The sequence below is a fragment of the Bos javanicus genome, chromosome 1 (assembly GCF_032452875.1).
Source record: "Bos javanicus breed banteng chromosome 1, ARS-OSU_banteng_1.0, whole genome shotgun sequence".
In the NCBI taxonomy this organism is placed as follows: Eukaryota; Metazoa; Chordata; class Mammalia; order Artiodactyla; family Bovidae; genus Bos; species Bos javanicus.
In genome coordinates, this window is record NC_083868.1 from 140,982,835 (window position 1) to 141,054,923 (window position 72,089).

Genomic DNA, 72,089 nt, shown 5'->3' on the forward strand with positions numbered 1-72,089 from the left:
ATGGATACTGAAATTTGAATTTCATCTAATTTTCATGTCTCTCAACAGTATTCCTTTGATGAGTTTTTTGTAACCAATTGAAGATGTAAGAAAAACATTCTTAGCTCCCAAGTTATACAAGAACGACACTAGAGAAGATTGGACTCTCGGTTTGTAGAGCCTAGACCCTGGAGTAAACCAAGAAGGAGTTCGTGGTTGGCAGTGGGCAGCCTGGTTGAAAGACACTGGTTGTTGTTGAGTCGCTAAGTTGTCTGACTCTTTTGTGACTCCATAGACAGTAGCCTGCCAGTGTCCTCTGTCCATGGTATTTCCCAAGCAAGAGTCCTGGAGTGGGTTGCCATTCCTGCTCTGGGGGATCTTCCCAACCCAAAGATTGAACACGAGTCTCCTACATTGGCAGGTAGATTTTTTTTAACACTGAGCCACCTGGGAAGCCCTGAAAGCTAAGATGAGGATTAATTATAATGAGGTATGCAGGAGAACACTTTCCTTCCTGGAATGTATGCCAAATCAAAACTGCCACTTTGTAAACCATTTAATGCTCACAAACATAGTGCATTCTGCATCCTATTACAGTTGTTTATGGTCTCATCAAATGTCAAGGTCAGGGCCAGGAAAGGGTATCTAAGCTAGCTCATTTGCATGTAAGGAAAATTCACAATTGCCCAAGGTCAAAGCAACTGCCTAAGACCCAATTAGTAGCAGATCTCCTTTACGACCACTAAGGAGTAATTTCCTCTACTCTGGTGGTGAGCATGTCCTCAAGTTCAAACTGTTTAAAAATTCATTTCCAGCTGCTAATGAATGTCAATTAGCAAAATATGGAATATCCCAAGATAGCATTCTTTTCCTGAAGAAGAAAAGCTCAGGAAATCTGTATACACTTTCATGAAAATAATAATAGGTGTTGGGCAATAGCTCTGTGCTTCATTAATTCACTTTTTTCAAAAACTAGTGAGTCTGTAAGGAAGGATATTAGTTCGTAGGAAAACAATGAACAAACTATATAAGACGGCTTTCTTGTGGAACTTACAGTTTTAAAGGGTAAGATAGATGCTGCCTGACCATATAAAAAAATGCATTTTCATAACAAGACAGGAGCCTTAAGGGAAAAGAGTGGACACCAAGACACAGTTGAACAGGACTCATGATTCACATTGGAAGTTGGAGCTGCCTCTCCATTCTATTGATGGGACAAGTCTGAAGCTGGAAAGGGCTTGGAATCTTTTGAAAACCCTCAGTGGTCTTTGGAACCTCATGCATTGAGGATAAATAGGGGTGCGTCAAGATCTGTTCGCAGAGCAGCAATGGAGATGCAGATATAGAGAACAGACTTATGGACAAGGGTCGGGGAGAAGAGGGAGAGGGTGAGATTAGTTGAGAGAGTAGCATGGATTCATATATACTAACATATGTAAATAGCCAATGGGGATTTGCTGTATGACTCAAGGAAATCAAATGGGGGCTCTGTAATAACCTAGAGAGGTGGGAATGGGTGGAAGGTGGGAGGGAGATTCAAGAGGGAAAGGACCTATGTACAATTATGGTTAATTCATATTGCTATAAGGCAGAAATCAAACTAATATTGTAAACCAATTATCAATCAATTAAAAATAAATAAACATTTTTTTAAAAAAAGATCAATGGTGTAAATCTTGCAAGACCTTCTTGGCTCTAGCAAGGACTTTGGATTTCATTCTTTGTGCAAGAGAGGGTCTCTGAGGGGTTTAAATCTGGGGACCACCACTCTGTGGTGTATATATTTTATGAGTTTTTTATTACTCTTTCATTGAAGTGTATTTGATTTACAGTGTGGTATTAACTTCAGGTGTACAACACAGTGATTCAGTTACACACACACACACACATATATATATTCTTTTTCTTACATTCTCATCCCTATAGGTCATTATAAGATATTGAATATAGTTCCCTGTGCTATACAGTAGGTCTTGGTTGGTTATTTATTTTATATATAACACTGTGTATATTTTAACCCCAAATTCCTAGTTTATACCTTCCACTTTCCCTTTAGTAACCATAAGCTTGTTTTCTGCGTCTGTGAGTCTATTTCTGTTTTGTAAATTAGTTCATGTGTATCATTTTTTTTAGGTTTGACATATAAGTGATACCATACAGTGCTCATCTTTCTCTTACTTCACCTAGTATGATCCTCTCTAGGTCCATCCATGCTCATGCTCATGCCCAGTTTCTCAATCATGTCCAACTGTTTTGCAACCTCAGGGACTGTAACCAGCCAGACTCTTCTGTCCGTGAGATTTCCCTGGCAAGAATACTAGAGTGGGTTGCCATTTCCTCTTCCAAGGGATCTTCCAGACCCAGGGATCAAACCTACATCTCCTGCATTGGCAGGTGGATTTTTTACCACTGAGCCACCTGGGAAGCCCTTGCTGCAAATGACACTATTTCATTCTTTTTTATGGATGAGCAATGTTCCATTGTATATTTATGCATATTCTTTACCCATTCCTCTGTCAATGGGCAATTAGATTGTTTCCATGTCTTGGCTATTGAAAATAGTGTGTGGTGTATATTTTAATGGAGGACTAAAGGAGGGCTGGGCTAGGAGGCTGGGCTTCTAAGGGCAACTAGATTTAATGATGTTTCATCATATGTATAACAAGGCTTACAGCAGTATGTTATTTGTGCTGCAGTTTCACTGTTCGGCATATTCAGGGAAGTAAGCAAGTGAACTTTGCCCTAAACTTGTTTGTGTACCAACCAGAGGTGAGCACATGTGTTAAAGACCTGTACTGTGTGTGCGGGCCTGTGGCTGTCACTACGAGAGCTTTGAGAGCTGGATGTCATCTGCTTTCCATCCTTGTTCAAAGCCATGGAAGGTGTGGGAAGCAATGCTATGGAAAGATGTTTGAACATACACGCAGCATGAAAATACAGTAAGGTTTCAAGAGAAACCAGTGAGATATTTTATCGAAGAGTATTTTGTTCCTCAGATAAAATAGATTAGCATGATACTGCATGTGGTTTCTTTAAAAAGCTGTGAGTGTTAAAACAAACTTTTCTTCTTACCTCACGTACTTTTTTGTACACATATTTCCTCTGCTTAATTCATTCTCATAAGACAGGACATAAGGCAAAAAGATGCCGACTAAAGAACTGTTTCTTTTGAATTCAATGAGGAGTCTTATAATTTATTGCCAGAACTCTGATTACCAACCACCCTCAGTTTTCTCAAAATACAACAGTAAAAATGCTTAATTATGAACAAAATACTATTTTTCTTATTAAAATGTATATGCCATCCATTTAAATAGGATTGTAGTTATTCAATTTGGAATGGAGGAAGCACTCAGTGTAAAAATAATATGAGGCTGTCCTGTATGCATCCTCTGTCTTTCCCAAGCTCACCCTAAAAATACATTATTCAAGACAAAGCCAGAGAAAAGGTTTGCTAACTGCTCCATCTGCTCACCCAGGATGAGGGAGAATCAAAACTGACTGGGTACCTTGCTCTTAATGCTGCCTTATGGCTGCCATAACAAAGCTCTACCGACAGGGCAGCTTAAACAACAGAGATGTATGGTCTCACATTCCTGGTGGCCAGAAGTCTGAGCTCCAAATGTCTGTAAGGTTGATTTCTTCTGAGGTCCACTGCTGGGCTTGCAGGTGGCTGTCTTTTCCCTGTGTCTTCACAGGGTCTTCTTTCTGTGTGTGTCTGTGTCCTCATCTCTTCTTATAAAGATATTTAGATCATATTGGATTAGGGCCCACCCTAAATGCCATCATTTATGTTAACCACATTTCAGATAGGTCTCGATGTATGAATTTTGTAGGGGACACAGTTCATTCCATAACAACACCCAGTACAAGTGGAGGCATGTTGACATGGCCCCCAGAGGTGGCCTGGAGAGTCCAGCGTCCCTGTGAAATGGAGTACTTTCTGCCATATCAGTACACAAGGATGTCACAGCCATCAGTGATCTTGGTCCTCCAAATGTGAATTTCTGAGCTCCAAGGGCTTCCAAAAAGGATGAACAGTGCCAGTTATCAGGCAATCATCTGCCACTCCCTACAGTGGGCAAGGAAATGAGGAAGTTGAATAAAACCAAGAAACAGGATGCTGGTCCCAGGTAGCTGAGATGCATATAAAAGAGAGCATATGAGTGAGCCCAGAGGTTTGCACCTTCTCATACATAGAAGAGCACTAAATTTCTCAATTTAAGATGTCTGGTTTTCCTTAATCTTTGATGTTCAGACTACCTGCTCCCTTTGTTGCAGTCTTCTATATAACCTCACTCCTTTTCCCACCTCTTCAGAACCGTTCTCTCAGGGTTACTTGAGATGCTGTCTCCCAGGTTTGAAGTCCTAAAAAATTCCCACCAGATAAAATATAACTCTCAACTTCTAAGTTGTGACTATTTTCTTAAGTCAACATCCCAGAGAGCCTGTGCAAACAAAAGGCAGAAGAGATACAGTGAAAACTTCTCATTATCTGCCTATGCTCCTGGGTCCACCCCAGGAGTGGATGCCCAGCATAGATTTGAGGGTGGGGAGGGGGTGAGGAACACAAGAGCCATGGTCCTTGGAAGTGGTCTCACAGACTCTAAGAGGCCCCTGCAGGGTCTTAAGCACAAGGTGAGCATTAAGGTCCACATTGGAGACGATGAGCACACAGCTGCCTGGTCCTGACATCCCTTGTCACTGGGATTTGTGTGCTCCCTGTAAAAACAAGGGTTGCTTCTCTAAAGAGCCATCTTGCCAAAGTGCAGTGTAACTACCATGAGGAGATGGTCTCCATTCATAGGGATGTGAGACACAGAACTCACAAAAATGTATGATGCACGTGCTTATAATCTGGACATGGGGGTGTGAAAAATAGGAACTGTGAACAATTAAAATCTAGATCACAGTTCTTAAAAAGAACAAAAAAGGAAAAACATAGAATAGAAAAAAATGAACACTTATTTAACAAACCCTTAAAAAGTTATCAGCTTGGTTTCTCCCTAAGAAACGTTCTCTTCCTGTTTGAGACAGGAAGACATCTATCTTGACATGGCACTGACATGTTGGATGCCCTTCCAAGAGCCGAGATGTATAAATTCATTACTGCTTCCACCAATCCTATGAAGAGGTACTTTATTATTATGTTCTATAGAAAAGAAATGTACAGATGCTGAGAGGGAAGCACCCAGCCATAGGGGAAAGACCAGTGTTGCCCCAGGCCATAGGGGATGCTCTCTGCTCCAGGGATCACCCTGTGACTGGGAAGTAGGCAGCCCTGGGAACAAGCTTCACCCTGCGATGGCCAGGTACTGAGATTTTCAGGGACTCGATGTGCTCAATTGTCATGTGTGTGAACAAACACATCTCTACCAGAGTTGAAAGCAGTAGCGATGCTACCAAAATCTTGGCTTTCTCCGCCTGCCAAAGCTGAATAAAAAAATACAGAGACAGAATTTAGAGGAAATAGAAACTGACGTTAATCCTTATGAAAGGAGAGATTCAGTAGGCTCGTGCCTCAAGAACTGTGCCCTCCCTTCCATGAGGAATCTAGGGGATTATATAAGATAAGGGCTTACAGTCAGGGGTTGGTGATGAGGAACAAAGGTCTAAGTATCTTGTATCCTTCTTCCTCTTGCATTGTTTCAAAAACAGTCATAGGCTGGTGTCAGGTGGCCCATTGGTTGGGGCCACTGTCTTTTGTGTATCGCACTGTGGTCTTCTTTCTATAATGCAAAAAGAGAGGAACTGCAAGGGGTGGTCTACAAACAGAGTGCTGTAAAGGTGAGCACCAGATATAGGAGGTGATTAGCATAAAGGATATTAAGTGAAGAATGTAGCTCATGCAGAGCTAGGGGGCAGAAAAGCAAGCTTAGTTATAGATAACAGATTGTTGTTGTTGTCTAGTCGCTAAGTCATGTCCAACTCTTTGAAACGCCATGGACTGCAGCACGCCAGGCCTCCATGTTGCTCACCATCTCTCGGAGTTCCCCCAAGTTCATGTCCATTGAATTGGTGATGCCATCCAACTATCTCATCCTCTGCCACCCCCTTCTCCTTTTGCTTTCAATCTTTCCCAGCATCAGGTTCTTTTCCAGTGAGTCAGCTGTTTGCATCAGGTGACCAAAGCATTGGAGTTTCAGCTTCAGCATCAGTCCTTCCAATGAGTATACAGGGTTGATTTCCCTCAGTATTGACTGGTTTGATCTCTTTGTTGTCCAAGGGACTCTTATGAGGCTTTTCCAACACCACAATTAGAAAGAATTAATTCTTTGGCATTTGGCCTTCTTTATGGTCCAACTCACATCCATACGTGACTACTGAAAAAACCATAGCTTTGATTATACAGACCTTTGTCAGAAAAGTGATGTCTTTGCTTTTTAATATGCTGTCCAGATTTACCATAGCTTTTCTTCCAAGGAACAAGTGTCTTCTAATTTTGATGGTTGCAGTCACCAATGGTGATTCACAGTGATTTTGGAGTCCAAGAAGAGAAAATCTGTCCTGGTCCTAATCAGCAACAGTTAAAGTGAAAACTAGCAGTGAGGTCTGCTCACTATTCTCTCCGTCTTCTTTGTTCTCAGGGAGAAAAAGAAAAACTCATTCCTCTTTTCTTCTTTTTCACTGCAACAGTAGCTCTTCGAGCTCAAGATGAGACCTGAGCTGTACCTGTACATCACCATCATGGCCACTCTCTGGGATAGCAGCAGGAGCAAACACAGGCAGGATTCAGATTGCACACGTGCAGCAGAAAAGAGCAACTAGAGAAACAGAGAAAGTGTTAGAAGGGCCATCTCTGCTTCAGCAGGGCAAACCTGCAGGATTCCCAGCAGGAAGGCTCCACACCTACAGATGCTGTTGGGATTTCATGAAGTCCTTTCTCTTCACCTGCAGCAGTGGATCAGCCAGCTCAGCTTCTCTCCAGAAACCTGCCATTTGGTGCAACACAGCTATGAGACTCTTAGTGAGAGAGGCAAATGGGGCCGCCAGGCTGGGTAGCTGGTTTTGAGATGATGAAAACCACTGTCTCTGGGAGGGTTTCAAAAAGAGCAGATTGGGGAAAATAGCCACTTTCTTGAGTCAAGCCTGGAAATTATATCAAGAGTTGACTGGATGACGGTCCAATCAGCTGACAGGAGGATCTAGAAAAACTGAATGAGGCAGTTCATCAGGTGGCTACAAATACCAAAAAAATGGCCCCATTGAAACATCTTTTGAGAGAGAAGAATTAGGAACAAGTGAGTCAGGCCAGGGTATCTTGCAGATGTGGCCAAAATACCAGCCAGAACCCAGAGACAATGGAGTCTGAGATGCAAGCCTAGGAGTCCTGTCTTGTTGCCAGTTTATTTCTGATGAAATCTAAGCCCAATGTGAGAAGTCTTCTGCATCTCAACTACAGACTTGAAAGCTTGATTAAAATCTTATAATTAAAAAATAAATACATATGTTTTAAGTGGTTTACCTCAAAAGTGTTTCTAATTTGTTTTGCAGATAAGGAATATTAAGATCGACAGGTCATATATCATAAGGAAAAGAAGCTTTTTTAAAAATATGAGCCAAGTTTGCTTGTTTGTTTGTTTTTTCCCTAAGAGCCAATGAGACTGGAGCCCCTCTGAAGAACTAGCAGGTATGGAGGCCCACTGAGGCCCACTGGGAATTCACAGTGAGGCTCTGGAGGGCCAGCCCCAAATCAGAGAAAGTGGAGGAGGGATGAATGCATCCCATAAATAAACTACAGGAGAGTCTGCGGCTTAGGAGAATCAGATCCTAGTTCCTGAGAAGAAAACAGCATACAAGCTATTGTTGGTTTTTATTGTTCGGTTGCTAAATCGCGTCCAGCTCTTTGCAACCCCCATGGACTGCAGCACACTATAGATAGAGATGGAGATCCATAGATATACATTTGAGAAAGAATATGTTTGTACACATGTGTTAAATGTAAAAATACATGTATGGGCCCACATATGTGCATGTGTATGCACATACATACATATATTCATATGCAGGATACACAAATGTTGTTCTGTACATGTAAATATATGTGTATACAAATAGATAGACTGATGATACATAGATAGATAGATAGAGGATCAGTTCAGTTCAGTTCAGTCACTCAGTCGTGTCCGACTCTTTGCAACCCCATGAGTTGCAGCACCCCAGGCCTCCCTGTCCATCACCAACTCCCGGAGTTCACTCAAACTCATGTCCATAGAGTCGGTAATGCCATCCAGCCATCTCATCCTCTGTCGTCCCCTTCTCCTCCTGCCCTCAATCCCTCCCAGCATCAGAGTCTTTTCCAATGAGTCAACTCTTCGCATCAGGTGGCCAAAGTATTGGAGTTTCAGCTTTAGCATCAGTCCTTCCAATGAACATCCAGGACTAATCTCCTTTAGAATGAACTGGTTGGATCTCCTTTCAGTCCAAGGGACTCTCAAGAGTCTTCTCCAACACCACTGTTCAAAAGCATCAGTTCTTCAGCGCTCAGCTTTCTTCACGGTCCAACTCTCACATCCATACATGACCACTGGAAAAACCATAGACTTGACTAGACAGACCTTTGTTGGCAAAGTAATGTCTCTGCTTTTTAATATGCTATCTAGGTTGGTCATAACTTTCCTTCCAAGGAGCAAGCATCTTTTTAGAACTAACACCCAAAAAAGATGTCCTTTTCATTATAGGGGACTGGAATGCAAAAGTAGGAAGTCAAGAAACACCTGAAGTAACAGGCAAATTTGGCCTTGGAATATGGAATGAAGCAGGGCAAAGACTAATAGAGTTTTTCCAAGAGAACACACTGGTCATAGCAAACACCCTCTTCCAACAACACAAGAGAAGACTCTACACATGGACATCACCAGATGGTCAACACTGAAATCAGGTTGATTATATTCTTTGCAGCCAAAGATGGAGAAGCTCTATATAGTCAGCAAAAACAAGACTGGGAGCTGACTGTGGCTCAGATTATGAACTCCTTATTGCCAAATTCAGACTTAAATTGAAGAAAGTAGGGAAAACCACTAGACCATTCAGGTATGACCTAAATCAAATCCCTTATGATTATACAGTGAAAGTCAAAAATAGATTTAAGGGACTAGATCTGATAGATAGAGATAGAAGATAGATAATAAATAGATCCTGACACCAATTCCAGTGTAAGAAGCAAGGCTCCCCACACTCACAAGAAGCAATTGTATGACACCAGTGAAGTGTCCTACAATTTAATTCAATTCAACTCAGTTCTGACACCATCTACTCAGAGATTCCACCGGATCCCATGGGTTAAGGGCTCTGTCCCAGGAAATGGCCCCACCCCTTCAGATGAAAATCACAGGTCCACCTTGTCACCTGTGCTTCTGAGGGACAGACAGAAAAGAGGTTTCCACAGACCCTTTCTTGCTGTTGTTCAGTCGCTCAGTCACGTCTGACTCTTTGTGACCCCATGAACTGCAGCACACCAGGCTTCCCTGTCCTTCACCATCTCCAGGAGCTTGCTCAAACTCTTGTCCATTGAGTCAGTGATGGCATCCAACCATCTCATCCTCTGTTGTCCCCTTCTTCTCCTGCCTTCAATCTTTCCCAGCATCTTTCTTGGGTTCCATTAATTTTCTGGAGCAGAACTCAGAGAAACATTTTACTTACTAGATTACTGGTTTATTATAAAAGGATGCAACTTAGGAACAGTCAGATGGAAGAGATGCAGAAAGCAGGCATGGGAAGATGTCTCTTGTTATGTTAATGAAGAGTCCAAGAGTCACCTCATTAACATAAGAGGAGAAAACTTTGTTATTTTCAACACTGGAAATTCCAAAGGCTTGTGGGTCTTGAATGGTCAAACATATATATATATATATTTATAAATCATAATGTTGTAATTAGATAACTGATAGATATGGATGGATGATAGAGACAGACACATGATAGACAGGTAGATAGATAGAAATAGATAGGCAGATAGATAAATAGATAGATAGATAGAGATGATATGTAGGTATAGACCATAGAACTCGCATTTTCAGGACCTGGGAATCCAGGAACCAGATCTACTGAGTCTAAAGGTAGAAACCGTAAAAACCATCAAAGCAAACTTAGCTTTAAGCACAGTCAATGCCCACAGTAGGGTCATTCCAAAAACCTCAGGGTCACTCTAATAGAGCAGACTCTAAACCAAGACAAACTCCAGAGGGCCCAGAGCATGTGAGAGGCCAGATTCTATGGTTTCAAGCTCAAATGCCCACAGGCCAGACAGGGATCTGGGGTATGGGCAGGGAGGGAGCACTCAGAAGCTTCAGGAAGGCAAGTGCAGCAATTCAGGTGTAGGCACATGGCTGCCAGTTCTTCCTGTTTTTAAAGCAGCTTTGTTTCTTAGTTGGAGGATAATTGCTTTTGTGTTGGCTTCTGCCAGACAACAACACAAATCACCTATAATTTTATATATATATAAATTTTATATATATATCCCTTTCTTCTTGAACCTCCTTCCCCCTCCCATCCCACCCCTCTAGGCCATCACAGAGCACCAAGCTAAGCTCCCTGTGTTATACAGCAGTTTCACACTAGCTGTCTAAATTACACATGATGGTGTATATGTATATATATATATGTCAGTCAATACTTTACATATGGAATCTGAAGCAGATTTTTAATCCACCAGTTTTGCAGGAAAATGCAACAGCTGTGAGGTGAAGGTGGGGACACTTGGCTGGGATGCAGGGCAGACTCTGAGAGGGGACTCTGAGGACATGTAGGAGCTTCTAGGTGGGGCAGGGTGTGGAGGGGGAACCCAGCACCCACATGAGGAGGGTAAAGAGGAGCATGGGTTGGAGGCACAGGAGTCCCTGAGGTGGGAAGTGACATTTCCCCCCACAGTCTGCGCCACCCATGCCTCCTGGGGCTGAGTCTCCAGTCTGCCTGTTCACCTTTAGTCCATTTTTCTGTTGTGCTGCTCCCTTTCTTCTTGTTATTTTTGACATTAAAGCTTTTATTTATCATCCCTACCACAAATACATTTTCCAAAACTATGAATCTATCTTTTTGTTTTGTCTATGGCACCTTCCTGGTTGGCTCAATGGTAAAGAATCTGCCTGTAATGCAGTAGACACAAGGGACTTGGGTTCAATCCCTGGGTCAGGAAGATGCCCCTGGAGAAGGAAAGGGCAGCCTACTCCAATATTCTTGCCTGAGAAATCCCATGGACAGATGAGACTGGTGGACTACAGTCTATGGGGTTGCAGAGAGTCAGGCACAACCTAGCAGCTGAACAACCACAGCATGACATCTTCCTACCATATGAGTGTTTATATAGATGTATATGTGTTATGTATTACTTTGTGACTTTTCCATTTTGTTAACAAAATCACCTTACCCTTAGAACCACTTTTACTACTTTGAGTTTTCAAAAACATAATTCCTTAATCTATCTGCAATTTATTTAGGGATATGGCCTGACATAGGAGTTATTTTTTTCCAGACAGACAACCAGTACATTTGTGCCAGCATCACTTTTCAAGTAAGTTGACTTTTTCAAATAAATGTCAACCTTTACCATAAATTAAATTTCCCTATATAGTATTAGAATTGACTTTCAGATTCTCTATTCTATTACATTAATTCATCCATTGGTATGTTAAAACAATATTGATTTGATGACTCTAAAATGTAAATTTCTCTCATTAGTGTTCTAATTGTTTTCAGGCTTCCCCCCCCCATATGATTATTTAATTCTATTCCCCCCAAATCCTCTTGAGATTCTCATTTGAAATAATCAGTATTTTTATAAGATTATGTCTTTCTATCCAATAACACGATCTAACTTTCCATTTACTAAGGGCTTACTCAAAAAAATCATGGCAGACCCTGAGGTCTGTATCCTGGTGCCCTGAGGGCCCTTGGTTGAGTCTGGGAGATGGAGGTGAGTTACAGGTGGGGGTGAGAAAGAGCCTTTGCCCCTACCTTCTTCCAGAACACCTGCCACCCAGGCTTGCTCTTCCAGGGGGATATTGGGCACGTTTTGGAACCACCCACGAGGTCCATAGACCAATTCCCATGGTGAATCCAGGGAAAAGCCACCATGCACATCAGAGGCTAAGGAAAGGCCTGGTCTGCCACACCATTACCACCAAACACACACACACACACACACGCATACCACACACACATACGCAGAAGCTCCCAGATACCAAGCACACAGAAACATATACATACACACACACCACATACCCATACACATACTATTTGCACACACACAGAAACACATCACACATATACCCGCATACCACACACACACCACACACTCCAAACACACATACACCACATATCACATACACCACACACTCCAAACACACATACACCACACACACATACACCACATACCACATACACCACAAAGAAATACACATACACACACCACACACACAGAAACAGACATACACACACACCATGCACATACTACACACACACACTCAGAAACCACACACACCCTACATACATACCACATCAGATCAGATCAGATCAGATCAGTCGCTCAGTCGTGTCCGACTCTTTGCGACCCCATGAATCACAGCACGCCAGGCCTCCCTGTCCATCACCAACTCCCAGAGCTCACCCAGACTCATCCATCAAATCAGCGATGCCATCCAGCCATCTCATCCTCTGGCATCCCCTTCTCCTCCTGCCCCCAATCCCTCCCAGCATCAGAGTCTTTTCCAATGAGTCAACTCTTCGCATCAGGTGGCCAAAGTACTGGAGTTTCAGCTTTAGCATCACTCCTTCCAAAGAAATCCCAGGGCTGATCTCCTTCAGAATGGACTGGTTGGATCTCCTTGCAGTCCAAGGGACTCTCAAGAGTCTTCTCCAACACCACAGTTCAAAAGCATCAATTCTTCGGTGCTCAGCCTTCTTCACAGTCCAACTCTCACATCCATACGTGACCAAAGGAAAAACCATAGCCTTGACTAGATGAAGCTTTGTTGGCAAAGTAATGTCTCTGCTTTTGAATATGCTGTCTAGGTTGGTCATGACTTTCCTTCCAAGGAGTAAGCGTCTTTTAATTTCATGGCTGCAGTCACCATCTACACACACACAAAGAGACCACACACAACCACACCACAGATTTATACACACACACACACACACACACACACAGAGGCTGAATCTAGGTATTAAAAATCAAATACCATTCCCTTTGTCTTAAAGTCATTATTCCCTCTAAAGATGAAAAATTATCTGAATGAGTAACATTTCCCAGGGAGCTTTTAAATGTGAACTAACTCATGGGCCCCCTCAGGGAGAGGAGCATCCAGAGAGGTAGAGAGAGAGACAGGATTACGGGTTCTACAGGAAGTTCTAGCAGAGTTTGTCTAAGGCACAAGGAGCCAGGACACGCAGGCCTACAGTGTCTGGGACAGGTCACGGTTGGATGGGCCTCATCTTATCTGCTGGGTACTTCCGCTCATTTATTGCAATGGTCCTTTTAGAAAAAGGGGTCTACGAACTTTTTCTTAAAAGTTGGAGAGTAAATATTTTAGGCTTTGAGCATCGTGAGGCAAAATGGAGGATATTATGTAGGAACTTAGGCAACGATTTCAAATTTAATTATTTAAAACATAAAAACTGCTCTTAGATTGTGGGCCACGAGGAAACAGGAAGTTGTATGCATTCAGTCCACAGGCTGTGGTTTGATGAGCCTTGTTCTACAGTCTTCCCCAAACTTGGTTGCAGAATTCCAGAATCCATTCTACTGTACAATAAAATGCTGAGAGTTAATTTTGCACATAAAAATATGTCTGCAAAACAATTACATTCACACACTACACATGGAAGCTACAGATTGAAAAAGACGCCATGTATTTGACAATACTGACCCAGAATGACCAAGATACACCCTAGTAAGACTACTGAACTTAAAGGAAATGAACAGGTATCTAGGCAAAAGAGCAAGATCACTGTAAGGGGGGAAGTAGAATCGATAACAGGAGATTTGGCAGGAATGGTTTACACCAAAAGAAATAGACTAACATTTAAAATATGAAAGAAGTAAGCCAGACAAAGATAAGTGTGTTATGATACGTCTTGTATGTGGAATCTAAAAAAAAAAAGAAAAAATAGGAACATATTTACAAAACAGAAATAGACTCACAGACATAGAAAAATCTATAGTTACCAAGGGGGAAGAGGCGGGTATATTAAGAGGTTGGAATTAACATATAGGCACAACTACATATAAAATGAGCTTTGCTGGTGGCTCAGAAGGTAAAGAGTCCACCTGCACCCCAAGAGAGCCTAGATAACCAACAAGAATCTATTGTATAGCACAGGGAACTATATTCAATATCTTATAGTAATCTATAAGAGAAAATAACTCAAAAATAACTACAGTACAAAAATATGAAAGAAAATGTGAATCAAAGTTTAATAGTCAAACAAACTGACTTTCAAATATAAAAAAGCACAGAGAAACTGGTATCATCACTCATGAGCCCTCTTTTGGTACTTTCTAAGGAAATGACTTCAAAAAACCAAAATGACTCTAAGATGCTGATATAAGCACTGTGGTGATCATATAGTTACTTCTATGATTAAGTCTCAATGTGAATGAAAAGCAAGAAGGTGGTATGACTAGGCTGCATGTTCTGACAATGGAGATCTAGTATCATAGAAAAATGGGGGCAGCCATGAAAACAAGATGTTTACAACATCCAGTAATCATATTGGTGATGATAGTATTAGTATTGCTATTCTGAGAACTCTGTGTGAAAAGTGGGATGAATAAACATGCAATTATGGGCATTCTATGTCTGTCATTCTCTTTGTCATTGAGAGCCAGGATTCTTAGTTTGGGAGAAAGGAGAAACAGATGTAGTATAGGAGAAGTTAGGGCCTCTCCCTGTAGTTTGCTTATAATTTGTTGTTTAGTCAGTAAGTCATGTCCAACTGTTTGTGACATGGACTGCAGCACACCAAGCTTCCCTGTCCTTCACTATCTCCCAGAGTTTGCTCAAACTCATGACCACTGAGTTGGTGATGCCATCCAACCATTTCATTCTGTCATCCCCTTCTCCTCCTGCTCTCAATCTTTCCCAGCATCAGAGTCTTTTCCAATGAGTTGACTCTTCACATCAAATGGCCAAAGTATTGGAGCTTCAGCTTCATCATCAGTCCTTCCAATGAATATTCAGGGTTGACTTCCTTTAGGATTGACTTGTTTGATATCCTTGTAGACTCTCAAGAGTCTTCTCCAGCGCCACAGCTTGAAAGCATTAATTCTTTGGTGCTCAACCTTCTTTCTGGTCCAACTCTCGCATCCATACATGACTACTGGAGAAACCATGCTGCTGCTGCTGCTAAGTTGCTTCAGTCATGTCTGACTCTGTGCGACCCCATAGACTGCAGCCTACCAGGCTCTGCTGTCCCTGGGATTCTCCAGGCAAGAATGCTGGAGTGGGCTGCCATTTCCTTCTCCAATGCATGAAAGTAAAAAGTGAAAGTGAAGTTGCTCAGTCGTGTCTGACTCTTAGCGACCCCACGGACTATAGCCTACCAGGCTCCTCCATCCATGGGAGTTTCTAGGCAAGAGTACCGGAATGGGTTGCCATTGCCTTCTCTGGGAGAAACCAAAGCTTTGACTATTTGGACCTTTGCGGACAAAGTGATGTTTCTGCTTTTTAATACGCTGTCTAGGTTTGTCATAGCTAGCCTTTCAAGGAGCAAGCATCTTTATGATTTGTTCATATTTTTATTAAGGTTTTGTTTTTAGAGCAGTTTTAGGTTCACAGAAAAAATGAGCGGAAAGTACAGAGATGCCCCCCCCAACATGCCCAGCCTCTCCCATCATCAGCATCCCCCACTATCAAGGTATGTTTTTTACAATTGATAGATCCACACTGACACATCATTATCTCCCAGAGTCCATAGTTTATAGTACGGCTCACTCTTGGTGTATGTTCTATAGATTTTGACAAATATATAATGACATGCATATATCACTATAGTATCATACAGAGTATTTCCCTGCCCTAAAAGTCCTCTGTGCTCTAGCTTTTCATCCCTCTTACTTCAGCCCCTAGCAACTATTAATCTTTTTACTGTCTCCATAGTTTTCCTTTTCTAGAGTGTCTCATTTAATTGTAATCACACAGGATGTAGCCTTTTCAGATTGGCTTGGTTACTTAGTAATATATGTTTAAGTTTTCTCCATGTCTTTTCATGACTTGATAGCACATTTCTTTTTAGTGCATCTCTTAGTCCATGTCATAGTCTTATGTACTATTCACTGGTTGAAGGACATCTTGATTGATTCCAGGTTTTGGCAATTATGAACTGCTGCCACTGCTGCTAAGTCACTTTAGTCGTGTCTGACTCTGTGCGACTCCATAGATGGCAGCCCACCAGGCTCCACCATCCCTGGGATTCTCCAGGCAAGAACACTGGAGTGGGTTGCCATTTCCTTCTCCAATGCATGAAAGTGAAAAGTGAAAGTGAAGTCGCTCAGTCGTGTCCGACTCTAGCGACCCCATGGACTGTAGCCTACCAGGCTCCTCTGTCCATGGGATTTTCCAGGCAAGAGTACTGGAGTGGGGTGCCATTGGCTTCTCTGAATTAAGAACTAAGTTGCAATAAATACCCAGTTGCAGGTTTTTGTGTGGATATAAGTTCTCAACATCTTTGGGTAAATACCAAAGAGGGAATTGCCAGATCATATGGTAAGAAAATAAGCTTGCCAGTTAGTACCAGTGGCAAAGAACTCGCCTGCCAATGAAGGAGACGAATGAGACCTGGGTTTGATTCCTGGGTCAGGAAGATCCCCTGGAGAAGGAAATGGCAACCCTTTTCTGTATTCTTGCCTGAAGAATCCCAGGGACAGAGGAGCCTGGTGGGCTATAGTAAACAGGGTCTTAAAGAGTCAGATGACTGAAACAACTTAGCAGGCAGAAGGCATGGGAAGAATGTGTGGTAGTTTTATTTTCAATTGGAAGTATCAGTATGCACTCATAAAGACTGGACTTCTCTGGTGGTGCAGTGGATAACAATCTGCCTGCCAATGCAGGGGACACGGGTTGGATCCCTGTCCTGGGAAGATTCCACGTACTTCGGAGCAACTAAGACTGTGCACCACAACTACTGAGCCTATGTGCTACAACTCCTGAAACCCACATGCTCTAGAGCCAAACACTGCAACTACTGAGCCCGAGTGCTGCAACCCGCCCGTCTAGAGCCTGTGCTCTGCAACAAGAGAAGCCACCATGCCGGGGTCCAGCCCCGGCTGATCCAGGGTATTCGAAGGAGAGATGGCATAGGCGACCTATTTATTTAAATATTTATCAAAGATATAAAGAGTAATAGGATGAGGATAGCTCAGTAGGAAAATTCAGTGGAGAAAAGAGGCTGAGTAGCTTGGTTTACGCGGGAGACCAATAAAACTTCAAGACAAGAAGTTTGCACCACTTACGTAGGCTGCAGGCGTCCTTCCATTCTCCCGAAGGAGAGGAGACACTGAGGCCTCCCCAGTCGGATCTTAGAAGCCCAGGCATAATTAGCAAGCTTGGCGGGTTCCACGCTCCAGATGGAGACTCAGCCAGAATTTGGGAGAGAGAGCGACATGGGGAGACCAAGTTTCAGTGAACAAGGCCCGCACTTTATTTTTCAAAGTAGTTTTTATACCTTAAGTTGTGCATAGAGGGTAATGGGGGAAGGGGTGGAGTCATGCAAGGACAGCAGTTCCTGGTCCTAATCAAAGCCAGGCTTTCAAACTTACCATATGCAAAAGTTCAGGTGAATTACATCATCTTCTGGCCAGGAGGCCTGTTAACATTTTAAGAAAGTTATCTTTCTCTAAAGGTGATTATTCCAAAGTCAGGCACCAGCCTCCAAAAAAGCATTGGACAAAGCTGCATTCCTATAGTGCAAAGGTGAGGTGGGCTCAATCAAGAAAAGAATTAACTCAAGGGTCCAAGGTTACAAACATTGAGGCTACTACTTACATTTCTATACACCCATTATATCAATCAATACACTGCCAAGGACACAGTAGGTAAGGAGTATGGAGACTTAGCAGCAAACATTGGCCCAATAAGTGAAAAACCCTTCACCAATACAATTTCTAATCAATCTTTTAACTGCTCAAAGGAATCTGTATTTAGACAGTTTAGAACATCTCATGCCTCTCACAGTTGGGAGGCTCTGAACAATCACATGTGGCCGGAAAAACCTATTTAGGCAGGCTAGAGGACTTCCAAAGGAGTTTGTAGGTTGAAACACTGTCACACCCAGGAATTATTAACTGGAGCTGTAAGCTAACTCTTTTTCAGAGAGAGGTAGTGGGGGACAGCCCCCCATAAAGTCAGAGGTGTAGGTGAAAGCACAAAGCAGAAAGTAGGCAGACTCTGGTTTTGGGAGTAGATGCTCGAGAATTTCCAGGGGGACTCCTGAGGCTCGATCCCGCCTTTGCGTATGCCGTGCCTCCTTCCTCATGACCTTTGTCTTGGGCGGAGTTCCTCATGCTGGCTCCTGGCAGTGATAGAATTCCAGTTGAGCTATTCCAGATCCTGAAAGATGATGCTGTGGAAAGTGCTGCACTCAATATGCAATATGCACTCAATATGCAATATGCCGGCTCCCGGCACCACCACAGTGAGAAGCCTGTGTACCAGAGCAAATATTAGCCCCTACTTCCCACAACTAGATAAAGCTCACACATAGCAATGAAGACCCAGTGAAAAAAACCATATGTAAATAAATTTTAAAAAAGAATGTATGTGTGTGTGTCTACATGCACATATTACATATGCTTTTATTAAAAACACTGGGAGTCTTTGAAAGAATGGCTGACTCCAATAGCATCAGCATCCCTCAAACCAGATTATTGCTTTGTTATTGGAAATAACATTATCCATTAAAATAAAATATTTCTTATAGAAATGGATGATTTCAAGTTTGGGACAAGGAAATGCACTAGAAAAAGCTTAAAATACTTCTCACATCGTAAAGTATGGGGGCTACAAAAATTACTAGAATGATGTCAAATGAAGGACAAGTTGCAGAAGCTCCCATTAGCCAACAACATGAAGCAATTTGAGCTTCAATAGCAGTACCGTGGATTAAAACCTATCAAATATATTTATATCCCTTCTTTCATATAATTACATATTATTTTAAAAACTACTGATCACCTTTGGAAAATGATAGAAAATCAATTAATTATTTTAAAAACTGGAAAAGAATGAGGAAAGGTAAAGCAAATATTGAAAGCTGTTTAAAAAGAACACACAATATTTACTGCTGTTTCTATATGAACAAAGCTACTGAGCATCCAGATAGTAGACATGAAGTCTTCCTTATAAAGATATTCTTTTTAACAAATATAAAGGAAATCATCAAACAGAATGTCAAATAGTTAGCTTAGATACCCCATTAGGGAATTGTAGATAGAGAGGGAACTTTAGGGGGATTTGGGAGACCACAGTAAGACTAATGATCACTCAAGAAAGTAATGGGAAAATTCTGCAACAATGTGGGCCTGCTTGACTCATAAAGCAATATAAGTCACTTAGCATCAAAGTCAGATTGGTTGCTTAACAATAAAATTAAGCTAACTTGCTTAGCAACAAAACCATGTAACAGAAGCGGGAGACATGGCCCCAAACAATAAAACAATGGTGGCAATGAGACCTATGCCCTGCCCAGTGAGTTCAGTGAGTTAATAACCCCCCAAATATGTTATTTGGCCTTTGAGACATGTTGTTTGCACCATGCCCCAAGACAATAAAACAATAGTAGAAAATAAGGCCTACAACCTGCCCAGTGCTATCTTCAAGTTAATAACCCTCAAAACAGACTCTGTACACACAAAATCTTCCTCCAGTGCTCAAATCCAAGGATGCTCAAGTCCCCTGCAGTTGGGCCTCAGGTTGGTTCCACATCCTCAGAGGCAGCGGGCTGGCTATATTTCCATCAGGTGTGTGCTCAGTTGTTTAGTTGTATCCTACTCTTTTGCAACCCCATTGACTATAGCCCAACAGTCAAAATTCTTCTGTCCAATGAATTTTCCAAGAAAATTGGAGTGGGTTGCCATTTTATCCTCCAAGAGATCTTCCCAACACAAGGGTCAAACCCATGTCTCTTGTGTCTTCTGTATTGGCAGACAGATTCATTAGGAAGGTTGTAAATTAAAAGATATTTAAGGAACTGTCAAATTAGGAAAAAAAATAGATGAGACTAAGCAATTCTATTTAGGGAGCCAAAGTTGGACATTAAACTTTAAAAAATTGGAAGGAAGTTGTCATAAAAGTCAGAATAGTGGACTACTTTTGGGGGGTTTGCTGCAATGGAAAAAATACACATGGAGAAGAGTCTGTGTGGATGAATGATGCTACTTTTGATCTGGATAAAAGCTACAAGTGTGTCCCCATTGTTGAAAAATCTTTGGATAACATGAGAATTGGGAGTTAAGTTTTGCTTAGGGCAAAATGAGGACAGCAGCCCAGGAAGGAGTGTTTCAGATAGCTCTGAGGAAGTACTCCAAGGAAGTGAGGGAAAGATTCAGATTATATAGAAGTTTTGCAACAAAGGGTAGGTACTCAAAACATCAAAAATTAGTTTTAATGAAAGAAAACCAGATAACTCAAGTTAAGGAAGTGAACCCTTTTCTATGTTTGGGAAGATGCAAGAGTGTGGGCCCACTGAAATCCTTCCTTTGACATGCACCTCAGCTATCTGGGGCCAGAATTCTGTGTTTTCATATCCTGAGTTCCTCGGGGCTCACTGCAGGGATTGGCTGCTGTCTGATGGCTACCAGATGGCAGGTACTCTTCTTCCTGATTGTCTTCAGGCTCACCAGCTCACCAACCGTGGTAGCTGCATTTGCTGATGGCTGTGACATCTTTGTTTACTGAAATTGTTACTGAGTCCATGCTTGCCCAGCTTGCCACATGACAGGCCAATGAATTTGAGAGACAGACGAGATGTTGAGGCAAGGGATGTGAAAGTGGGATGACCATCCAGAAAGTGGGATGACCTAGAAGACAGCAGACTATTGTCTCAAAATAACCATCTTGTCGGGGTCTGAATGCCAGGTTCTTTCATGGATCAGAGATGGAGGGGAATGAGGAAACAAAGTAAAAAGGCCATTTAATCTTACAAATATCTCCTGGAATGGCAAGCTTAGGGCAGGGGGATGTGTTAACTTCCTTGCTGCCATCTGCAGGTGAACAGAGTTCTGAACAAAGCTACTTTAGTTTAATAGACAGAGAGGCAGGATTCTCAGCCATCATGTGTGATTATAATAACAAAATCAGCCAAAGAACCATATCTAACAAGGAAGAGTCAAAATTGACTCTTCTCTGTTATTCCCTGTTACAGTATGGCAGGAAATATTCCATTTCTCATTATTATGGTGACTAACTAAGCAATGTATGTGTTTTGTGTGGCTTTCTGGATTTCCTTTAAAGAAAGCTGAGTGCCAAAGAACTGATGCTTTTGAACTGTGCTATTGGAGAAAACTCTTGAGAGTCCCTTGGACTGCAAGATCAAACCAGTCAATCCTAAAGGAAATCAGTCCTGAATATTCATTGGAAGGACTGATGCTGAAGCTGAAACTCTAATACTTTGGCCACCTGACAGTTTTTTGCCAAGAACTGACTCATTGGAAAAGACCTTGATGCTGAGAAAGATTGAAGGCAGGAGGAGAAGGGGATGACAGAGGATGAAATGGCTGGAAGGCATCACCGACTCAATAGACATGAGTGTGAGCAAGCTCTGGGAGTTGGTGATGGACAGGGAATCCTGGTGTGCTGCAGTCCATGGGGTTGCAAAGAGTTGGACACGACTGAGCAAAGGATTTTAAAGTGAAAAAAAAAATTTAAAAACAATCATCTGGACGATCTTCTAAGTTGTTTTTCCCCTCAAAAAGCCAATCTGTTTTCTTGTACAGGGCTAAGTCTCTAGAGAAAGAAAGAAAAGATAGGAGGTCAGAATGTGGCTTGAGGTGAAGAATGTAAAGCAAAAATAATTAGTACTGTTCATGCAAGACCATGTTAAGAGAATTTCTTACAGAATCAATTACTTGATTTTGAGGACCACAATGTATGTATGGCTAATGAGAGGTGCAAACAGCCAAAGTAGTTAAATTAAGCAGAAAAAATAATAATGGGGAGACTAACTTTCTAACTATACAAAGGTCATGCACTCCAAGTATCAGAACACAGTACCACATTTTTTATCATACCAAGTAATTTTATTGTGCATTAATTAGATGAATGTTAAGAATGTGTATTGACCAAAACATTTGAGTAACAAGACCATAGAGGGTAACTTAGTCTTCTTTAATATAATTGCTGCATAACACCTTTTAAAGGTCACAATTCTGGACTTTCTACCAGGATTGCTGATAGATTTGAAAATCCTTCACTGGAGACTTGCAAATTGGGCCTAGTGACTAGTCCAGCTAGACAACTGAATTAAGTTTGACCATTAGGTGTGGCAGAGACACAACTGTGTTTCAGTCTTAGCAATCAATATTTTTGTCTCCTACATTTCATTTTAAATATTTGCATGAAAAGTAATCTATAATAGTATTTTATTCTGAAGGCTCATACCCACAAACCTTTAAAATATATTTTTCTGTTAGCTGAGTAGGTGGTCTATTTGTGGTTAAAGCCAAGGGTCTTGCATCATCTGCTGTGCTCTGAGGGAGGAGGCCAGCACAGCAGGAAGTGAGTTTAGCTCCTGGCAATCCAATTTACCCCATTGTCTCCTTGGATTAGGCGTCAGCTCAGCTGGCCCAGGCACATTGCTGAATTGAATTAACAAGGTTATTCAAAGCCTGAAATCTCTGTGATAAAGGAATGTTATTCACACGGTAATTTTATTCCTGATTTTCAATTAGATTTTTTTTGTTATTTTCTCCAAAGTAAATTAAAATGCTTTATTAAAATTAATGCAACTTTCATAAGAAACTTCTCAGGTAGCAAACACAGCACCTATACAGTAGACCCGTATTTCCTGACTACGTGTCCAAGGCCCAAATAGAAATATTCACGCATCCATGCAAAGTCCCTTCAGTTGTCTGACTCTTTGTGACACTATGGACCACTGCCCCCCAGGCTCCTCTGTCCATGGGACTCTCCAGGCAAGAATACTGGAGTGGGTTGCCATGCCCTCCTGTAGGGAATCTTACTGACCCAGGAATGGAATCACATCTCTTAAATCTTCTGTATTGGCAGGCAGGTTCTTTACCACTAGCGATGCCTGAGAAAAATGGAAGCATGAAGGCATGGATTTCTAGGGACTTCGCTGCTGAGAACAGTCTTGTTGCTCTGAGATTCCAGATCAACTGCATACAGTAGAATTTAAGAGTGGAAGCAAAGATTCAGAAATCTGAGAAGAAAAATGTAGAATCAGGCCAGATGCAATTGAATCATACATTGCAAAGACGCTTCATAAATAAACCTTTCATAAATTCTAGCAAGAAAACAAAAAACAAAATGTGTTGGATGGTGTAGTTTCAGGGATTAGCCTTTTATACTTGTTTGGATCTGGCTGTAACAAAGCTTCTGAAGAGAAGTGGAAAGAGAAAACTCCAGCTGAAGTAACCCAGAAGTCAGAAGAATCTCAGAGGTGACCCTGCCAGGCACCAGCTCACTACTCACTCAGCATACGTGAATTCTTTGCACAGCTTCTCTGACAAGCTGTCATCTAGCTGCTTAGCAAGGACACAGAGAGAGGGACTCAGAAGACTTGAGGATAAAGAACCCTTGAGCCCTGGGAAAAATGATAAATGAAGTCTATCTTTGTGGCTTCCAAGATCCCTATGCCCTTTCTACTCTGCAGAAAAATCTCTATACTTTTTCATCCACCTAGTACCCATTTAATTTCCTGGCTGGGGACTTTGCAGTTAACTAGAGTCCAAAATGGGATGTAAAAATGCTTTCTGTGATAACAAGGTCCCTGTCATGGGAAGTAACCAAGTCAAAGACACACAACCATGAGCCAGGAACCCTCTAGAAGTACACAGAACAGGGAAGGAGGCTGATGGCCCCCATCAACACATAAACAATGACCTTTATGACATCAATTGCATATAGATATCAATTAAACAAATCTTTGACAATATACCAAACAGTCTATTGCATATTACCATTGAGAGGGTAACAGGCAGGAAGGCCAGGGGTCTCCAAATGGAGGAAATAGCCTGCAAGTGTCAGACATTTTTATCTGTCTTAAGTGGCAGGAGGAAACAAACTAGCAATATTTTTTCCTTCTCTATACAAATTTAAAGGGAGGTTTCTCTTAAAATACTGTGCTGCCATAATGACACTTGGTTTAGCCTGAAGTTAGCTATTCTTGAGCCTAGAGATAACCAATGCCTTTTTCTTATGGGAATGTTTGTCTTAAGCTATGCTAATGTACTATGCCTTTACCCCAAACTCTGTCTCCAAGTCGGTTCCGTCTCTTGGCCCAGAACCTATTTGACAAACCAGTATGTTATACTCAGATATTGTTCCCCTAATCTATGTAAATGAAACCATTTGTATGGTGGTCTGCCCTTCTTCAAGATTCAAGTTAATCATTTTATGGCCCAGGATAAACCATTTGGTGCCAAGATTATCCCAAAATGCATCTTATGGGTGAGGGGCCTGGTGCCATTCTGAATTTTAAGACATTCCTTTCTTTCATTAACAGACTGCTAGTGACTATATAACATCCAGCTGAAGACTAGCAGGGGGGTACTCTTTCTGCCCCCTTCTGATGCCTATGTCAGAAGCTTTCTCTATCTCCTTTATACTTTAATAAAACTTTATTACACAAAAGTTCTGAGCGATCAAGCCTCGTCTCTGGCCCCGGATTGAATTCTTCTCCTCCGGCGGCCAAGAATCCCGGTGTATTCGCATGATTCAACAACAACCTTTCACCATGAAATTGCACATTGAATAGTAAGTACAGGGACTCCACGTTAACTTCAATGGTTAAGACTCTGCTTACAGTGCAAGTGGTACAGAGTCCATCCCTGGTTAGAGGAGTAAGATCCCACGTGCTGGATGACACATCCATAATTTTTTTTATAAAAATAAAGGGAATAAAACACACTCACACAAAGAATAAGCACAAGGACCATGTGTGCTTTCTTGCTTGGAGCAAAGTGATCAGTGTTTGCTAAATGAATGAATGAATCACTTACAAAGCTAAGTGATGGTTAGCTAAGTGATATCATCCATCAGGTCCATACAGACAAAGCTATGGTTTGGTATGCCCATCTCTTGAAGAATTTTCCACAGTTTGCTGTGGTCCACAGTCAAAGGCTTTAACATACTGAATGAAGCAGAAGTAGATGTTTTTTCTGGAATTCTTTTGCTGTTTCTATGATCCAATGGAAGTTGGCCATCTGATCTCTGGTTCCTCTGCCCAAGTTCATGTCCATTGCATCAGTGATGCCTTCTAGCCTGCTCATCCTATGACTCCCTCTTTGCCTTCTGCCCTCAATCTTTTCCAGCATCAGGGACTTTTCCAATGAATTGGCTGTTCACATCAGATGACCAAAATACTGGAGCTTCAGCTTCAGCATCAGTCTTTCCAACAAATATTCAGGGTGGATTTCCCTTAAGATTGGCTGGTTTGATCTCCTTGTTGTCCAAAGGACTTTCAGGAGTCTTCTCCAGCATCACAGTTCAAAGGTGTCAATTCTTTGGTGCTCTGCCTTCTTTAGAGTCCAGCTCTCACAACCATATATGACCACTGGGAAGACCATAGCCTTGACTGTATGGACCTTTGTTGGCAAAATAACGTCTCTGCTTTTCAACACACTGTCTAGATTTGTTGTAGCTTTCCTGTCAAGAAGCAATTGCCTTCTGATTTCATGGCTGCAGTCACCATCCAGTGATTTTAGAGCCCAAGAAGAGGAAATATGTCACTACTTCTACATTTTCCCTTCCTATTTGTTGTGAAGTAATAGGGCCAGATGGCATGATCTTAGTTTTTTTAATATTTACTTTTAAGTTGCCTCTTTCACTCTCCTCCTTCACCCTCATCAATAGCCTCTTTATTTCCTCTTTGCTTTCTGCCATTAGAGTGATATCATCCTCATATTTGAGGTTGTTGATGTTTCTCTCGCCTGTCTTGATTCCAGCTTGTAACTCACTCAGCCCAGCATTTCTCATGATGTTCTCAGCATATGGGTTAAACAAAAAGGGTGACAACAGATAGCCCTGTGGTACTCCTTCCTCAGTCTTGAACCAATCAGTTTTCAGGGTTCCTACCATTGCTTCTTGACCTGCATACAGGTTTCTCAGGAGACAGGTAAGATGGTCTGATATTCCCATCTCTTTAAGAGCTTTCTACAGTTTGTTATGATCTACACAGTCAAAGCCTTTAGCTAAGTCGATGAAACAGTTCAGCTCAGTTCAGTCACTCAGTCGTGTCCGACTCTTTGCGACCCCATGAATCGCAGCATGCCAGCCTCCCTGTCCATCACTAACTCCCGGAGTCCACCCAAACTCATGTCCATCGAGTCAGTGATGCCATCCAGCCATCACATCCTCTGTCGTCCCCTTCTCCTCCTGCCCCCAATCCCTCCTAGCATCAGGGTCTTTTCCAATGAGTCAACTCCTTGCACGAGGTGGCCAAAGTATTGGAGTTTCAGCTTCAGCATCAGTCCTTCCAATGAACACCCAGGACTGATCTCCTTTAGGATGGACTGGTTGGATCTTCTTGCAGCCCAACGGACTCTCAAGAGTCTTCTCTAACACCACAGTTCAAAAGCATCAATTCTTTACTGCTCAGGTTTCTTTATAGTCTAACTCTCATATCCATACATGACCACTGGAAAAACCATAGCCTTGACTAGATGAACCTTTGTTGGCAAAGTAATGTCTCTTCTTTTTAATATACTGTCTTGGTTGGTCTAACTTTCCTTCCAAGGAATAAGCATCTTTTAATTTCATGGCTGTAGTCACCATCTGCAGTGATTTTGGAGCCCCCAAAAATAAAGTCTGACACTGTTTCCACTGTTTCCCCATCTATTTCCCATGAAGTGATGTTTCATGAAACACAGGTAGATGTTTTTCTGGAATTCCTTTCCTTTCTTAATGGTGCAGTTTGATCTCTGGTTCTGCTGCCTTTTCTAAATCCAGCTTGGACATCTGTAAGTTCTTGGTTTGTGTAATACTGAAACCAGCACACAAGATTTTAAGCATGAACTTACTAGCATGGGAAATGAGTGCAATTGTCCCGATGGTTTGAAACATTCTTTAGTGCTACCCTTCTTTGGAATTGGGATGTGGATTTTTGGTAACCATAGGCTCAAAGATTTCCAGAGCTCACTCATGACTGGGAATTATTCAGGTATCCACCAGGCAATAGCTGCTCACTACATACATAGGGCATTCCTTACAGACATCAGAAGGGCTTCATCTTAGTAGGGGGAATAAACCAGCTCTAAAAATGGGCTACTTTAACCCATGACATAATCTTTTTTAAAAGCACTTGAAAAGACCAAGCAGGTTTACATGTAACTTAGCTGTTTACTAGAATAAATTTCAATATTCTCTTTTAAAAAGCAACAAAACTCAGTGCTCAATAGCATAAAACACAACAATTAAAAGATTACTAACACATAGAAGAGCTGAAAAATGCAATCAAGAACCAAAATAAAGAATCTATCAATAGAAACAGATCAAGAAATAACAACATGAGCAGAAAATTCATTAAAAAGTTACTATAAATAATATAAATATGTTCAAGGATTTAAAGTAAAACATGAATATTGTGAGTAAAATAAAAATATAAATAAAAGACCAAGTAGAACTTTTAGAGATTTAAAAAATACAGTATCTGAAATTAAAATTTCACTAAATAAATAAAATAGTAAGTTAGATACTTCAGAACACAAGAAGCAAGGTCAATAAGCTTGAAGACAGCAATACAATCTACTCAAACTCTAGAGGGAAAAAAATCAGAAAAAAAGCTTCAGTAGAGTGTGATATTATATCAAGATATCATCAATAATCATATCATTCTAACATAAAGACCATTGGAGTTCTAGGAAAAATAAGAGAGGCCAGAAATATAATGAGGAAAAAATATTTTTGAAAATAATGGCTATATTTTTTTCAATATTTGAAGAAAATAAGAAAGTTATATATACACTTATCATGCAACCCACACTTTCAGTCCTAAGTGTTTATCACAATGAAAATAGACATCCACATAAAAACTTGTACATGGATGTTCATACCAGCTTTATTATAGATAAAGCAGCCCAAGACAGGAAACAGCCCAACTGTTGGAAACAGGTGAACAGGTAAATCAACTATAACATATCCACAAAATAGATACAGCTCAGTAAAAAAAAAAAAAAGAAGAAGAAGAAGAGAGGGAAGGAATGAATTATTGACACATGCAACTGCATGGATGACTCTCAAAAATATGCTAAGGAAAAGAATCAAACCCCAAAGAATGCATAATGATGATTCCAGACCCATGATGTTCTAGAAAAGCAAAACTAACTTACGGTAACAGAAAGCAGATCATTGGCTGCCTGTATTGCAAATAGATAAAAGAGGAATTTTTAGAGTGATGAAAATGTTCTATGACATGATTGTGGTTGTTATATGACTATAAATTCATAAAAACTCTTGAAACATGTATTTCAAGAGGTTTTACTTTTATTGCATGTAAATTATACCTCAACAAAGTTAAATTTTTTTTTTTCTATGTCATAGGGCATGTGGGATCTTACCTCCCAGATCAGGGGTTGAACTTACACCCCCTTCAATGGAAGCTCAGCATCTTAAGCACCAGAGCACCGGGGAAATTCCTTAACTTTTAAAATACATAAAGCACTAAGCCCTGCACCTGCCATGTAGCTAATGCTTAAGAAATGTTAGGAATGAGGAGGAGGGTCAGGTGAGAAAGGAGGAAGGCTGAGGAGGAAAATAGGGGGAAAAGAAAGGGAAGCTATTATTATTCCTAACTTCATTTAATAAAAGTATTTAAGAAACACTTATTCAATAGCAACTTGTTTGCTCTCAAAGAGTTCATGAACAACCAAGGGAAGGACATGTCTGATATTATGATACGGATAACAGTGCTACAAACCAGGGATTCTTTCCTGGGCTTTCTACGGAAATTTAAGTTTCCATAGATCTTCAAGTGTGAGAAATGAATAGTCAGGTGGGAAGAGAGAGAACACTGCCAGAATTCTCCTTTGAAAATAGCTTAGCCATTAGCAGAAAGATGTGACTGTTTTGAGGAATCCTTTGACCTCACGTTGAAGGTGGGAATGGGAAGCCCTGCCACTGGAATGAGAGGCTGAGGTGGACATTTCCTGTTACTGGGGCAGGAGAATTTAGGAAATAAATGGTCAAGTCCTGATCAATCCCTCTGGCCTGCACCTCTCACCATGTTTATAGCAGTGTGTTGTTCTGGTGGATAACAGCAAGGCATTCTTGAAAATAAAATCATTATGAATAAGTCAATCACATATTTACTTTACATAAATCTTATGAGTGATGTTTCAAAAATAATAAATTCTGAAAGCAAAGTAAAACCTTGCATGTGTGCTAAATCTCTTCAGTCGTGTCCAACACTGTGCAACCCTATGGACTGCAGGTGCCAGGCATCTCTGTCCACAGGATTCTAGGCAAGAATACTGGAGTGGGTTGCCCTTCTCTTCTCCATGGGATCTTCCCAATCCAGAGATCGAACTTGCATCTCATGTCTCCTGCACCGGCTGGCAGGTTCTTTACCACTAGAGACACCTGCGAAGCCCAAAAGACACCCTTAAGCTGGCAATTTTGCATAGTGCTATCAACCCAGAGAGGAGATCCAAATTTTAATTTTCTCCAATCTTCACCAGCATTTCCCAGTGTTTGAATATCTACTATGGGTCAGACTCAGGGCTTCCTAGGTAATGTAGAGGTAAAGAATTCACCTGCTAATGGAGGGAATACAGGAGATGCAAGTTCAATCCCTGGGCCAGGAAGATTCCCTGGAGTAGGAAATGACAACCCACTCCAGTATTCTTGCCCAGGAAATCCCATGGACAGAGGAGCCTGGTGTGCTACAGTCCACAGGGTTGCAAAAGAGTTGGACATGACTGAGCCTGCCCACACTAGCCTGGGTCAAACTCAGGCTTTAGCCTTTCCTTCCAGTGAAACACTGATTACATACCCGAGCCCTCTGTTTCCAGAGGTAATCAAACCTCTCTCACTGTTTGTTGAAAGCGACTTAAGCTCTGAGAAAGGAAAAAGCATACCAGAGCACAAAATCAATAGCCTTGCCCTCTGCTGGGACCAGTTCACGGAACTTTCAGATTCGATTCAGTTCAGTTCAGCCGCTCAGTCATGTCTGACTCTTTGCAACCTCTCCATATCAGAAGTGGAATTCTGAAAAAAATAAAAAAGGCTGGGGAAGCACCATCAGCTCCTTTTGAAGCAGGACAGCTAGCAGGTCATGCAAATATTTCCAAGAGCTGTAATTGGAAAAAACACACCTGTGAGAATCAGAAGTCTTGAGAGTGCTGGTTTTGTTCATAAAGGTCTAGTTGCCTTTTCCCATGAAAAGCCAGTGAAACAGAGCAGAACTCTCTGGTCCTTCCCCAACATGGCCTCCACTTGCCTTTCGTCTGTAGAAAAATTTTTGCCAATAAGTTTAATCAGAGAAATACGAAGATACAGAGTAAAAGGAAAGCAGTCAAACCAGACAAAATAATAATAATAATAGTTTCATCAGTAAGCTTAGTCAATATGCCAGCAAATTTGGAAAACAGGACTGGAAAAGGTCAGTTTTCATTCCAATCCCAAAGAAAGGCAATACCAAAGAATGCTCAAACTACTGCACAATTGCACTCATCTCACACGCTAGTAAAGTAATGCTCAAAATTCTCCAAGCCAGGCTCCAGCATTATGTGAACCGTGAACTTCCATATATTCAAGCTGGTTTTAGAAAAGGCAGAGGACCCAGAGACCAAATTGCCAACATCCCCTGGATCATTGAAAAAGCAAGAGAGTTCCAGAAAAACATCTACTTCTGCTTTATTGACTATGCCAAAGCCTTTGACTGTGTGGATCACAATAAACTGTGGAAAACGCTCAAAGAGATGGGAATACCAGACCACCTGATCTGCCTCTTGAGAAACCTGTATGCAGGTCAGGAAGCAACAGTTAGAACTGGACATGGAACAACAGACTGGTTCCAAATAGGGAAAGGAGTACATCAAGGCTGTATATTGTCACCCTGCTTATTTAACTTATATGCAGAGTACATCATGAGAAACGCTGGGCTAGAGGAAGCACAAGCTGGAATCAAGATTGCCGGGAGAAATATCAATAACCTCAGATATGCAGATGACACCACCCTTATGGCAGAAAGTGAAGAGGAACTCAAAAGCCTCTTGATGAAAGTGAAAGAGGAGAGTGAAAAAGTTGGCTTAAAGCTCAACATTCAGAAAATGAAGATCATGGCATCTGATCTCATCACTTCATGGGAAATAGATGGGGAAACAGTGGAAACAGTGTCAGACTTTATATTTGGGGCCTCCAAAATCACTGCAGATGGTGACTGCAGCCATGAAATTAAAAGATCCTTGGAAGGAAAGTTATGACCAACCTAGATAGCATATTGAAAAGCAGAGACATTACTTTGCCAACAAAGCTTCATCTAGTCAAGGCTATGGTTTTTCCTGTGGTCATGTATGGATGTGAGAGTTGGACTGTGAAGAGAGCTGAGCGCCAAAGAATTGATGCTTTTGAACTGTGGTGTTGGAAAAGACTCGTGAGAGTCCGTTGGACTGCAAGGAAATCCAACCGGTCCATTCTGAAGGAGATCAGCCCTGGGATTACTTTGGAAGGAATGATGCTAAAGCTGAAACTCCAGTACTTTGGCCACTTCATGTGAAGAGTTGACTCATTGGAAAAGACTCTGATTCTGGGAGGGACTGGGGGCAGGAGGAGAAGGGGACGACAGAGAATGAGATGGGTGGATGGCATCACTTACTCGATGGACGTGAGTCTGAGTGAACTCCGGGAGTTAGTGATGGACAAGGAGGCCTGGCATGCTGCAATTCATGGGGTCGCAAAGAGTCGGACATGAATGAGCGACTGAACTGAACCGAACCGAAGCATAGTCAAGGACCTTTAGTTCCTCCTCAAGAGCTATAGATAATATTCAGAGCCATCTGTGTGAGCTGTCTTAGAGATGCTGAAACCCCCACCAGGTACAAACAGTTAACTACATGATGACCAGACTGTAGCCATGATATAAGCTGCCACAGTTCTGAGATTTGGCCTCAAAGAAATGGGAATAAACCGACCCTGGAACTGAAGACTACCTGTACTTAAAACAATCAAGATATTCTGCTCACACCACCGATGACCAATTTCCAGATGACGGTCAGAGCTGACTGTGAAGTTTCTGCATGGAGCCCCTCCCTCTGCCTGTACACCCTGAAACACCCTCTTAAAAGCACCTGCCCACTGATTGACAGAGATGAGTCAACTTACCGACACGAGTCTGCCCTCCTCTTGGGTTGCTGCCCTCTGTAATAATGCAAACATTCCTTTCCACCAATTGCCTCTCAAATACTGGCTTTTGAGCAGCAAACAGCTGGATCCCACCTTCTGTAACATTAGCACTTAGGATAGAGATTATTTACATTTTAATTGCAGAATTGATGCTCTTTACTCTCTTTGAAATATTGAAGGGTTTTACTACTGTTATCTTTAAGGTGAAAATAGGTAAGCAGGGCAGGATTCAGACAGTAGCTCAATCCTAATGACAGAGGACAAATCATCTCAGCCAGGTTCCCCAACCCTGTGGAGAGTCGGCTGCAGGGGCAGCTCCTGGCCCTCCATGTGGTACAGGGTAATGGCCCCTAAAGATGCTCATGTCCTACTTCATGTGACTTGTTAATATGTTATCTCTCAGTTAAAAAAAGAGTTTGCAGATGTGTTAAGGTTCCTGAGATGGGGACTCTTTCCTGGGTTATCTGTGTGCCACGCTAAGTCACTTCAGTTGTGTGACTGGAGTTTGGGACCCCATGTACTGTAGTCCCCAGGCTCCTCTGTCCATGGGATTCTCCAGGCAAGAATCCTAGAGTGGGTTGCCATGCCCTCCTCCAGGGGATCTTCATGACCCAGGAATTGAACCCAAGTATCTTACATCTCCTGCATTGGCAAGTGGATTCTTTACTGCTAGTGCCACCTGGGAAGCCAGGTTATCTGAGTTGGGCTCAATATAATCACGATGATACTTATAAGAAGGAGGCAGGAGGATCAGAGATCCAGAGAGATGTGCTGGTGGAAGCAGAGGTCTACATCAGAGATGGGAGAGAGCTTGGATGATGCTCTGCTGTTGTCCTTAAGGATGGAGGAAAGGCCCATGAGGTAAGAAATGCAGGAGACTTCTAGAAGCTGGCAAAGGCAAAGTCTGCCTTTGAGACTTTGGAAGGAATCAGACCTAGATTTTAACCATATTTACAGGGTTCCTAAGTCAGAGTTGCTTGTTTGATTGTTTGCTTCAGCTGTCTGCTTCTCATCTCTGCTCCTAGAGAAGACGGGGACTTGTATGGAGGCAAAACACTCACCATTTTGCACCCTGGTGTCTATTCTCTGAGTGTGAAATATTCCCTTCCTTTGTCAACATCCCTGAGGAGTTAGTTTTCTTTTAGAATAAAAACAAACCCTACCTTTGTCCCTAAAAATACCACTTAATTTCAGGACTTCTGACCTCCAAAACTGTAAATATTGGGTGTTATTTCAAGCAACTAGGATTGTAGTTGTCATAACAGCAATAAGGAACTAACATCCCAGGTAATCCAGGGGAAAAGTGTACAAAGGACCCTCCTTTGCTCTCTGCATTGGAGCCTCATTCATGGGGGCTCACTGTCACCCCATTTAGACACACAAGAAATGTCCTTTCCTCCATCCATCTTCAGGGTTGATTATACCTCTCTACACTCTCAGTTTTTCATCCCAAACCAGATACTTTTGAATTGCAGTTAGTATTCATCAGGGCCATGCCCCATTTTTGGCAGAAGTATAACTAAATAGAAATGAAATTTGAGGATGGTTTTAAGCTTCTAATAGACTGTATCCTAGAAGTCACATGTAAGTCTGGGTAGGTGTCTGGCCCTGTCTTCCAGGCCCTGTCTTTCCCTGACTGTGAAAATGGGAAACAGACCTTTAAAAAATATTTATGTATTTATTTGGCTATGCTGGGTCTTAGTTGTGGCACACAGAATTTTGTTGAGTCATGGGGGATCTTTTGCTCTGGTGCTGAGGTTCAGTAGGTGAGGCATGTGGCATCTTAGTTCCCTCACCAGGGATTGAACCCATGTTCCCTGCACTGGCAGGTGGATTCTTAACTGTTGGAAGTCCCGAGTAGTAAACTTTGAAGAGGACAGAGGCCATTATCATGAAGCCATTCATTCCTCCAAAGCAAGAGGACACTACTTTTCAAGTTGTAGAAGGTGCTTTCTTGAGACTTCAGGGGATAATCGAGATGATCAGAAATAAGAAAAAGCCATCTTTTTCAGACCCACATATCCATGTAGATGTGAGTCATGGAGACAACTGCGACTTGGAGAGTCATAGAGTCGTGGAGACAACTACGAACAAAAAAGGGTGTTCTTTTTTCTTCCCCGTCTGATTCGTCAACTTTCCCCAGGGTGAGCTTCTCTGCTGACTCAACCGTAAGACTCCAACTGCAATGCAGGAAACGCAGCATGTGCAGGTTAGATCCCTGGGTCAGGAAGATCCCCTGGAGGAGGGCATGGTAACCCACTCCAGTATTCTTACTTAGGAAATTCCGGGACAGAGGCGCCTAGTAGACTACAGTCCATGAGGTCACCAAGAGTCGAACACGACTAAGGGACTGAGCACTCATGCAAGAGAAGAGTTTTTAAACTGGTGTGCAAACGAGGATGCTTACGTGCAGAGAGCTCACAGAGCCCCTCAACTGTTGTTGATTTCTGTTTGTGTGTTGTTGCTACTCCACAGCCTCCCTACTATCTGATATTTGCAGCTGGATGAAAGGCAGGTCAGCAAGTGCTGGGCTTGCCCATGACCAGCTCCCTTCCCACCCACCGGGCAGGCACCACTGGCTGGTCACAGTGCCATCCGTCTCAGCTCATCATTCTCAACCTAGTCTCTAACCATCAAGGCTAGATGGGAACTCCCAAGGAATTACAGTTATTGGCCAATTCTGGATAACATAGCCTGTCTATGGAAATCACCTAGTTATGCAAAATATTGTCAAGAATATCTCATCAGTGGATAATTGCCCTCCACCGCCCTCAGTGTAGTAGTACTTCCAGGTCAGCCTCAATCCTTACTGGAGGAGTAGAGAAATAACCTGCAGCAGGGAAAGTGGAATGGATGGGGTTTGTCCATGGGATGCTTCCTAGCTGAGGACACCAGGTGGAATTCATGAGAAGCCCCAACAGCGTGGGGGTGAGAAATAAAGTGAGGAGACAGGGAGTCAGGAAGGTGCTAATGCTAGCCCACCTCTAGTATGGGGAAAGGCAGGAAAAGTGCTCTCCTGGGGGGTCTCCCACCCATTTTCCCGATCACATCCATTATTCTCTCCGGTTCATGGGTCTGTGTGTGACACTTCGTTCTGAGGGACTGCTTATCACTTCAGTTGCCTTGGAAACCTCTGGCTTCATCTAGAGATATCGTTAGGGTTTTAGTGAGCTCCACCATACAACTGCGGTCCATCGGTTGTGAAGGTTAGGGGACCAGTGCTGAGAGTCTCTACTGAGGTCGTGGTTTTTCATGAAGGCATGCCTGCTTCATTCTAGGTTGGAAAGCACTGGGATTTCGGCTGAAGGGCAAAGAGTGTATTCACCTGCATCTCATGTAGAGAAAAACCTGACCATAGGTTTCTAGAATGTGAACATCACAATACAGTCTGAAAGGCACCTCCCTGTGGCACCCCCTCCAACTCCCAGAGAACACAAGGCTGCCAGGTAACTGGTAATTAGACCTGGTGAAAGTGGAAAGTAAATAAGGATGCAGACTTCCCCCCCGGGCACATGCATGCATGCTGCACCAACTATCTTATTTTTCTATCACTCATTATTTTGATATTTAAAGTCAAAGCAGAATTTACAGCTGGATGATTCATAGTTTTACTGCAGTGTACAGTAATACTTATTAATTCATTTCTCACATTGACAAACTAAATATCAAACTAGAGACCTTCGATTCTGCTATCAAAAGAAATTTACAGAATACTCCTAAAATGAGTGCAGATACCAACAATTCAGGGACATCAGTGTTCCAAATTTAAGTGAAAAAGCAGTTGAAAAAGTTCTACAATATGATGCAATTCTTAGTGATTTCTGTGTATGTAAAAGGACTTCCCCGAAGGCTCAGCGGTAAAGAATCTGCCTGCAATTCACGGGCTGCAGGAGCCTCGGGTTTTATCCCTGGGTTGGGAAGGTTCACTGGAGGAGGGCATGGCAACCCACTCCAGCATACTTGCCTTGAGAATTTCATGGCCAGAGGAGCCTGGTTGGGCTACAGTTCTAAGAGGTCACAAAGAGTCGGACACAACTGAAGTGACTAAGCATGCACACACGTGTGTGCATAAAAGCTGAAAATTACATAAACTAGAGGAGCTGAGAACGGGGGAGGTAATGAGTGTTGTTTTACTTTGTCTTCACTTTTCTGATTTTTTTCACTTAAAAAGCATTGCTTTTATAAAAAGGAAAAATTTAAACTCTTTAATGTTCAAAAAAATTAGTGGCTCTAATGAGCCTTTTTACAATAACAAGCCTTTAAACTATAATAATAGGTAAGAGAAAAGAGACATGTTTTTGGCTTCCCTTTATTACACTGATGGGCACTGCCAGAAGCAGGAGAGAAACATGTTCCTAACAAACTCAGAAAGGCTGCGTCCTTAACTCCATTCTTAGACACCAGCTGGGTCACCATTATCATCACCATCATCACCATCTGACCTCCAGCCACCATGATTACTTCTCTTAATAACAGGACTCACCAAGCATCAGCCTTCCAACTAAAATCTCATGTAGTCAATCTCATCAGTTGGAGAAAGCAATTTTTTTCTTCCTTCTTTACCAAAAGCTGGTGAAGATCCTATTGTTTGGCCCAGACCTGCCGTACCCCCAAGTAGATGAGAAACAGTTCTATAGTCTCCCTATTTCTCCCGCCATGTACTGTTGGTACAAAGAGGAGACGATAGAAAAATAAGAACTGCGGCTCCACGTAAATGATCATGCTCTGACAGTGAGGTAGAGACAGCCTCAGCCCTGTGACTAGAAAAGAGACTCAGACACTGTAGGGAAGAGAAATAACATGTAGGGATTCTAGAAAGGATCAGTGTATTTTGGAAATCAGCTGAGCATTTTGCTTGAGTGTAATGTACACTATTTGCACCCTGCCTTGTCTGAGATCTGGGCATTTAGGGAGCTGAAGTCTTTTCTGGGGAGCTTGTGTGATGCTTGTTTGTGTGTGTGTGAGAGAGAGAGATTCTATTTTAAATGGTTCCAAACTCAGTATAAGCACATACTTGCAGTCACATACCCACAGGTGGCTTCCATTAAGAAAGCTGAGTCAAGGAATGACTCAGTGTGGTTTAGCTCCTGGGCAGCGGGACAGTGAGGCACCCACAGAGAGGTAAGCAAATGTCCTATCTGGGCATAGCCCTGCATGCTGCTGACCTTGGAGAATGGTCAGGATCCCAGCCAGAGCCCCCAGAGCTTCAGAAATGAGAGCTGAGATGCCAAGCAGGTTGCTGGCAGAGGTGGCTGAGAAGCGAGAAGAAGTTTTATAGGCAAGCATGGGGGAGAATGCGGGGAGCAGCCCCCCTTAGAGTCAGATGTGCTGCCATGGCAGAAATGTTTCTGAAGGTGGGGGTAGGAAGTTTCAGAACAAGAGGAGCAAAACGCCCAGGGGATACACACCCAACACAGAGGACAGCTGCTTTTCCTTCAGGGCAACTGGCTGTACTTCTGAAGTGTTTTTCTTTCTGCAATGAACATGCATATTTTGCAAATTAAATGTAAAAAAACAAAAGCAAAACCATGCAGTAGAATTGTGTGCACCCATCTTCATTTTTTTTCTCAAACCTGCTCTGTTGCTCTTTCCATTTATGTCAGGGCCCCTGCTACATGACTTAAGTCACCTGCTTCCCTTTCCCTCACTCCCAATGTCCAGACCCCATCCAAGTCCCCTGGGTGCCGCCTCAACAGCCCCTCACACCTCTTCCTTCCTCCCCTGCCTGATGTCAATGGCCACTTGGCTTCCTCCATCTCTTCCTAAGTCCAGCCGACTTCATCGACCATGTTTGACTCATCTTAGGGAAACCCAGCTCTGACCATGTACTCCCTGCATGTACCGTATCTCCTCTGCTAGACTGTCACCTCCTCTGGGGCAAGACCTGTGTCCGAGTTGTCTTTGTACCTCTCATAGCACTGATCGATAAATATATCTTAAAAGAATGTCAACAATGACAACAGTGTAATGCATACCTCTCAGGGGGCACAGGCCACACCCTGCCCACCCTCCCCACCTCCAGTCTTTACCTCCTCTTCTCAACATCCTCATCCCTTGCTCACTCCATGCTGGTGCCTGTGCCCAGATGCCAGGGAGACACAGGGGAGTGCTACTCCAGGTTCTGAGCCCTCCCAGCTTTGTGGAGAACTAACCAGGCTGACCCAGCCTTTCCTGTTGGAGGAAGGGGAGATACCTGCATCACTGAGAGGAGATAGCCCTTTCTCCCCAGGTCAAAGTGTCCCTTGGTTCTCATCAGGTTTTTGACCCCACATCTTCCCCCACACTCTTAGCATCATCATGTCCTGTTGCAGGAGGTTGAACAAGCCGAGACAGGTCCCCTCTAGGGGATCTGCGTGGAGGAATTTAGAGAGGCCCGTTTTCACTCCCTTTAAAAAATAGACACTACGGGATTTGTGCTATAGGGATTTATAGCAGTTTAATCGAAGCAAAAACTAGTCTCAGATATCAAGAAAGGGCACTTAATAAGGCAGACAAATAAAATATGGAGGCAGGCAAATTCAGGGACCTCTACCCACTTCCAATACCCAACTGCAGGAGTACAACCGTTCAATTCAGTTCAGTTCAGTTCAGTTCAGTCGCTCAGTCGTGTCTGACTCTTTGCGACCCTATGAATCTCAGCATGCCAGTCCTCCCTGTCCATCACCAACTCCCGGAGTTCAACCAGACTCACATCCATCGAGTCAGTGATGCCATCCAGCCATCTCATCCTCTGTTGTCCCCTTCTTCTCCTGCCCCCAATCCCTCCCAGCATCAGAGTCTTTTCCAATGAGTCAACTCTTCGCATGAGGTGGCCAAAGTACTGGAGTTTCACCTTTAGCATCATTCCTTCCAAAGAAATCCCAGGGCTGATCTCCTTCACAATGGACTGGTTGGATCTCCTTGCAGTCCAAGGGACTCTCAAGAGTCTTCTCCAACACCACAGTTCAAAAGCATCGATTCTTCGGCACTCAGCCTTCTTCACAGTCCAACTCTCACATCCATACATGACCACTGGAAAAACCATAGCCTTAACTAGACGAACCTTTGTTAGCAAAGTAATGTCTCTGCTTTTGAATATGCTATTGTATCCATCAGCAAAGACACCTGGATTATCATCTCCATTGGTTTCCATTCTGAATGTAACAGTCTCCCAAAAGAAAGCCAGGCCAGCATGAATAAATACAGCACAGCATCAGTGACACTCTAAGGCTAAAGCCACATGTAGGGGCTGAGTGCTTCCTAGGGCCCGTGTCTCTCCACTAAGTTTGGGGCCAGTTCTGTACCGTGGATATGAAGCCATCACCACACAGGTGCCCCGGGAATGCAGCACTCAGCAGAAGTACAGCCACAGGCAAGAAAGGCTGCATGGGTAGAAAAAGTTAAAATGAAAAGGAAACAGACAAGCCAGACTGATCCCTGAAGATAGTCACCTTGGATATAATCTGAGGGTGGCAGGGCAGGACATGTGCCAAACGGAAGCCTGTTCATTATTTCCCAACTAGAACTGAAGCTCTTAGGAAGTGGGAAAGTTCTGGACATGTGTCCTTGTTACTGGTATGCCGTGCAAACATCCAAGAAAATGCACTGGTCAGAATACACTGAGCTCCTTACTCGAGAATATTAAGGAGGAAAGCCAAGCAATAGGAGATTAATTTTAAATCCAGGTTTAAACCCTTTCCAGACTGCTAAAAACTTTTGTTTTTTCAATGTTGGGATTAATAATACGTGCATTTTGTTCTGTAACCACTATTGTGATTAGTCTCCAGTTCTAAAAGGTAACAATCAATAATCTCTAGTTTTGTTGCAGAGCTGCCATCTTGGTAAAAATCTATTCTTCCTGGACCCTAAATCTTCCTTTTCTGGTTTACTTCCTTCTTTTGCTGCAACATATCCTTGAGTAGCCTTGTCACAAAGGTTGTCTTGGAAATAAAATTTCTAGATTCTTTCATAATCTGCCTTCATACTTAGTTGGTAATTTTATTGCACATAGAATTCTAGGCTGTATATCACTTATCTCTGAACTTAGAAGACATTCCTCCTTGTCTTGTGACATTAAGCTTGTAGGAATTCCACAGGCAGACTGACTTGAACCTTTGTAAGTGAACAGTTCCTACTCTCTGGAGGATTTCAGAATCTTCTATTAATTGGCATATTTTGATCCTTCATAAAAATGCTTTTCAATGTCATTTTTCTCCAGATCATTTCAGTCCAAGGACCTACCTTCTTCAGCTCTAGGAAATTATCTTCTAATATTCCTTCAAAACCTGATTCCCTTGTCTGTCTTTAGTTTCTCTCATCTGTTGGCCTTTTGTCTTTGTTTGTCTCTTGTCACTTAGGTGCTTGTAAATATTTCTTTGTTTTTAATTTTAATTTTTTAACACCTAAAACATGTTGTATTGGGGTATGGCCAATTAACAAGATTGTGATATTTTCAAGTGAACAGCGAAGGGACTCAGTCATACATATACATGTATCCATTCTCCCCCAAACCCCCTTCCCATCCAGGCTACCCCATAACATTGAGCAGAGTTCCCTGTGCTATACATTAGGTCCTTGTTGGTTATCCATTTTAAAATAGCGGTGTGTACATGTCCATCCCACAGTCCCTAAGTATCCCTTCTCCTTGGCAACCATAAGTTCATTTTCTCCCGTCACTTAGGTGCTTGCACACATTTCTGTATCTGTTTCATTCTGTTTTTGCTCCACTTTATAAACTTTATAACCTCTCTTGTAAGAGAGTTGCTTGATTTCATTGTTAAACCTTCTGTTGAATGTTGCAGTTTGAAGACTTTTTTTTTTTTTTTTGCTCAACGAGGGACCATTCTTGTTCTCTAGACATCTTTTTAAAATCCTGTTTATGTATTATGGATTTCATACCGTCTCAAATCTCTCTGAGGACACCCATTAGGATTTTTCAAAGTACACTTTTATTTCTTGAATTATTTGCTTTCTTTTGGGTCATTTTCTTTTGCTTGCTTCTCTTTGCCTTTCTTAGTTAATCTTCTCAAGTGCCCTTGAGCCCCTGTTGTCCACTCATATTTTAAAACACTGCAATGGCAGTTATCTCTGGGTCTGTAAATGAGGCCCCTCCTCTGGAAGGTTCCGCTCCAGCTAGAGTAGGATGGAAACAAGCCAGACCGGGATGCATTGCTTTGGGGCAGCAGCCCTCACTGGCGGCTCTGCTTTTTCACAGACAATTTGTTCAACTGCTTTAGGGAAGAATTCTTTACTTTTTTGCCTGAGGGGTAAACATCCACCTATTGGCTGTTCTGTCCTCAAAGTCTAGGAAGGGGCTTGCCTGGGCGCAAGTCCTGATTGATCCTCCCAGGTCTCACTCCCACCCTCAAAAGCATCTGGGAGTTCAAAAGCTCCATGGATGCCACTAGGCATGTGAACAGATGGGCCTTTGGGGTCTCTCCCAGTTACAGTCCCCTCTGGACCTTCCTCCCCTGACTTCTCCATCACTATTACTTCACCTGCCTTTGTCTTCGGAAAACTTATGGAAATAAGTTTTCCATATGAATAAAACTGTCCTTCAATGACGGTTTCCATCCCATCTTCTTTATGGTTATAAGCTAAATCATTTATCATTCCCCAATTCTCATTTAAATAGGATTTTGAGAAGAGAAAAGAAACACAGGTGCTCAGCCTCTCATTCTGGAGTGGAAGCCACTTTTTGAAGTCACTGCTGCTGCTGCTGCTGCTAAGTCGCTTCAGTTGTGTCCAAGTCTGTGCGACCCCAGAGACGGCAGCCCACCAGGCTCCCCGTCCCTGGGATTCTCCAGGCAAGAACACTGGAGTGGGTTGCCATTTCCTTCTCCAATGCATGAAAGTAAAAAGTGAAAGTGAAGTCGCTCAGTCGTATCCGACTCTTGGCGACCCCATGGACTGCAGCCTACCAGGCTCCTCTGTCCATGGGATGTTCTAGGCAAGAGTATTGGAGTGGGGTGCCATTGCCTTCTCCTTTGAAGTCACTAACTCCCCCAAAATGAATGTGATTTATGTAATTATTCAAAAACTCAAATACAATCAGAAGATTCCACTTAACAACACTTTCTTGGGTTACCACTTGGGTCAAGCATGGTGTTGGACTACGGGGTGGGGGTGATGGGGTGGCAGGTAGCTTACAAAATAGTAAGACTGGGGATTTGGTCCTTGTTCAAGGGAATTCACCTTCTGCTGCTAGTGAGAGAGAGTCATCAACATACTCTAACCATATATTTGACTGTATGCTGCTTTTAGGAAATGACTAAACATACCTGAATGCATCTAGGTATGATTTCTAATGTAATATTCTAAATTGGCTACACATGTGAGTTGCTGGGGGTAGAAAAAGAACAGAAAAGGGCAGAGAAGAAAGAGAAGGTGGGATTCCAGAGGTAGAGACCTTGAATCACACTCTGGGTAAACATGGCTTTTACATTAGTCAAAGGAAATCTGATGGAGGTGGTGTGTCTACCATTAGCTGTGATTTCGGCAGCCATGTGGTACTGAGACTTCCCTGGTGGTCCAGTGGTTAAGGCTTCACCTTCCAGTGAAGGAGGTGTGGGTTCAATCCCTGGTCAGGGAGCTAAGATTCCACACAACTTGCAGCCAAAAAAACAAAACATAAAATAGAAGTTACATTGTAACAAATTCAATAAAGACTTTAAAAAATTAAAAATATATATACTTTTAAAAAACTATTTTTTGATAAATAATATATCTAAAACCATACCTAGGTGCATCAGGATCTATGTAGTCATTTAAAAAAAATCAATATACAGTCAAATGTACTTTGTAATCCTCTTTTGTGAATAGTATAATTGTATTTATAAAGGTCAAAATCCAAAAAAAAAAAAAATAAGAACCATCATCTACAGTATTATTTAGGGACAGTAATGATTCAGTTCAGTTCAGTCACTCAGTCATGTCCTACTCTTTGCAACCCCACGAACCCCTGCACGCCAGGCCTCCCTGTCTATCACCAACTCCCAGAGTTTACCCAAACTCATGTCCATTGAGTCAGTGATGCCATCCAACCATCTCATCCTCTGTCGTCCCCATCTCCTCCCACCCTCAATCTTTCCCAGCATCAGGGTCTTTTCAAATGAGTCAGATCTTTGCATCAGGTGGCCAAAGTAATGTTTGGGAGTAATTATTGGGGTGGGGGACAAAAATAAGGGCTTTGGGGTGGATGACATGCTTCACTTCTTGATCTGGGTGTTGTTTTCAGGACTGGGTTCAGTTCAGGAAATTTCCTCCAGCCATATTCACAGGGTTTCTAATATGCATTTCAATATGCGTTTCTTTTAAAAAGAAGAAATAAAAATTAAGGTGGGGCCAAATAGTTCAGGTAACCCTCTATTTAGAATTTATTCCAAGGGAAAAGTCTAGAGCACAGGCCATGAGTTACTAAGAAGCGGGCTGTTAACATTGTGTTGCTGGCACCTAGCAGGATGTCTGCCCTATGGTGAGTGCTTCATATGTGTTTGTACGAAAAGAAAAAAGAGAGAAAGAGAGAGTGAGGGAAGAAAGAGTGAGGGAGAGAAGGGAGAGGGAGGGAGGGAGGAGAGAAACCCTGATGTGTCAGCTGCTGAGATGCAGATGTTTTTTGTTGTGGTTTTTTTTTTGTTGTTGTTGTTAGTCTTTCCTGGTGGTTCAGATGGTAAAGAGTCCACCTGCAATGTGGGATAACCGGGTTCAATCCCTGGGTCGGGAATATCCCCCGGAGAAGGGAATGGCTATCCACTCCAGTATTCTTGCCTAAAGAATTCCATAATCATTTGTGGGGCCATGTGCCCACATCCACTGATAGAATACATCCCTCCTTCCCCCAGAATATTCACTTCCTGAGGTTGGGGCTGTTTCTTTACACTTTGAACAGTTCTTGACCTATGATGGTGGTTTAGTCACCAAGTCGTGTCCGACTCTTGGCAACCCCATGGACTGTAAGCCACCAGGCTCCTCTGTCCATGGGATTTCCCATCAAGAATACTGGAGTGGGTTGTCGTTTCCTTCTCCAGGGGATCTTTCCGACCGAGGGTCTGAACCCAGGTCTCCTGCACTGCAGGCAGTCTCCTGCATTACAGGTGAATTCTTTAGTGACTGAGCCACCACAGAAGCCCTGCTTGGCCCGGGTGTGTGCATGCTATGTCGCTTCAGTCGTGTCCAACTCTTTGCAGCCCTATAGACTGTAGCCTGCCAGTCTCCTCTGTCCATGGGATTCTTCAGGCAAGAATACTGGAGTGGGTTACCATGCCCTCCTCTAGGGGATCTTCCTGATGCAGGGATCGAATCCGTGTCTCTTATGTCTCCTGCATTGGCAGGTGGGGTCTTTACCACTAGTGCCACCGTGACAGGTGTTTTATGAGAAGTTTGTTGAATGAAATCATCATTCACCCTCAAGAGCCAGTCACAGTGGTTTGTGTGTGACTGGCCCCAAACCAACATAATGATTGACTGGAGGCTACATGAAGTGATTTCCAAGAGATTGTAAACAGGGAAGACAAATATCAGTGGATGTTCTTAGAAATTAGCTGAAATCTCACTAAAAACATCAGCTCATCTGCTGCCCTTGCCCTCTGAATCTGGGTGAATGCTCCCAGAATCCGCTTTAATATTTGGTCTGCTTTTTCCTCTTCCAGCCCTCCCTGTAGTACAGGTTACCCTGCAGAAATGCAGTCTGAGGTGGGGACAATGTGCTGGGAATGACTTATCATTTCAGTATAATGATGACTTCCCTCAAGGCTTCCTGAAAGGAATACAAATTCCATTCCTCCTGGGCTGGCCAAACCATAGTGACCTCTCCAGCCTGCCACAGCCTCTGCTCCAAAGAGCTGACCAGCCAGGAGCCCGCCCTCCTGCCCGTTCACAGGGAAACCGTGAAGGTTACTCAGAGAATGAGCAGCTGTAATGGTCTCCCTGAGGGGGTAGCATTCTTGGGCCTGTGGAGAATTTTGCAGCTTTTCTTTATGCATTTTTAATCAATTCTAAGCTACTAACAAATATGTGCAATTACTTTCGGCACTTGGCTTTGTAATAAGATTTAATGACTCTGCTTCAATCCTCTGGGTGAACATTGATAATCTGATTCTGATTTAAAATTTAACTTTGTGGGTGTAAACTGAGATGAAGGCTTTTTAAGTTTTAGTTTTGCTTTTTTTTTTTTTAAGGAAATAAGAAGTTGAAGTGATTTTAGCTTTCCAAGTATTGCTAGTACGAGAGAATAGAACATCTCATGTATTTTCCACATAGCATCTGATTAAAATGCAGTCAGGTGCTCAGTCATGTCTGACTCTTTGTGACCCCATGGACTTTAGCCTGCCAAGCTCCAATGTCCATGTGATTCTCCAGGCAAAAGTACTGGAGTGGGTTGCCATTTCCTTCTCCAGGAATCTTCCCCACCCAGGGATGAAACCTGTGTCTCTTAATATCTCCTGCATTGTCAGGTGGCTTTTTTACCACTAGAGCTACCTGGGAAGCCCATATGATTAAAAAATATGGGGGGAGGAAGCTCTGGGAACATAATCCTTCTTTCTATAAAAGGGTTTACAGATTATTATTACTTTAATTGGCGCATAATTGCTTTATAATATTGTGTTGGCTTCTGACATACAACAATGTGAATCAGCCATAAGTATACATATGTCCCCTGCCTGTTGAACCTCCTGCCCCACACCTCACCCCATCCCACAGCTCTGGGTAGGCACAGAGCACATGGTTGACCTTTCTGTGTTATACAGCAACTTCTGATTAGCTATCTATTCTACATATGGTAGTGTATATGTTTGAATGCTACTCTCTCAATTTGCCCCCATTCCTTCCCCCCACTGCCTCTAAAATCTGTATTCAATGTCTTTGTATCTATTCAGTTTAGTTCAGTTCAGTCGCTCAATCGTGTCCGACTCTTTGCAACCCCATGAATCACAGCATGCCAGGCCTCCCTGTCCATCACCAGCTCCCAGAGTCCGCCCAAAATCATGTCCATCGACTCAGTGATGCCATCCAGCCATCTCATCCTCTGTTGTCCCCTTCTCCTCCTGCCCCCAACCCCTCCCAGCATCAGAATCTTTTCCAATGAGTCAACTCTTCGCATGAGGTGGCCAAAGTACTGGAGTTTCACCTTTAGCATCAGTCCTTCCAGTGAACACCCAGGACTGATCTCCTTTAGGATGGACTGGTTGGATCTCCTTACAGTCCAAGGGACTCTCAAGAGTCTTCTCCAACACCACAGTTCAAAAGCATCAATTCTTCGGCACTCAGCTTTCTTTATAGTCCAACTCTCACATCCATACGTGACTACTGGAAAAACTATAGCCTTGACTACACGGAGCTTTGTTGGCAAAGTAACGTCTCTGCTTTTCAACATGCTGTCTAGGTTGGTCATAACTTTCCTTCCAAGGAGTAAGCATCTTTTAATTTCATGGCTGCAATCACCATCTGCAGTGATGTTGGAGCCCCCAAAAATAAAGTCTGACACTGTTTCCACTGTTTCCCCATCTGTTTGCCATGAAGTGATGGGATCAGATGCCATGATCTTCGTTTTCTGAATGTTGAGCTTTAAGCCAACTTCTTCACTCTCCTCTTTCACTTTCAAGAGGCTTTTTAGTTCCTCTTCACTTTCTGCCATAAGGGTGGTGTCATCTGTATATCTGAGGTTATTGACATTTCTCCTGGCAATCTTGATGCCAGCTTGTGCATCATCCAGCCCAGTGTTTCTCATGATGTACTCTGCATAGAAGTTAAATAAGCAGAGTGACAATATACAGCCTTGACCTACTCCTTTTCCTATTTGGAACCAGTCTGTTGTTCCATGTCCAGTTCTAACTGTTGCTTCCTGACCTGCATATAGGTTTCTCAAAAGGCACATCAGGTGGTCTGGTATTCCCATCTCTTTCAGAATTTTCCACAGTTTATTTGTGATCCACACAGTCAAAGGCTTTGGCATAGTCAATAAAGCAGAAATAGATGTTTTTCTGGAACTCTCTTGCTTTTTCCATGATCCAGCGTAGGTCTTCATAGAACCATTCAATTTCAGCTTCTTCAGCATTACTGGTAGGTGCACAGACGTGGATTACTGTGATATCGAATTATATGCCTTGGAAATAAATAGAGATCATTCTGTCATTTTTTACCAAGTACTTCATTTTGGACTCTTGTTGACTATGATGGCTACTCCATTTATTCTAAGAGATTTTTGCCCACAATTGTAGATATAATGGTTCTGAGTTAAATTCACCCATTCCAGTCCATTTTAGTTCGCTGATTCCTAAAACGTCAATGTTTACTCTTGCCATCTCCTGTTTGACCACTTCCAATTTGCCTTGATTCATCGACCTAACATTCCAGGTTCCTATGCAATATTGCTCTTTACAGTATCAGACCTTGTTTCCATTACCAGTCACACCCACAACTGGGTGTTCTTTTTTGCTTTGGCTCCGTCACTTCATTCTTCTGGAGTTATTTCTCCACTGATCTCCAGCAGCATATTGGGCACCTACTGACCTAGGGAGTTCCTCTTTCAGTGTCCTATACTTTTGCCTTTTCATACTGTTTATGGGGTTCTCAAGGCAAGAATACTGAAGTGGTTTGCCATTCCCTTCTCTGGTGGACCGCATATTTTGTCAGAACTCTCCACTATGACCTGTCCATCTTGAGTGGCCCTACACGGCATGGCTCATAGTTTCACTGAGTTAGACAAGTCTGTGGTCCCTGTGTTTAGATTGGTTAGTTTTCTGTGATTGTGGTTTTCAGTCTGTCTGCCCTCTGATGGAGAAGGATAAGAGGCTTATGGAAGCCTCCTGATGGGAGAGACTGACTGAGGGGGAAAGGGGGTCTTATTCTGATGGGTGGGGTTGTACTCACTAAATCTTTAATCCAATTTTCTGTTGATGGTTAGAGCTGTGTTCCCTCCCTGCTACTTATCTGGGGCCAAACTATGGTGGAGGTAATGAAGATAATGGTGACCTCTTTCAAAAGATCCCATGAATGTACTGTTATACTCAGGGCCTCCAACCCTGCAGCAGGCCACCACCAACCCACACCTCTTCTGGAGACTCCTGGACACTCACAGACAAGTCTGGGTCAGTCTCTTCAGTTCAGTTCAGTTCAGTTCAGTCGCTCAGTTGTGTCTGACTCTTTGCGACCCCATGAATTGCAGCATGCCAGGCCTCCCTGTCCATCACCATCTCCCGGAGTTCACTCAAACTCACGTCCATCGAGTCAGTGATGCCATCCAGCCATCTCATCCTCTGTCATCCCCTTTTTCTCCTGCCCCCAACCCCTCCCAGCATCAGAATCTTTTCCAATGAGTCAACTCTTCTCATGAGGTGGCCAAAGTACTGGAGTTTCAGCTTTAGCATCATTCCTTCCAAAGAATACCCAGGGCTGATCTCCTTTAGAATGGACTGGTTGGATCTCCTTACAGTCCAAGGGAGTCTCAAGAGTCTTCTCCAACACCACAGTTCAAAATATATGGCATTTGATTTTCTCTTTCTGACTTACTTCACTCTATATAATGGACTCTTAAGTTCATTTGCCTCACTAGAACTGAAATGTGTTCCTTTTTATGAGCTTCCTTTGTGACTCAGCTGGTAAGGAATCCACCGGGAATGTGGGAGACCTGGGTTCCATCTTTGGGTTGGGAAGATCTCCTGGAGAAGGGAAAGGCTACCCACTCCAGTATTCTGACCTGGAGAATTCCATGGACTGTATAGTGCATGGAGTTGTAAAGAGTCAGACACAACTGAGTGACTTTGACTTTCACTTTCAAGCTCATCCTCCTCACTAGAAATGACTGAAATGTGTTCCTTTATATGGCTGAGTAATATTCCATTGTATATATGTACCACAACTTCTTCATCCATTCATCTGTCAATGGGCATCTAGGTTGCCTCCGTGTCCTATCTATTATAAATAGTGTGGCAGTGAGCATTGGGATGCATGTGTCTTTTTCAATTAAGGTTTTCTCAGGGTATATGCCCAGTAGTGGGATTGCTGGTCATATGGAAAACAGAGAGGGCCAAACATATCCAAAGAGGTTACATTTGTAAGCATTTAGATATGGCAATCTGTCGTTTTTGAGATTGTATCCAACTACTGCATTTCAGATGGTCAACACTGAAATCAGATTGATTATATTCTTTGCAGCCAAAGATGGAGAAGCTCTATACAGTCAGCAAAAACAAGACCAGGAGCTGACTGTGGCTCAGACCATGAACTCCTTATTGCCAAATTCAGACTTAAATTGAAGAAAGTAGGGAAAACCACTAGACCATTCAGGTATGACCTAAATCAAACCCCTTATGATTATACAGTGGAAGTGAGAAATAGATTTAAGGGCCTAGATCTGATAGATAGAGTGCCTGATGAACTATGGAATGAGGTTCGTGACACTGTACAGGAGACAGGGATCAAGACCATCCCCACGGAAAAGAAATGCAAAAAACCAAAATGGCTGTCTGGGGAGGCCTTACAAATAGCTGTGAAAAGAAGAGAAGCAAAAAGCAAAGGAGAAAAGGAAAGATATAAACATCTGAATGCAGAGTTCCAAAGAATAGCAAGAAGAGATAAGAAAGCCTTCTTCAGCGATCAATGCAAAGAAATAGAGGAAAACAACAGAAAAGACTAGGGATCTCTTCAAGAAAATCATGGATACCAAAGGAACATTTCATGCAAAGATGGGCTCGATAAAGGACAGAAATGGTATGGACCTAACAGAAGCAGAAGATAGTAAGAAGAGATGGCAAGAATACACAGAAGAACTGTCCAAAAAAGATCTTCATGACCCAGATAATCACGATGGTGTGATCACTGACCTAGAGCCAGACATCCTGGAATGTGAAGTCAAGTGGGCCTTAGAAAGCATCACTACGAACAAAGCTAGTGGAGATGATGGAATTCCAGTTGAGCTATTCCAAATCCTGAAAGATGATGCTGTGAAAGTGCTGCACTCAATATGCCAGCAAATTTGGAAAACTGAGCAGTGGCCACAGGACTGGAAAAGGTCAGTTTTCATTCCAATCCCAAAGAAAGGCAATGCCAAAGAATGCTCAAACTACCGCACAATTGCACTCATCTCACACGCTAGTAAAGTAATGCTCAAAATTCTCCAAGCCAGGTTTCAGCAATATGTGAACCGTGAACTTCCTGATGTTCAAGCTGGTTTTAGAAAAGGCAGAGGAACCAGAGACCAAATTGCCAACATCCGCTGGATCATAGAAAAAGCAAGAGAGTTCCAGAAAAACATCTATTTCTGCTTTATTGACTATGCCAAAGCCTTTGACTGTGTGGGTCACAATAAACTGTGGAAAATTCTGCAAGAGATGGGAATACCAGACCACCTGATCTGCCTCTTGAGAAATGTGTATGCAGGTCAGGAAGCAGCAGTTAGAACTGGGCATGGAACAACAGACTGGTTCCAAGTAGGAAAAGGAGTACGTCAAGGCTGTATATTGTCACCCTGCTTATTTAACTTCTATGCAGAGTACATCATGAGAAATGCTGGACTGGAAGAAACACAAGCTGGAATCAAGATTGCCGGGAGAAATATCAATAACCTCAGATATGCAGATGACACCACCCTTATGGCAGAAAATGAAGAGGAACTCAAAAACCTCTTGATGAAAGTGAAAGTGGAGAGTGAAAAAGTTGGCTTAAAGCTCAACATTCAGAAAACAAAGATCATGGCATCCGGTCCCACCACTTCATGGGAAATAGATGGGGAAACAGTGGAAAGAGTGTCAGACTTTATTTTTCTGGGCTCCAAAATCACTGCAGATGGTGATTGCAGCTATGAAATTAAAAGACGCTTACTCCTTGGAAGGAAAGTTATGACCAACCTAGATAGCATATTCAAAAGCAGAGACATTACTTTGCCAACAAAGGCCCGTCTAGTGAAGGCTATGGTTTTTCCTGTGGTCATGTATGGATGTGAGAGTTGGACTGTGAAGAAGGCTGAGCGCCAAAGAATTGATGCTTTTGAACTGTGGTGTTGGAGAAGACTCTTGAGAGTCCGTTGGACTGCAAGGAGATCCAACTAGTCCATTCTGAAGGAGATCAGCCCTGGGATTTCTTTGGAAGGAATGATGCTAAAGCTGAAACTCCAGTACTTTGGCCAACTCATGAGAAGAGTTGACTCATTGGAAAAGACTCTGATGCTGGGAGGGATTGGGGGCAAGAGGAGAAGGGGACGACAGAGGATGAGATGGCTGGATGGTATCACTGACTCGATGGACGTGAGTCTGAGTGAACTCCGGGAGTTGATGATGGACAGGGAGGCCTGGCATGCTGCGATTCATGGGGTCACAAAGAGTTGGACAAGACTGAGTGACTGATCTGATCTGATCTGACTGCATTTCAGAACATTTTGTTAACAATAAGGACTAATCCATTTCCTCTAAGGGATTCTTGCCCATAGTAGTAGACATAATGGTCATCTGAATTAAATTTGTTCATTCCTGTCCAATTTAGTTCACTGATTTCTAAAATCTTGATGTTTGCTCTTGCCATCTCCTGCTTGACCGTGTCCAGTTTACCTTGATTCATGCACCTAGCATTTCAGGTTCCTATGCAATGTTGTTCTTTCAAGCTGGGCTTCAACAGTACATGAACCAAGAACTTTCAGATGTACATGCTGGATTTAGAAAAGGCAAAGGAACTAGAGATCAAATTACCAATATCGGTTGGATCATAGAAAAAGCAGGGACTTCCAGAAAAACATCTACTTCTGCTTCATTGATTGTGCTAAAGCCTTTGACTGGTGGATCATAACAAACTATGGAAAATTCTTCAATAGATAGGAATACCAGACCACCTTCCCTGTGTTCTGAGAAACCAATATGCAGGTCAAGAAACAACAGATAGAACTGGACATGGAGCAATGAACTGTTTCAAAATTGAGAAAGGAGTACACCAAGGCTGTATATTGTCACATTGCTTATCTAACTTATATGCAAAGTACATCATGTGAAATGCCAGGCTGGATGAATCACAAGCTGAAATCAAGACTGCCAGGAGAAATATCAACAACCTCAGATATGAAGAAGATACGACTCTATTCACAGAAACCAAAGAGAAACTAAAGAACCTCTTGATGAAAGTGAAAGAGGAGAGTGACAAAGCTGGCTTAAAACTCAACATTCAAAAAATGAAGATCATGGCATCCAGTCCCATCACTTCATGGCAAATAGATGGGGGGAAAGTGGAAGTAGTTACAGATTTTCTTTTCTTGAGCTCCAAAATTACTGCAGATGGTGACTGCAGCCATGAAATTAAAAAACACTTGCTCCTTGGAAGAAAAGCTATGACAAACCTAGAGAGTATATTAAAAAGCAGAGACATTTTTTTGCCAACAGAGGTCCATTTAGTCAAAGCTATGGTTTTTCCAGCAGTCAATTATAGATATGAGTTGGACCATAAAGAAGGCAGAGTGCTGAAAAATTGTTGCTTTCAAACATTGGTGCTGGAGAAGACTCTTGAGAGTCTCTTGGACTGCAAGGAGATCAAACCAGTCAATCCCAAAGAAAATCAACCTTGGTTATTCATTGGAAGGACTGACGCTGAAGCTGAAGCTCCAATACTTCAGCCACCTGATACAAAGAGCTCACTCATTAGAAAAGGTCCTAATGCTGGGAAAGACTGAAGGCAGGAGGAGAAGGGAACGACAGAGGAGAGGATGGTTAGATGGCATCACTGACTCAATGGACATGTCTTTGAGCAAACTCCAGGAGATAGTAAAGGACAGGGAAGCCTGGTGTGCTGCAGTCCATGGGGTTGCAAAGATTGGGACACAACTGAACAACAACGAAAGATATGGAATGTCCTCCAAGTATCCTTGACAAAGAGCTTCTCCCAACTCTCTGATCATCTGGAGGATGCCTGTTTCCACTATCATGGTATATGCTGACCAAGTTGATCTGTAATGAACAATAATAAACATGGCTAATACCTTCTGATCATGTGCTCTGTGCCAGCCATGGATGACAATGCAAACATGTTTATGAAATCCAATGAGTGAGATGTTGTGATCACTCCCCTACATCACAGAGGAAGAAATGGAGGCTCGTGTAAGATGAAGAAACATTCTTCAGAGCACTGCAGCACTCACATTGACTGAGAAAGGACTAAGAATACTCAGGATCCTGTGGATATTGCTATAAACCCTTTGGCCTAACTCTGCAGAAAGCAGAGTCCCCCCAACACAGATCTGGTGCAGGCAGACCCTCCTCATGCTCTTCATGGAAAGCAAGTGTGCACAGAAGTCACCCAAGACATGAGACTCACCCTGAGCCACCCCATCAAGTGGATTACATGTGGCCTAACTGGGAGCGTAGAACCCAGCAGAATACCAGGGACTCATTGCTATCATCCGGTTGCTAGGCAATCAGGTAACCAATCTGGTACTCATGTGCTTTATGAACTAAGAGGGGTGACATAGATCTCTTCAAAGGCCCCTATCAGCTCCACTATACATGAATTTATTTCATAGTCTTTTACTGAGAGTCAACTACATGATGGTAATTAAAGATAAATAAGGTTTTTCTATGCCTGAGAAGGCTAAGTTTCTATGTGCACTGGTAACCATGTGACCAAGGATCAGGCCTAGATTTCTATTTCAGGGTTCCCTGAAAGAAGGCAGGTTTCTTACTTCCCTCTTACACAGCAGAGCACCCTATGGCCAGAGGCACCTTCCTCCTCTTCCCACAAAGTGTTCCTACTCTGGGAGAAAAATGGGAGCTACGGTACTTTTCACTAAAGGCCAGATAAGCCATGGTATCCAAAGCAAGTGAAATCTTCCTGGGGTTTGTGAGCCACTGGGCATGTACAACCTCCCCGACCTTGTTCTTTGGTTTCACCCATTGAGTCCCTGTATGTGACTTTACAACCTACTTGTCACCATTGCTCTTTTAAAGGACTCACAAAAAATTGCTTCCCTGGTAGCTCAGCTGGTAAAGAATCCACCTGCAATGCAGGACACCCCCGTTCTATTCCTGTATCAGGAAGATTCTCTGGAGAAGGGATAGGCTACCCACTCCGGTATTCTTGGGCTTCCATGGTGGCTCAGCTGGTTAAGAATCTGCCTGCAATGCGGGAGACCTGGGTTCAATCCCTGGGTTGGGAAGATCCCCTGGAGAAGGGAAAGGCTACCCACTCCAGTAATCTAGCCTGGAGAATTCCATGGACTGTATAGCCCATGGGGTTGCAAAGAGTTGGACACAACTGAGTGACTTTCACTTTAACTTTCTTTTGCTAAACATTATGAGAACTGCCTTTAGTTTCCAAACTGGAAATGCCAAGGAAATTTGCCTTACTCCCAAGCAGCCCCAAACATCTCCAAGCACCCTGTGTGGAAGTGTTAGTCTCTCAGTTGTGTCCAACTCTTTGCAACCCCATGGACTGTAGCCCTCCAGGCTCCTCTGTCTATGGGATTTTCCAGGCAAGAATACTGGAATGAGTAGCCATTCCCTTCTCCAGGGGATCTTTCTGACCATCTGTAAAAAGAAGCCCAATTTGAATTTTTTTTTAATAATCAGGAATATTTTCTAAATATTTTTTTCCTATAAGGCAGAATTTAATGTAATTAATTTTGTTTCTATTTAGACATGGAACACTGGTATTTAGATCCAGAATGTATTTTTAATTTACTTTATTGAAGTATAGTTTATTTACAATGTTGCATTAATTTCCACTGTACAGCAAACTGACTCAGCCATATATTCAGTTCAGTTCTATTCAGTCACTCAGTCATGTCCAACTCTTTGCGACCCCATGAACTGCAGCATGCCAGGCTTCCCTGTCCATCACCAACTCTCGGAGCTTGCTCAAACTCATGTCTGTTGAGTTGATAATGCCATCCAACCATTTCATCCTCTGTCTCCCCTTCTCCTCCTGCCTTCAATCTTTTCCAGCATCAGAGTCTTTTCCAGTGGGTCAGCCCTTCACATCAGGTGGCCAAAGTATTGGAGCTTCAGCTTCAGCAGCAGTCCTTCCAATGAATATTCAGGACTGATTTCCTTTAGGATTGACTGGTTGGATCGCCTTGCAGTCTCAGGGACTCTCAAGAGTCTTCTCCAACACCACAGTTCAAAAGCATCAAATACACACATACACACGTGCATACATGTGCATGCACACACACACACACACACACACAGCTTCCCAGATGGTGCAGTTGTAAAGAATACACCTACCAAAGCAGGAGACACAGGAGACAAGGGTTTCATCCCTGGATGGGGACGATCCCCTGGAGAAGGAAATGGCAACTCACTCCAGTATTCTTGCCTAGAAAAGTGCATGGGCAGAGGAACCCGGTGGGCTACAGTCATGGGATTGCAAAAGAGTTGGATATGACTAGGCATGTATGCCATATATATATGTTCTTTTTCATATTCTTTTCCATTATGGTTTATTGCAGGATATTGAATACAGTTCCCTATACAATAGGACCTAGCTGTTTATCCATTGTATATGTAGTAGTGTACATCTGCGAGTCCCAAACTCCCAATCCCTCTCACCTCCCTCCCACTTGGTCACCCCACATCTGTTCTCTATGTCTGTGAGTCTGTTTCTGTTTTGTAAACAGGTTCATTTGTGTCGTATTTTAGATTCCACATGTAATTATATCACAGGCTATTTCCTTTCTCTTTCTGACTTACTTCACTTAGTATTAATATGATGATGTCTAGATCTAGAATGGTTTTAATAAAAGGTGTATGTATATGTATGGATGAAATGGGAAGATTCTGATTGTTAATCTCATAGCTGGAGGGGCAGTAAGTGCAGAGAGGCACTGCAGGCCAAAAGGGGAGAAGAGAACATGAAAACAGGAAGAGGAGATGCCAAGTGCAGGTGTCCTCATCTGGCAGTGCCCACCCTGATTGGCACAGGCTGTCTTCCCCAGCCGTGAGGACGGGTACGTTCGTGGGAATGCAGGTGTGCATGTGAACAGGGAAAGGACACTTCTGGGAGATGGAAAGGTAGATTTTAGTCCACTATCCCCTCAATGGACTGACTCCCCCAAATGATCCACACAAGTGAAAGCCTAAAAGACGTTTAAAGATGGGGGATAGGGAAGAAAGGACCTCCATCAGACTTAAAAATATGGGAAATGGGCCATCAAAGTGGCCAGCTGAGCACTGAGCAGATGCATGTGTTTGCAGGAAGTTGATTTTCCATAATCAAAGACCTACCAGAAAGAACAGCCTCTCAGATGATTTCCCTGGCTCTGTGGATCACTGTCGACCAAACTCACATGTTCCAGTCCCCTTCAGGGGGTTGGAGTTTCAATTACTATGATGAAAAGGAAACCATGTACTTAGAAAATAATATATGCAGAACACTGGCCTGGTACATTTGGGGACTAAGTGGTCCTAAATGGTGGTCATGAGGCAGACGGCTTCTGCAAAAGGCCTCCATTGAGCTCTCACAATGGTGTCCTCACTAGGAATTGCAAAAATACAAAATGGAAAAGTGCTTGCCCCCTCCAAATTGTGAACACTTTGACAACAGTATAGATCCACTCATCTTGCAGGAATTCTCCCACTTTAAAGATCTGATGGTTTGTTTCTCTTGCAGAAAAAAAAAAAAATGGCTTTATAAGAGAATATGTGGAAAGAGGGCTTCACAGATGGCATTAGTGGTAAAGAACCCACCTGCCAGTACAGGAGACATAAGAAATGAGAGGTTCAATACCTGGGTCAGGAAGATCCCCTGGAGGAGGGCATGGCAACTCACTCCAGTATTCTTGCCTGGAGATTCCCATGGATAGAGGAGCCTGACGGATTATAGTCCATGAGGTCACAAAGAGTAGGACATGACTGAAGTGGCTTGCGTGAATGCACATCTAGAAAGACGCTAATACTTACTGAATTTTCCCAAACTTTGAACCCCCAAAAGGCCTACAACCAACTTACCCAAGGTATTACATCATCCAGGCAGTGTTGGAGAATATCTTAGTCTGGCACTCACTTCTAGGTGATTCGCTCAATAATATGGTAATGGAGGAACTGTTACAACTCCAGTTATAGATGAGGAAACTGAGGTAGGTAAGGGCAAGTGTCCCCAGACACACAGCTAGTAAATGGGAGAGTCTGAACTCAAGCTGAGGCTTCTAAAGTAAAAGTGTTAGTCATTCAGTTGTGTCCAACTCTTTGTAACCCCATAAACTGTAGCCTGCCAGGCTCCTCTTTCCATGGAATTCTCCAGGGAGGAATACTGGAGTGGGTTGCCATTCCCTGCTCCAGGGGATCTTCTTGACACAGGGATTGAACTCAGGTCTCCTGGATTGCAAGCAGATTCTTTACCATCTGAGCCATCAGGGAAGCCACCAGAGAGGCTTATAAACTGACACATAATCTTAAAATAAATTTAAAAAATACTTTTTACAATAGCATCCAAAAAATAAATACCTAGGAATAATTCTAGCAAAGTGTGTGCGTGATCACCATCATGAAAGTAAAAATATATTACTAAGAAATGAAAGAAGACAACTTAATGGAAAAATAGATTGTGATCACAAATAGGGAAGCTTATATTGTTATGACAGCTCTTCTCTACCCTCTAAGCTGATCTATGAAGTCAACATAATACCAACCAAAATTCCAACAGCTTTTTTGGTGGAATTTAACAATGTGATTCTAAAACAAATATAGGAGTGTGTAGGACCTAGAAGAGTCAAGACCATATAGAAACATGAAGTGGGAGGACTTACACACTACATTTCAAGGTTTACTATAGAAGTGCATTAATTGGGACACTTCAGTAATGGCTCAAATACAAATAGACCAGAAGTATAGGCTTGATGCTTTCGAATTGTGGTACTGGAGAAGACTCTTGAGAATCCCTTGGACAGCAAGGAGATCAAACCAGTCAACCCTAAAGGAAATCAACCCTGAATATTCATTGGGAAGGCTGTGGCTGAAGCTCCAATACTTCAGCCACCTGATGTGAAGAGTCGACTCTTTGGAGAAAACCCTGATGCTGGGAAAGATTGAAGGCAAAAGGAGAAGGAGGAGGCAGAGGATGAAATGGTTAGATGGCATCACCAACTCAATGGACATGAATCTTAGCACACTCTTAGAGATAGTGGAGGACAGAGGAGCCTGGCATGCTACAGTCCACAGGGTCGCAGACAGTTGGACATGACTTAGCAACTGAACAACAGCAGAACAGTCTCACATATATACACATAAAATGTGACTTATGATGTTTTCACCTCTTTTTCTCAGGGGTGGCTGAGGACTGCCAGCTGAAATGTAGTTTCCGCATCTCACAAAACTCACCTCTCTCCCAACTTGCCCGGCAAAAAGCTCTGAAAACAGTAGCTGCCTCATAAATACATGTGAAATTACATATCTTGTTTTCTTTCCTACTTCAGCAGTGAACCTTGAACCTAGAAATACCCTCCTCCAGCTCTGGTCTCTGAACTCCTCCCTGTAACCCTTCATTTATTCATTTTGAATTAATTCCACAGTCTTTTTAAAAAGTATCCATTACATACCAGGTACTTTGTTAGATGCACATGATGTGATTGGACTTTGCTGGTGGTTCAGATGATGAAGAAACCACCTGCAATGTGGGAGACCTGGGTTCGATCCTTGGGTCTGAAAGATTCCCTGGAGAAGGAAATGGCAACCCACTCCAGTAGTCTTGCCTGGGGAATCCCATGGACAGAGGAGCCTGGAGGGCTGCAGTCCAGGGGATCACAGAGAGTCGGCCATGACATGCAGACTAAACCACTGCCATGATGTAATTGTGACTTCTCATGGGTTGATACCCTGTTCAGTTCCTCTGCTTCCCATTCTCCACTCGATACTATGATAACCCTGTTGGGTGAGGCATCTTCTCCCATTATTTATTTTGCAGATGAGGGAGCTGAACCCCAGAGAGAAGATGTGCTTCATCCAACATCACACAGCTGCTACTTCTCAGAGCAGAGTGAGAAACGATCATTATCCCCCGAGACTCCTGCCCATGCCCCTGAAGCTCCACCCGGCATCTAAGGGGACAGCCCTTGTCACACCTTCTCCTCCCTATGAAACATCTGCACACCTGTGGCTGACCACCCCCACATTGTCACATCACTTCATTTATGCTTCTGGCTGTGTATGTTTGTGTCCTAAGTCACTTTGGTTGTGTCTGACTCCTTGTGACCCCATGAACTGTAGACTACCAGCTCCTCTGTTCATGGCCAGAATTCTGCAGTGGGTTGCCATTTCCCTCTTCAGGGTATCTTCCCAACCCAGGAACTGAACCCACTTTTATCTTGTCTCCCGCATTGGCAGGAGGGTTCTTTACCACTAGCCTGGGAAGCCCTGGATGCTTCTGGCTGGTCATGTCTAAGTTTTACACCTGGTGATAAAACTTGGGGGAAAAAGAAAAATCAGAAAGGGAAGTGTTCACACTCCAGCTTGGATATGGCATGTTGTGAGCAGATGTGGGTCTATGTGAGTGCCTTGGATTCCAGCCCTGAAAAGTCTCGGGACTTGGGTTGAAGGAAGGAGCTGCAAGCTCTAGCATTTCTCTTTCCACACCACCTCCAGTCCTAGGTAGGAATGAACGTTTCCAAGCACACAGCACCATGGGTTCCAAGGTGATCCTTGTGCTAAGAAGGATCTGTAAGGAGACACTTGAAATGTCCTTATTTTGTTTACAGAGATACCAATAACCAACCCAAATTCCCAACATGGGTTGACGTTCCATAAATTGTAGCAAGCAATACAGTAGGTCCCCTACATTCAAACCTGAAAGTGTAAACTGTTAAAGATCTGAACGTGTGTTCCATCAATGTCAGGCATGAGTAAAATGGCAGTTTGCCCTCTGTCTCCTATTGCTGATGACCCTTCAGCTCTACCATCTCCCACTTCCTCTCCCTCCTCCAGTCAGTAACTCTTCTTGTCTGTTCACTTGATGCAGCCTCTGTATTTCTGTACTGTACTCTTGATGGTACTGTGCTGTAAGACTGAAAATGTTTCCTTTATTTTTTGTGTTTATTTACTTTTTATGTATTATTTGTGTGCTAAGTATTATAAACCTATTATTACAATACAGTACTATATAGCTGATTGTGTTAGTTGGGTACCTCGGCTAACTTTCTTGGATTTACGAACAAATTGGACTCTTGGAATGGAACTCGTTTGTATATAGGGTACTGCTGCTGCTGCTGCTGCTGCTGCTGCTAAGTCACTTCAGTTGTGTCCAACTCTGTGTGACCCCATAGATGGCAGCCCACCAGGCTCCCCCATCCCTGGGATTCTCCAGGCAAGAACACTGGAGTGGGTTTCCATTTCCTTCTCCAATGCATGAAAGTGAAAAGTGAAAGGGAAGTCATTCAGTTGTGTCTGACTCTTCATGACCCCATGGACTGCAGCCTACCAGGCTCCTCCATCCATGGGATTTTCCAGGCAAGAGTACTGGAGTAGGGTGCCATTGCCTTCTCCAATATAGGGTACTACTCTAGTCTAAACATCTGATAGCTACCTATTTATATAAACATCCCTTTGTATCCACAGGGAACTGGATCCAGGATTGGCACCCTTGGGGTGCCAAAATTCATAGATGCTCAAGTTCCTTATGTAAATGGTATTATGTTTGCACATAACCTATGCACACCCTCCCACATAGTCATGTATGGATGTGAGACTTGGACCATAAAGGTTGAGCACCAAAGAATTGATGCTTTTGAAATGTGGTGTAGGAAAAGACGAGAGTCCCTTGGATTGCTAGGAGATCAAACCAGTCAATCCTAAGGGAAATCAGTCCTGAATATTCTTTGGAAAGACTGATGCTGAAACTGAAGCTCCAATACTTTCGCCACTTGATACAAAGAGCCAACTCATTAGAAAATGCCCTGATGCTGGGAAAGATTGAAGGTGGGAGGAGAAGGGGACGACAGAGGATGAGATGGTGGATGGCATCAACATCTCAATGAACTTGAGTTTGAGCAGCTCTGGGAGATGATGAAGGACAGGGAAACCTGATGTGCTGCAGTCACTGGGGTCGCAAAGAGTCCAACAGGACTGAGTGACTGAACAACAACAACAACAGACTGCTTATAATACTTAATTCAATGTAAATGCTAAGTAAATAGTTGTAAATACAATGGAAATGCCATGTAAATAGTTCCCAAGGAGGAGACAATTCAAGTTTTGCTTTCTGGAACTTTATTTTTCTTGGTAGTTTTCAATCTGAGCTTGGTTGAAACTGAAGAGTCTGTTCCCATGAATACAGAAGGTTTACTGTCTACTGAAAATTTCCAAATGAATTGATAAAAATGAGGAGTGGTCTTGACAAGTTTAATAATAAGCAAAAGCTGTGAAAGAGAAAATATCTTATTTATGATACCATGGAAACTCAGTTAATACAATAGACCTGTTTTCATATTTTGGTAAAATGAAGAAAAGCAAAATCGTAGTCCTAGAAACTACCCTTTATTCAAAATAATAATACCGTACAGGGTCATCCTGTCTGTACACCCCTTAGGACACATCAGAGATGAACTACTTCATTCTTATCTTCCATCTAAAGCACCAAGAAGCTTGGTAACCCCATTTATTTTTATCCTTGACCCTTGCAATCAGCACAGCAGAACTCCACAGATGCTGCCAAATGAAGGTTGTGCAGTTTTCAAACCTGATTCCATCATACACCTGTATTTTGAATTATTGAAAACTTTCCAACACTTACCTTTAGGCAATACATTTTTAAGATCTGGTACTTATCCTAAAGGAAATGTTTCCAAAGAAAATTTAGACAAGAAAAAATAAAAACTTAATAAAGGTGATCTAACCACATCTTATTCTTAAGTTAATCACCCAGATTTTGTATAGATCTTTTGGTATATTTGTACCAAAAGAGGTGAACTCTGTATTCACTGCTCATAGCTTTTATAATTTCTCCAGGATGTGTTTGTTCATTCCAGCTATTAAGGGACAGGAGATATCTTAAAAACAGTGTGAACAGGGTCTATGAGACACAGTACATCTTGTCAGGATGGGTTGACACAGAAGGATGGAGTTCAAGTTAAGACAGATCTGACAAGCTTCATTCCTTGGTTCAAAATTAGGAAAACTATGGCTTCCTAGTTTGGAGAATTCTTACTCCACTCCCTAAATTTTCCTCTTAGGACAGCTCCAACTCTTAAATATTTTTTTTTAAGTTTTCCTAAATTGGATTATTAATTTTTAAGATAATTTAAAATTTTTTATTTTATATTGTAGCATGGTTGATTAGTAATGTTACTTTAGTTTTAGGTGTACAGCAAAGTGTACAGCTATATATATATATATATATATATATAATATTATTTTTTGAATTCTTTTCCCATTTAGGGGCTTCCCTGGTGGCTCAGAGGTTAAAGCCTCTGCTTGCAATGTGGGATACCTGGGTTCGATCCCTGGGTCAGGAAGCAGAGTTCCCTGTGCTATACAGGAAATTCTTTTTGGTTATCTATTTTAAATACAGCAGTGTATACATGTCAATCCCAAACTAAATAGGTTTTAAAATAGTAAGTGTACAGGGAAGAATTTCGATGTCACACATGTGGGGCTTTTTTGTTCAGGGCTGTATCTGGGGGAAACTGTGAAATAGACAAAGATAAAATGACAGGCAAGGTGTTGGTGTTCATCACTTGTACTATGCGTACAAATAATCCCAGGAGTGTCCCAGGAAACCAAAAAGGAACCTACAACTCCCATGCCTTTTCCCAGAAATCTGGCTCCATGACCCTTGGCACTATGGCTTCAAACCACACAGCCGCCGTCAGTGCCTTCTGTGACTTCCTTCTGTCCAGTCTCCTCCAACAGGAAATCCTAACTCAAGGAGAAAGTGCCCATTAGTGTGTACAGTGGGCAGAACTGCATCACCCCAAAGACTTGAAGTCCTAACCCCCTGGTCCTTGTGAATGTGACCTTACTTGGAAATAGGCTCTTTGCAGATGTAATCAAGTCAAGACAAGGTTATGCTGGTTTGGGGTGAGCCCTAAATTCAGTGACTGGTGTCCTTGTAAGAAGATGCAGATTTGAACCCAGATGGACAAGGAGAATAAGGTGCAGACACACAGGGAGACCACCACATGGTTGAGGTGATGCACCTACACGCCAGGGAATGCCGGCACACTGGCCACAGGGTAGGGAGAAGCAGAAACGGTCCTTTCCCTGGAGACTTCAGAGAGAATGTGGCTGACACCTTCATTTTGGAGCTCTGGCCTCAACTGTAAGAGAATACCCATTGTCTTAAAAAATCCAATGAATGGTAATTTGTTATGCCAGCCCTAGGAAACTAAAACAATATGTGGATCATAATATAGCTGCAAGTGAACTTTGCTCTGTAAAGACAATAAGTCCTTCTTCCAAAATGCTTAGTTTCTAATGGTAAATTAGAAAGCTGAAACTCCAGTACTTTGGCCACTTCATGCGAAGAGTTGACTCATTGGAAAAGACTCTGATGCTGGGAGGGATTGGGGGCAGGAGGAGAAGGGGATGACAGAGGATGAGATGGCTGGATGGCATCACTGACTCGATGGATGTGAGTCTGAGTGAACTCCGGGAGTCGGTGATGGACAAGGAGGCCTGGCGTGCTGCGATTCATGGGGTCACGAAGAGTCGGACACAACTGAGTGACTGAACTGAACTGAATGGTAAATTTCCAGACACCATCTGCCTCATCCTGTCCTCTTCACAGATCACTGTTCGCATGGGCTTGCGTAAGTTCCTTCACCTCTCTGAGTATCAGCTTCCTCCTTGATATACTGGAAATAATATTTCTCACTGCACAAATTGATTGGCAGCATTCAGTGAGCAAACACAAGAAAGTTCTAAATATAGTCCAATGTCTCTCCTCCTACTGTCTCCAAACTCTCACAGAAGTTTGATCAAGATTTCAAACATTTGTCAATGATTCTAACACCTGCTGGGTTTTTTTTTCTTAATTTGGTAGCTGCAATGGTTAATTTTCTGTGTCAATATGACTGGATCGTGGTATGCCCAGTTGTCTGCTCAAACAATATTCTGGGTGTGTCTTTAAGTGTTTCTGGATGAGATCAACATTTGAATCAGCAGATGGAGTAAAGCAGATTGCCCTCCCCAGGGTGGGTGGGCCTTGTTCAATCTGTTGGAAGCCAAAATAGAACAAAAGCTAACCTTTCCCTGAGAAAGCAGATTCTCCTGCCTCACTGTTTCCAGGCTCTTCCTGGTTCAACAGCAGCTCCCAGCCTTCACTCACACTGGGATATTGGGCCTACAGATTTTGGACTTGCCAGCCTCCATAATCACATGAGCAGAGCCCTTGTAATAACTCTGTGATAGAAGGAGAAAGATACATAGATCGATAGATGGATAGAGCTAGAGCTACAGATACATACATAGATTCGTAGATACATAGATAGAAAGTAGATACATAGGTAGATAGACAGATACATATATAGGTAGATAAATAGATATATCAGTAGACAGATAGATACACAGATATGTGCGTGATTGGTCGCTTCAGTCGTATCTGACTCTTTGCGACCCTATGGACAGTAGCCTGCCAGGCTCCTCTGTTCATGGGATTATCCTGGCAAGAACACTGGAGTGGGTTGCCATTTCCTCCTTCAGGGGATCTTCCCAGCCCAGGGGTCAAACCCACATCTCCTGCATTGCAAGCGGATTCTTTCCTGCTGAGCCATAGGGGAAGCCCAGATACATATGTAGATAGATGCATAGGTAGACAGGTAGATACACAGGTAGGTAGATACACAGAAACATACAGAAATACATAGGTAGATACACTGAAACATACATAGAGGGATACAGATATGTATCTCCTGGAGAACACTGACTAGTGCAGTACTGACCACACAGCTAACCTCTAAAGTCTGAGCAAACATTTGTACTTTCCACTAACATCACTGATGAAATGTCTCCTTGTCACAGGTGCCCAGGAGGCAAGCCCAAGGCCCCACCTTCACAATGCTCTCACCTCCTCCTGTGCTTGGAGCCCTTCTATAGCCCTGAGCACTCACCTTGACAACAGTGGGTTAAAACTGGATAAAGCTCAAAACCGCAGGTGCCTCCAACCCACTATTCTAAAGTGAGGGGCTAGTACCTATGGGGCCTTGAAAAAGATGCTGCAAAATAAATGCATCTTGCACCCAAAACCAGGAGCTCTGCTCTAAAGAGATTTATTCGGGAGAGATTTTGCAATGCTGTGGTTTTTTCCTATCTCACCCTCTATGAGGAAGGGGTGGGAGACTGTGCCATCATATGATTCAGAGTCCAGTGAAGGTCCCAGGGCACCTCTCAGAGATCTTGTCAGGAGTCCTTTGGAACTGAAGGATCCAGAAGACCCAGTGGCTGGGAAGAGTGGGAATGAGAGGCTATGGCTGGGCTTGGCAGCTAAACAAACAGCAGTGGCCATGGTGGGAGCCAATTACACATCCATCAAAGGGGGTGTAGCTGTGCTTCGTCTCAGGTATCCTCCTGGTGACTTCCCCCTGGACACAGATCTGAGAGCAGGTGTCTACACAGGAGGCGACTGCAGAGGGTCCTTATAAGAAAGTGAGGAAGTTATCCAGGAAAGGGAAGGCAGCCAAAGAGCCGGAAGTAGTGAACAGCTTACTTTTGTAAGCACCTGTGGCTCACACCTGCTAAGGAGCCACAGAGACACTGCCCACCTGAGGCACAATGAAGCTGGGACATGTATCATCTGGCCCCGGTGGGACAGTCACAGGTAGTACCAAGTTGCTGAGGGTCCAAGAGTAGAGTCAGGGCGCTGAGTAGCATCTTTTAAAGTGACTGAAATTGATTAGCACTGAAGAATTGATGCCTTAAAACTGGTGCTGGAGAACTCTTGAGAGCCCTTGGACTACAAGGAGATCAAACCAGTCAATCCTAAAGGAAATCAACCCTGAATATTCGTTGGAAGGACTGATGCTGAAGCTGAACCTCCAATACTTTGGCCACCTAATGCAAAGAGCTGACTCACTGGAAAAGACTCTGAGGCTGGGAAAGATTGAGGGCAGGAGAAAGGACTGATAGAGGGTGAGATGGTTGGATGGCATCACCAACTCAATGGACATGAGTTTAAGCAAACTCTGGGAGATAGTGAAGGATAAGGAAACCTGACATGCTGTGATCCATGGGGCTACAAAGAGTTGGACATGATTGAGGGACTAAACAACAACACCCAGAAGTGCCTCTGGTCAGGGGTGAGACAAGCTCAGCAGAAAGAGGGTGGGGGGACTCCATGGGATGCAGAAGCTGAGGGGAAGCTCCTGAGTGACAGCCAGCGCCCACAACACAGGATCCACACGTGGATGTTCCCAGTGGAAAGGAACACCTTTGAGGGGAAGCGTCAGCAGTCACCATATGTGAAGCCAGGAAACACCCAAACCACATCACAACCATTGTGGTCATTTTTTAAAATTAATTAATTGGTGAATAATTACAATATTGTGATGGTTTTTACCGATTCAACAAAATCGGCCACAGGTATACATATGTCTCCCCCATCCCAAACCTCCTCCCACCTTCCCCCCAACCCCATTCCCCTGGGTTGTCCCAGAGCACTTACTTTGGGCGCCCTGCTTCATGCATCTAACTTGCACTGGTCATCTGTTTTACATATGGTAATGTACATGTTTCAGTGCTATTCTCTCAAATTATCCCACCCTCACCTTCTACCACTGAGTTCAAAAGTCTCTTCTTTAAATCTGTGTCTCCTTTGCTAACTTGCACCATCAGTACCATCTTGCTAAATTCCATTATATGCATTAATATACAATATGTGTCTTTCTCTTTCTGACTTACTTCACTCTGTATCATAGGCTCCAGGTTCATCCAGAACTGACTCAAATATGCTCCTTTTTATAGCTGAGTAATATTCCAGTGTGTATATGTACCACAACTTCCTTATCCATTCATCTGTCAATGGACATCTAGGTTGTTTCCATCTCCTCAGTTCAGCCCACTTCAGTCACTCAGTCATGTCGGGGTCTATGGCACCCCATGGAATGAAGGGGTTTCTGTCCTACACCAACTCCTGGAGCTTGCTCAAACTCATGTCCATTGAGTCAGTAATGCTATCCAGCCATTTTATCCTCTGTTGTCCCCTTTTCCCACCTTCAATCTTTCCCAGCATCATGGTCTTTTCCAATGAGTCAGTTCTTCACATCAGGTGGCCAAAGTATTGGAGTTTCAGCTTCAGCATCAGTCCTTCCAATGAACACCCAGGACTGATCTCCTTTAGGATGGACTGGTTGGATCTCCTTGCAGTCCAAGGGACTCTCAAGAGTCTTCTCCAACACCACAGTTCAAAACTATCAAATCTTCAGTGCTCAGCTTTCTTTATAGTCCAACTCTCACATTCATACATGTCTACTGGAAAAATCATAGCTTTGACTAGATGGACCTTTGTTCGCAAAGTAATGTCTCTGCTTTTTAATATGCTGTCTACCTCATGCGAAGAGTTGACTCATTGGAAAAGACTCTGATGCTGGGAGGGATTGGGGGCAGGAAGAGAAGGGGACGACAGAGGATGAGATGGCTGGATGGCATCACTGACTCTATGGACATTTGAGTCTGGGTGAACTCCAGGAGTTGGTGATGGACAAGGAGGCCTGGCATGCTGTGATTCATGGGGTCGCAAAGAGTCAGACACGACTGAGCAACTGAACTGAACTGAACTGAACTGAGGTTGATCATAGCTTTTCTCCCAAGGAGCAAGCGTCTTTTAATTTCATGGCTGCAGTCATCATCTGTAGTGATTTTGGAGCCCCCCAAAATAAAGTCTCTAACTGTTTCCATTGTTTCCCCATCTATTTGCCATGAAGTAATGGGACCAGATGCTATGATATTCATTTTTTGAATGTTGAGTTTTAAGCCAGCTTTTCCACCCTCCTCTTTCACTTTCATCAAGACACTCTTTAGTTCTTCTTTGCTTTCTGCCATAAGGCTGGTATCATCAGCATATCTGAGATTACTGATATTTCTCCCAGCAATCTTGATTCTAGCTTGTGCTTCATCCAGCCCAGCATTTCACATGATATACTCTGCATAGAAGTTAAATAAGCAGAGTGCTATTGTAAATAGTGCTGCAATGAACATTGGGGTACATATGATCTTCAATTCTGGTTTCCTTGGGGTATATGCCCAGCAGTGGGATTTCTGGGTGATATGGCAGTTCTATACCCAGTATTTTTTTAATTTTTTTTTAATTGAAGGATAATTGCTTTATAAACTTTTGTTGTTTTCTATCAAACCTCAACATGAATCAGCCATAGGTATATATATATATCCCCTCCCTTTTGAACCTCCCTCCCATATCCTGCCCCATCCCATCTCTCTAGATTGATACAGAGGCCCTGTTTGAGTTTCCTGGGCCATACAGCAAATTCCCACTGGCTATCTATTTTACATATGGTAATATAAGTTTCCAAGTTACTCTTTTCATACATCTCACCCTGTCCTCCCCTTTCCCCATGTCCATAAGTCTATTCTCTGTGTCTGCTTCTCCACTGCTGCCCTGTAAATAAATTCTTCAGTACCATTCTTCTAGACTCCATATATATGCATTGCTGCTGCTGCTAAGTCACTTCAGTTGTGTCCGACTCTGTGGACAGCAGCCCACCAGGCTCCTCTGTCCACAGGATTCTGCAGGCAAGAATACTGGAGTGGGTTGCCATTTCCTTCTCCATATATGCATTAGAATACAATATTTATCTTTCTCTTTCTGACTCACTTCACTCTGTATAACAGGTTCTAGGGTCATCCACCTCATCAGAACTGACTCAAATATGTTCCTTTTTAGGGCTGAGTAATATTCTGTTGTGTATATGTACCACAACTTCTTTATCCATTCATCTGTCGATGGACATCTAGGTTACTTCCATGTTCTAGCTATTGTAAATAGTGCTGCAATGAACAGTAAGAAACATGTGTCTTTTTCAATTTTGGTTTTCTCAGGGTATATGCCTAGAAGTGGGATTTCTGGGTCATATGGTGGTTTTATTCCTAGTTTTTTAAAGAATCTCCATACTGTCTTCCATAGTGGCTGTATCAATTTACATTCCCACCAACAGTGAAAGAGCATTCCCTTTTCTCCACACCCTCTCCAGCATCTATTGTTTGTAGACTTTTTGAAGATGGCCAGTGTGGGGCGACCTCTCATTGTAGTTTTGATTTGCATTTCTCTAATAATGAAGAAATAGATGGGGAAACAGTGGGAAACATGTCAGACTTTATTTTGGGGGGCTCCAAAATCAATGCAGATGGTGACTGCAGCCATGAAATTAAAAGACGCTTACTCCTTGGAAGGAAAGTTATGACCAATCTAGATAGCATATTCAAAAGCAGAGACATTACTTTGCCAACAAAGGTCCATCTAGTCAAGGCTATGGTTTTTCCAGTAGTCAGGTATGGATGTGAGAGTTGGACTGTGAAGAAAGCTGAGCGCCGAAGAATTGATATTTTTGAACTGTGGTGTTGGAGAAGACTCTTGACAGTCCTTGGACTGCAAGGAGATCCAACTAGTCCACTCTAAAGGAGATCAGTCCTGGGTGTTCTTTGGAAGGAATTGAAAGGTTGTTGTTGAATCACGTGAAGACACCAGGATTCTTGGCCCCCAGAGGAGAAGAATTCAATCCAGGGCCAGAAACAGGCTTGATCGCTCAGAGCTTTTGTGTAATAAAGTTTTATTAAGGTATAAAGGAGATAGAGAAAGCTTCTGACATAGGCATCAGAAGGGGGCAGAAAGAGTACCTGCTTGCTAGTGTTAACAATGAAATTATATAATCCAAAGAATGTCTGGAGGTTGTAAAGACCTCATCAGACCTACTCCCATAATTTACATTTTAAGATAACACTGTCCTTAAGCAAGATACATCCTTGTAAAGACCAGGTCTACTCCCATAATTAACATTTTAAGATAACAGAAGGTTTAATCCAAAGACTGTTCTTAGGCAGGATACATTATTGTTATATAATCCTAAGGAATGTGGAGAAAGAAAAAAAGTTTGTCCTTTCTTCCTCCTTGAGAATTCCAGACCCCTCTCTCCTTGGGGACCCCTAGACTCCTTATCAACCTGCCTAGGAACTGACTCTCTCAGAATGATGCTAAAGCTGAAACTCCAGTACTTTGGCCACCTCATGTGAAGAGTTGACTCATTGGAAAAGACTCTGATGCTGGGAGGGATTGGGGGCAGGAGGAGAAGGGAACGACAGAGGATGAGATGGCTGGATGGCATCACTGACTCGATGGACGTGAGTTTGAGTGAACTCCGGGAGTTGGTGATGGGCAGGGAAGCCTGGTGTGCTGCAATTCATGGGGTTGCAAAGAGTCGGACAGGACTGAACGACTGAACTGAACTGACTGAATGATGGACAATGCTGAACATATTTTCATGTGTTTGTCAGCCATCTGTATATTTTCTTTGGAGATATGACTATTTAGGTCTTTTTCCCACTTTTTTGGGTTGTTTGTTTTTCTGGCATTGAGTTGTATGAACTCCTTGTATATTTTGGAAATTAGTCCTTTGTCAGTTGTATCATTTGCTATTATTTTCTTCCATTTAACCTTGCTTATAGTTTCCTTTGCTGTGCAAAATCTTTTAAGTTTAATCAGGTCCCACTTGTTTACTTTTGTTTTTTCCCCCATAACTCTAGGATGTGTGTCATAGAGGATCTTGCTTTGACTTATGTCACCGAGTGTTCTGCCTATGTTTTCCTCTAAGAGTTTTATAGTTTCTGGTCTTACATTTAGGTCTTTAATCCATGTTGAGTTTATCTTTGTGTATGGTGTTAGGAAATGTTCTAATTTCATTCTTTTACATGTCGCTGTTCAGTTTTCCCAGAACCATTTATTGAAGAGTCTGTCTTTGCCCCATTGTATATTCTTGCCCCCTTTGTCAAAAATAAGGTACCCATAGGGGCATGGGTTTATTTCTGGGCTTTCTGTCTTGTTCCATTTGTCTGTATTTCTGTTTGGGGGCCAGCACCATACTGTCTTAGTGACTGCAGTTTTGTAGTATAATCTGAAGTCAGGAAGGTTCATTTCTCCAGCTCCATTCTTCTTTCTCAAGACTATTTTGTCTATTCGGGGTCTTTTGTTTTTCCATATGAATTGTGAAATTTTTTGTTCTTGTTCTGTGAAAAAAATGCCATTGGTAATTTGACAGGGATCACATTGAATCTGTAGATTGTGTTTGGTAGTATAGTCATTTCCACAATACTGATTCTTCCTATCCAGAAACATGGAATATCTCTCCATCTGTTTATGTTGTCTTTGATTTCTTTCATAGTGTCTTGTAATTTTCTGTGTACAGTTCTTTTATCTCCTTAGGTAAGTTTATTCCTCAGTTCAGTTCAGTCGCTCAGTCGTGACTCCATGAATCGCAGCACGCCATGCCTCCCTGTCCATCACCAACTCCCGGAGTTCACTCAGACTCACGTCCATCGAGTCAGTGATGCCATCCAGCCATCACATCCTCTGTCGTCCCCTTCTCCTCCTGCCCCCAATCCCTCCCAGGATCAGAGTCTTTTCCAATAGATATTTAATTATTTTTGTTGCAATGATGAATGGATTCATTCCTTAATTTTTCTTTCTGACTTTTCATTGTTAGTATATGGAAATGCAAGTGATTTCTGT

General features: G+C 42.7%; 1 long non-coding RNA gene across 1 annotated transcript; it reads right to left on the reverse strand.

Moving 5' to 3' along the window:
• Positions 1–7,779: 7,779 nt before the first annotated feature.
• Positions 7,780–31,540, reverse strand: LOC133250607 (uncharacterized). The gene is made up of 2 exons (XR_009737360.1): positions 30,224–31,540; positions 7,780–8,506 (listed from the first exon to the last, which is right to left on the reverse strand). It is a non-coding gene; the product is annotated as an uncharacterized LOC133250607 (long non-coding RNA).
• Positions 31,541–72,089: the final 40,549 nt, after the last annotated feature.